The 72,089-nt window shown below is 31.0% G+C and overlaps 4 protein-coding genes and 1 non-coding gene across 8 annotated transcripts; 2 read left to right on the forward strand and 3 right to left on the reverse strand.

The window, feature by feature from the left end:
* Positions 1–5,273: 5,273 nt before the first annotated feature.
* Positions 5,274–7,482, forward strand: LOC101263742 (uncharacterized). Its single transcript, XM_004246327.5, has 4 exons — positions 5,274–5,761; positions 5,859–6,218; positions 6,306–6,636; positions 6,750–7,482. Exons 1-4 carry the CDS (start codon positions 5,474–5,476, stop codon positions 6,995–6,997), a joined length of 1,227 nt encoding a protein of 408 aa, XP_004246375.1. The 5' UTR covers positions 5,274–5,473; the 3' UTR covers positions 6,998–7,482.
* Positions 7,483–27,288: 19,806 nt separating this feature from the next.
* On the reverse strand, positions 27,289–27,690 carry LOC138338268 (copper transporter 1-like). The gene has a single exon (XM_069289057.1). The coding sequence runs from the start codon at positions 27,688–27,690 to the stop codon at positions 27,289–27,291; it is 402 nt and encodes a 133-aa protein (XP_069145158.1).
* A 1,732-nt stretch (positions 27,691–29,422) lies between these two features.
* Positions 29,423–30,962, reverse strand: LOC101263239 (uncharacterized). Its single transcript, XR_011211797.1, has 2 exons — positions 30,381–30,962; positions 29,423–29,895 (listed from the first exon to the last, which is right to left on the reverse strand). It is a non-coding gene; the product is annotated as an uncharacterized protein (transcript).
* Positions 30,963–59,225: 28,263 nt separating this feature from the next.
* LOC101262946 (uncharacterized) lies at positions 59,226–64,167 on the forward strand. 3 transcript variants are annotated; one of them, XM_004246324.5, is made up of 3 exons: positions 59,226–59,411; positions 61,244–63,497; positions 63,589–64,167. In XM_004246324.5, the coding sequence occupies exons 2-3, from the start codon at positions 61,269–61,271 to the stop codon at positions 63,868–63,870; spliced, it is 2,511 nt and encodes an 836-aa protein (XP_004246372.1). In that variant the 5' UTR covers positions 59,226–59,411; positions 61,244–61,268; the 3' UTR covers positions 63,871–64,167. The 3 variants fall into 3 exon arrangements, with proteins under 3 accessions (XP_004246372.1, XP_025888806.1, XP_069145378.1); XM_026033021.2 differs by lacking the exon at positions 59,226–59,411 and adding an exon at positions 59,643–60,250; XM_069289277.1 differs by lacking the exon at positions 59,226–59,411 and adding an exon at positions 60,215–60,612.
* A 93-nt stretch (positions 64,168–64,260) lies between these two features.
* LOC101248327 (uncharacterized) lies at positions 64,261–67,784 on the reverse strand. 2 transcript variants are annotated; one of them, XM_004246807.5, is made up of 4 exons: positions 67,637–67,784; positions 67,452–67,551; positions 66,041–66,224; positions 64,261–64,985 (listed from the first exon to the last, which is right to left on the reverse strand). In XM_004246807.5, the coding sequence occupies exons 1-4, from the start codon at positions 67,684–67,686 to the stop codon at positions 64,411–64,413; spliced, it is 909 nt and encodes a 302-aa protein (XP_004246855.1). In that variant the 5' UTR covers positions 67,687–67,784; the 3' UTR covers positions 64,261–64,410. The 2 variants fall into 2 exon arrangements, with proteins under 2 accessions (XP_004246855.1, XP_025888807.1); XM_026033022.1 differs by having other exon boundaries at positions 67,452–67,513; positions 67,637–67,781.
* Positions 67,785–72,089: the final 4,305 nt, after the last annotated feature.

A 72,089-nucleotide genomic window follows, 5' to 3' on the forward strand; every position in this document is an offset into this window, starting at 1 on the left:
ATTATATGTCAAGAAATCGCTTTCAAATTATTGGAAAAAAATACTATAATATTGATATTAAATTGGAATTATAAAGTAATAAATGACTTATCACAAAAATTATGTCGTGGCAAGCCACTGCCTTGAAAGCGATTTCAGCCCGACTCAGGTGCAAATCATACTAGCCGATCGCTCCCCAAGGTTCCACAGTTACTGTCAAACACGTGTACTAGTGGTTGAGAGTTTGGAGGTTCTTCAAAACCAATTGAAAAAATATTCTAAGGATAAGAAGAGAGGAGGAAAATATTTTTTTTTCTTTTGTTGGGTGTCTGATAATGTTCACAAAGATCATGCTTATATAGAGTTTGCCAAAGAGGAATTTCAAAATGAAGATTTAATTTGTATAACTCATATTAAATGTTAATGGCAATACATTACATCACATTCTACAGAAACTCTTCTTATGCTTTGAAACGAAAACATTAATAACGTAGTTTACTTTATATTCGTTATATTACACAAAAAATGAATAAATGTAGAATTAATATCACACTAATTTGGTAATCTATATTTTACAACCTAGTAACATCAAAAGAACATTGAAGTATCAACCCCTAAATCCCTGAACAATTAATACCTTGGAAAGTAAATTGTTCCCCACCCCATAAATCGAAATTATCAATTTTACACGGCACTGCAGATTTAATAGAGCAGGGATTTAGATTTAATAACAATTTAGACATAGCAAAATCAAAATTGGCTCGATAATATAAATTTATCAGTTTCAAACTAAAATATTTATTTCAAGTTTCACAACCCATTACATCAAAACTCTAATAACTAAAAAGAAAATTTATAACAAAACATTACCAATTACAGTTAATTTGACTCATATTTGAAAAACTCGTAAGAAAAGAAGGTGTTTAAATAGGGCTAAGAAGATAAGAAAGATAAGTTATGAGTTTAAAGTTCATGTCAATGACGATGATGAATGGAATGAAATCGTATTGAACAATAACTTTGATTTAATTTGATACTGGGTGAGGAAGAAGAGAAAAAAATGGTGTCATTCAAATGAGGGAAAAAGAGAGAAGGGAGAAGATAGAGGTAAAAATGATCGTGAAAAAGAGAGAAAAGATAGATACAAAATTGATTAGGAAACTAAGTGAAAAAATTAAAAAAATTACACGTGTATGGTCGCATAGATTTGGCAGACGCGTGCACACAACGCTAGTATATGTGATTGGTTTTGTACATTAGAAGGTGGTATTAATTATACTTCTAACAAGAATAAGTATTTAGTAGATTGTCATGACAATTTAAGTATGTAACTGATATTTCGAGATAAGTTCAAGGGTGAATTATGCTTTTTTTCAAAATTAAATTATAAATATTTACATAGCGATAAATGAACTGAATAAGAGGAAAATAAAATTAAAATTAAATTAATTATTTAATAAAATAATATCCTTATTTTGGATTGACACAAAAATAAACAATATCACATGGAACATATAAGTACTACTGTGTTAGTTACAATTTATGATTCTTTTTCAACGTTTATGTTAAATATTCCTATTAAAATCCGATTACTCTCAACTCACGCCAAAAAGTCCACTCGAAAAGAGCAGGGTAAAATACTTCACGTTAAAAGTAAATCTGATCGAAAATCTTTAATTAATTAATGATGAAAATGTACTTATTACTTTATCACAATTTTTTCAATTAATCTCAAATCAGGCCAAAAGGCCCACTTGGAAGAGCTAGGTAAAATATTCTACGTTAAAAGTGACTCTGCTATGAGACTTTGAATTGATCGAAAATCTTTAATTAATCATGAAATGTGTTATTTTAAACTTTCAATACATAATTTACAAAGATTTACAAATTTAATAAATCACAATAATAATTAGCTAGTCTTTGATAAAATGCTCATACGTGGCACGGATAACTTCTTCATATTATACACGAGTCTTTTTCTGTATCTGAAAGTTATAATTCTTTTGTAGAATATAATTTATGGATCAAGTATTATATATTTTTAAAAAATTGTAACTACAATATGGATTTCAAAACCTACTGTTTTTTTTTATATTACAAAAAAATTGAATATGAATGATCATGATATCAAAGTTGAAGTTGAAATTTGGTGTAGATTTTAAAAATAAACATATATTTGAAATTAAAACTTGGAAGTCAAACTCTCAAATATTATGTCTAAATGCCTACTTAAGTTTAAAATTTTATAACTAAATACTTTTTTTAAGCTGAAAAAAATAAAAAAATTCTTATAGTCAAACAATTCAAGTAGCAGTACTACTTGATTGATGAATTATTATACAAATAATAATTGAAAATTTAAAAAAAAACAACAAATAAAAGGATGAATTTGAAGGTACTAAGATATACTCAATAAAGTGTAAAACTTTATTTGCTAGGAAATGAATTTGAAATCTTAAACACTTTCAGTCTTTCAACATTAATCCATTTCAAAATATAAAAAAACACACGTCACATATATAATATAATAATAATTATTACAAATGCAATATTATTGCTAAGGTACGGCTACTAATTAGGTATAGCCTAAATAATTATATGATTATGTAATTTATAATAAAAGAACATAGCAATATAATGTCATACTCTCTGCACATGCTTATTTAAAAGGTAAAATAGAAGGATTTGATATTTTATTTTTTATTTAATTCTTTGGAACCCAAACTTAGGGTACGAGAGGTGCGGTGTGTTAGATTATCTAAAATTAATTTAAATTTATATTAGCATAATCGATTATGTAAGTTATTTATTTAGTATCAAGATTGGTGAAACGTTATAAGTCACTCGATCTTGAACGGTCAATCTCCTGTCATTGTTATCTCGTGCGCTAAGAGTTGCTCATGCTTCCTAAATGTCACGCAATTTTTAGGTCATTAGTCAACAACTTCAGGAAAAAAAAAAAGACTTTGTATATGATGTTTATTGACTTGTAGACAACACATTATAAACTCCTGCTGTGATTCTATAAAAATTATTGGAAGCTAGAGACATTCATATGACTTATATTAAGATAATTGAGGACATATATAACGAAGTACTCAGGACCGTAGCGATAATAACAATAGGAAACTCATAACACTTTTCAATCGTGATAGATTGAGTTGCATTATTGATCAAATCTTACTTTTAATTTGTCTTAAAGTTGGTGGATCTAAACAACATATCCGATGAGAGTCAGGTGTTTGCTATATGCAGATGGCATAATATTTATTGTTGAAACTTGTGATGAAATTAGCTAAAAGTTAGAGGTTTAAGGGCTCATAATAAATTTGGAGTATAAATTTAATGATGTAACTTAATAAAGAAAATATAAAAATCATCTCTTCAACAAAAAATTTAAAGTGCACGACTATATCAATTAACTTTTATTGCTTTATCGCATGCTTTGTTGATCACATGAATCTATATCACCTTTTGTTGAGTACAATAGGAGATTGTATAGGTTTCATTTATTACGTAATTGGTATTTAAAATATGTATTTGAGATTGATAAATTGAATCGATATATTGATCCAATGTATTTACATTATTAAAAATTATTATACTCAATACTTATAATTAATTAATAACCATAATAAGAAAACGAAAACATGAAAAAATGATCAAAAGAAAGAAACATAAACAAAGTTCTCTATGAATCTCCAAATCCATGGAACATTATCATAATATTCATTCCATTCACACAACAATTAACTTGCAAAATACGTGAGTATGTATATAATATAATGTAATATGTATAACATGTTGAATTACTATTGAGTAAGATACATTTGCCACTTTATTAAATACTTGTTAGCCATTTAAATAAGGAGAATTTGGTCATTAAGATTGTGTATTCAATATTAAGTAAAAAGAGAAAATATTTAATAAGTGAGAAAACTATTTATATGAAGAAAAAGAAAAAGAAAAGGGGAAAGGGAGACTCATTTAAAATAATTATTTACTAAAGAAGAGGAGGAAAAGGGGAAAAAATCGTTTGAAGTTACATTTTAATGTAAAATACTTTATAGCACATTATTTAATCATCCGATTAAGTTAATGCACTAATTTTCGTAGATTAATTACTTACGTTTAGCATTGATAATATATTTAACTAAAATTGTGACTTTGAAGAGAGAAACTCTTTCCCTTCATCAAAGTAAGATGTATCCAATATCAATAATAAGAAAATGCACCAGTATTCTGTTAGGCTACGATTGAAATTTAGGAGACATATTTTAATTATTTTTATGTGCTATTTCTTCATATATTTATCATTTTTTTAATTTTTATGCACCTTTTTAACTTACATGACATTTAAATATTTTTTACACTTTTCAATTGTGTGAACCAAGTGTGCAACGTAATACAAAATGTATATAAAATTACAAAAAAATAATTTTAAAGGACTAATAAGACCTTAGTTAAGATGTATCTGTGAGATTTTGATCATAGTATAAAAAATACTCGTGCATTCTCTATTCACAAATTATAAATGATATAATAACCTCTATTAACAAAGATAATATTCAACTTAAAATAAATTAGAATCCTCACAAATCATATCATACTATTCAAGCTCATTCGTACATTTCTAAAAATTAAAATTGAAGAAACTCACCAAACACATTTCAAAATCAAACACAATCTTAATTTGATTATATTAATTTTTTTTTAATTATTAAAATTTCAAAGAAAAATGGAGAAGAAAATAATAATAATAATAATTAAAAAAAACCAAAGTAAATTGGACCCAATATGTATTAGTTGCTTACATGCAAAGCATGAAGTGCCACATGGGAGTGGATGAGAGACAATTGTCATCATCCACCACCCACATTAACCAATTACAAAAGGCGCCAACACGTTCTCATTACGGTTTTTCTCTACTAATCATAATTAATTAACTCTAATTCATAATAACTACTACTCCCTCCGTTCATTTTTACATTTTCAATATATATACAATATAATTTTTCAACAATAAATATTCGAATTATAAGTGGTAAGCCATTGGGTAATTGATTTTATGTGTCTTGAACGAGTAAAAATGAACATATTTTACGAGGTGGGGCCAGCACCGGCTCACATGCATGCCGTGCAACTACTGTCAGGTATACGGACCCACTCCACTCGTCAATGGAGCCCACTTTTGGTCCACTCCTCTTACCTGGCTACAACTCTGCGCGTGAGGGACACGAAGAGAGAAGCGAGTGGATGAAAAAACTGCTCCCCAGTACCTAGGGTTCGAAATTTTGGTTATAAAAGACTCGCTGCCTCCATTTCTCTCTCTCCTACAAGCATCTCTTATCATTCTCTCTGTATCACTGTTTTCAACATTTCTTCTTCCGTTTTTCTCTTATACTTTGGAGGGGACCCTTCAAGGACCAGTAACTTTTTTTTTTCTTTTCACTTCATTGATATCGAGTTGTGTTTTGGGGTGGTGGTTTTGAAGATGGAGAAAGATTTGGATGATTGTGAGTTTTGGTTGCCTCCACAGTTTCTTACTGATGATGATCTTTTGATGGATTTTAAGACGACTTCTCCGGGGAGTGAAAGGAGTAAGTTGTTTGGATATGGGTTAAGCCAGTTTGGGTCGAACTCGGATCTCAGTTCGCCGGTTGAGTCTGTTGTTGGTTCAACAGAGAACGAGAGTGATGAGGATGATTACATCATTGGGTTAACTAGGAAAATGGTCCATTCTACACTACAGGAGGCTGGTTTAGGCTATGAAAACGGCAAGGTACTTTTTAATGCTTTTTTTCTGGTTTGTGTTTGTGTTTGGGGTTTGATTTGTTTAGATTTTGCTAAATTTTTTCTGGGTTTTTGTTCTTCTACAGGGTTTGAGTTTGTCTGGTTCGCCACAATCGACGTTGTGTGGTGTGCTCGGAGCTGGGTGTGGTTGTAAGCAGGGGTCGAGCCGTGGAAGTCCAACTTGTCCATCTCAGGCTTCTTCTCCGCCGCCGATGAAAAGGCCGGATGTGTCGTTGGATCTGCTTTATGCGGCTGCTGGAGAAGTGGCGAGGATTAGAATGATGGAGGAGTCAGCCGGTCTGTACCATAACAAAGGTGGAATATGGTCTGCTCCTCCAAGGAAGACAAGTCCAATACCTGTTGGCCCCAAAAACCCCAAACAGAGTCTTGGTCCATTTGGCACAAATCAGCCACAACTCTCTTATCAGCAGTTGCAAGTAGCTCAAGTAAGTTTTACATCCTCTGTTTTCTTAGTTTTTTCTGAATATATTTTATTTGGGCGTTTTATTGATTTTTTTTTTGTGGAAATGCAGTTTCAGCGTTTGAAGCAACAGCAAATGATTAAGCAAGTTCAGGGTCAAGGTGTGTTGGGTAATGGAAAAGGTGGATTTAGGCAGTTTCCGTTGAACCAGAGTCACCAGCAAATGACTGAAAACAGAGCTAGAAATGGGACTTTGAATTTGCCCAACTCTGCTTGGCCTACTCTGCAACAATCTCAACAGCAACAACAGCATCAGCCCAACTCTGGCTCTGCCATGCGTGCTGTTTTCCTTGGAAATCCTGGCCCTAAACGGGAATGTGCCGGAACTGGGGTCTTTTTGCCTAGAAGAGTTGGAACACAAACTGAAACCCGAAAGAAACCAGGTATCTATCTTTTTCTTGCCTTTTTTGTTAAATTTACGCTATTTATGCTTTTGGGGTTTCATTTGCTCTGTTATTCTAATACTATTTCTGATTTATTTGATGTATCTATTCAGGTTGTCCAGTTATCTTGCCAGACAGAGTGGTCCAGGCTCTGAATTTGAACTTAGAAGCCATGGATGTGGCTTCAAGACCCCAACCCCAAGTTCAAACCAGAAGTCACAATGAGAATATCGGGTTCACCCCAGCTCCTGAATATCGAAACTACATGTCGGCGGCAGCTCAACAGAGAAGAAGCCAGAGAACACAACCACCGCCGGCAATGCCTCAAGAATTTCAACTCCCTCAGGAATGGACTTACTGACTGAGATATAATAATAGTTTTTTACATTTGAAGCAGAAAAAAGGGATTTGTTTGTTTGTTTGTTTTTTGGGTAGTGATGATTTGCAGAAAAATATATAGGGGTATTAGATAGAAGAAGATGAAGTTGTTTTAGCAAGGTAAACAAATGGGGTTCTCTTTTTTTTTTTTTTGGTGTTAGTATATTAGGGAAGAAGAAGAAGAAGAATAAGATAATGGAGAAGAAGAAGATTCAAGATTCAAGAAAAAAAAGTAATGGAGATTTTTCTTAGGTTAATATCAGTATGAAGAAAATAAGATATAGTTTTTATATTTCAAGTTTTAAAAGAGTTGGAACTCATGTTTTGGTTAGAAGAGTTACAACTCCTTTTTCATCTTATATTTTAATTATATTATTATCCAGTGTAATATTGTATCTGTCCATAGCATATTATGGTCAGGTATAATTAATTAATCAATAATTCTATACCCATTATTTATTGTAAGAATTCAAATTTTGAATTTTTTCTTGTGTTTTTGGTGATGGTCAAAGTTATGTAAAGGGTGTTGTAACATGCCTTAAAAGGTATTTTGATCTAATTTCATGTTGAGGCACATGCATTGGCACTCTGTCACTTTGACTATAATGGTTCTCCACTAAGTTCCTTTTTTTCTTATTTCTTGTCGCTATCGATCCGTGGACAAGTAAATAGAAACGGAACGAATTTTTATATAGTTTTAATAAAAATATTTGTATGAGGAATGTTGTTGGTTGTAGTATTCTTGGGGTTTAGTGTGAAGCAGGAAATATGGAGAAATGTGCAATTGTTGCTTCGTTGAATGTTGTCTGATCAATTCAGACTTCTTTTTTCAGATGAGAAGTTTGTACCTTTTACTTCACCCAATGTAAATATATATATATATAAAAAATATTCAAATTCTTTTATTTTTTAAAAAATATTTTCTCTTTTTATTTCTTCATTATGTTTAACTTGACCCTACGGGCGCATCGGATCCACTCGACATTTGATGATATATTAGTCCGAAATCAACATTATTTTGTTAGATTTATTTATATGATTAAAATATATTTTTATTCAATTTAAATAAAATGGTGCATTTTTATATTGAACTAAAAGTTGATTTCCATTTTATATGAAGTTTAAGAAATATGTGATCTAAAGTAAGTTATTTGCGTGATTCTAACTCATTTGATTTAAGATTAAAATTTAATTTTATTATTTAAGATTCATAATCAATTTTAGTACATTATGCACATAACAACCCTCCTTTTGTACAATTGTAATTATTTTGGTTGGAGGGAAAGAAATTTGAGTTTTAGAAGGGTGTATGTGAGCTGTCAAAAAAGAAAGAAAAAAAAAAGCGCGTTAATTGAATTTAATTTAAGAAGATATTTTTTATTTTTATTTATTTATCATGTGGCCCCCTTGGCCCATAAACAGTTTACAAAGTGACCCCCATATTATACATTTATTATGTTGGAAGGGTACCCTCACGCGTTTTATTTGAAAAATCTTTAATGAAATCTACAAATTGAATTGCCCCCTCTTAAGTTTTTAAATGTTCATAAAGTTAAGGATCGAATTTGAGAAATTAGCGGGGTATGATGGTCCACAAAAAAAAAACATCACACATTACTTCACTTAGACACTTTCATGATAATGCCCTCACACAATTTTTATTTTTTTTCCACATTGGTCCCATTGCTTTTATGTTCTTTTTAGATAACGTTTTTAAATGATCGCTTAGTAGTAAAGGGTTCAATCGTTAAGATATAATTTGAAGATCAATTAATTTTGAAAGTATTTTTATGCTAAAAATAATTAAGATTATGTGATTTAATGATAGAGCTGAGTTTGTTGATTACAGATAAATACGATGATGCGTATGAAACTTCAATGTTTTGGCATTGGCTTTGGGTCTTTCATAATTCAAGGGAAACATGTAAGGAGTACTATTGATCTAAATATAAAATAATGTTTCATTAATGTCATAATCCAAATTATATGATGCCAAAATAAGTAGATATATTGTTTTATGTTTCGCCATTTGGATGATTAAAAATTTCTATAGGTAAGGGGCAAATTTAGATTTTTACGAGTTTTTGGATTCTAAAATAGTGACACTAAGAAAAGACTAATGGAACATAACATATTGCAGATTATAAATAGTAGCACTAATTTGTTTTTCTAAGGTGTAAGCTCGAAGTAATTTATCTATCTTTAAGATAGGAGTAAAAATTAAAGGGAAAGAGAATTATTAGATAAAAAGTTGAATTCTTATCGATAATGAAACTTTAGGTAGTTAACCAATTGAGCTACTAAGACACCTAAATCTACATATCCTCTCCAAATTATTTTATGTGATTATATCGTATTATCTGATATTATTAATCCTAATGTCGGATGAGGTGAAAGTTCATGTAACCAGCTAACTGAAATATTAAGGTTGTTCAAATCTACATATGCTCTATCTTCTTTAGATTCATTTTATGTAATTATACCGAGTATGTTGTTGTTGTAGTATTAATTTACTTCTAATATGGGACAAGGTGAATGTTTAGGTAACCAACCAACTGAATTATTAAGGTTCTTCAAATATGTGCATACTCTATCTTCTCAGAATCCCATTATAGCTAGTATGTTGTTGTATTAATTACTCTTAATGTTGGACAAGTTGCAAGTTCAGGTAACCAACCAAAAGGAACTCCTAAGCTTTCTCATCTGCATACACTCTATATTCTTTAGATCCCATTTCATATAATTATATCGAGTATGTGTACTAATTTACTTCTAATGTGGGACAAAATGAAAATTCAGTTAACCAATCAACTAAGCTGATAAAATCCCTCAAATCTGTATACACTTAATCTTCTTTAGATCCCATTTTATGTAATTATGCAGAGTATATTGTTGTTGCCTTAATTTTACTCCTATTGTAAAATAATATTTGTGAAAGTTCGGATAACCAACAAACTGAGCTAATAAAAATTTCTCAAAACTGCTAACAATCTTCCTCCGGTTCCATTTTATATAATTATGCTGAGTATATTATTATTGTTTTATTTTATTCTTAATATGAAACAAAATAAAAATTTAAATAATCAACCACTATAATTACCCAAATTTACATGCATCCTATTTTTTAAAAATCCTATTATATATAATTATATCAAATATATTATTCTTATATTAATTTACTCCTAATATGGGCAAGAATTTAGAGATGTCAATCTCAATATGAGTCAACTGCCGTCTTGTAAGTTACAATTAAAGTTGCTACCACTTTGATAATTCCCTATTTTCCAAATATGTGTTGATACTTTTGTACACTTATGTTTGCTTTTTTTTTTTCTGCCGTTTTCCCACTATGTAAGCAACAATTGGTGGAAAATAAAGATATTATGAATCATAATTAAAACACATTTCCTTCATCTTATATTAATTACTATCATATTTTCCTTTCAAAACAATATTTAAGAAATTATAAATTAAAAAAATAATTAAATTAATTTGTTTTTAATGTAATCAATACTATTTATTTTTAAGAAATAGTTCAATTTAAAAATAAAATATTTTAAAAATAATCTATTTGGCCAGAAAATTTTAAAAACTATAATGTTTTTTTTTTTTCATTTTTAGTAAAAGGTATTAAAGATAAAAGGGTAAAAATATTTTTTTAAAATAAAATTATATAATTTTTTTTTTATTCTAGCCAAATTCTGATCAAAAGCGATAAAGATAATACTTTTTATCTTAGGATGCAATTGCCAACAAGGACAGAACATTTGTTCATAAAAAGAATAATCATCTTAATATTTTAAAATTTCAATTTTAAAATATCAAGTTAATCTAATTTAATTTAGTTTTAATATAATAAAATGATTTTAGAAAAGCAAAAAATTAAAATAAAAAAAGTAATATCTATCAAATAGAATAATTTAATAAATTATACCTTACATTTATTATTTTTCCTAATAAATGTGCAATAAATTAAAACAACACTTATTAGTGTGCTTAGTTACACATGAGTAGTAGGATGTAGCACTGAATAAGCAAATGATAAAAATACCATACATCATAGTTTACTTGCTCATTAAGTATTTTTTTGTTTCTTTGTATGCATTGTGATTAGATGAATGCTAAATTCTACTTTACTTAACTATATCACTTACATAAATCAAAAGAAGATGATGGAATTGCTAATAAGGACTATCCATTTGTCATTAAAAGAGTGGTTTTGATTGTGTTTTTTAAAAGAAAATTACATCATAAGGTTTAATTTCTCAATAATAGTGGGATATGTTTTTGTTTTATGTGTTCAATTTCAATAGTTGCTCACCAACTAACTAACTTCTTCTTTAAGGTTGTTCGCCTACCATTAGTATATGAGATTTGAAATTTACTGGTTCGATTTTATTTACATTATAATGTAAAAAAAAAAAATTATGTAAGAGATTTTTTTCTATCTCAAAATTTAAAAAGCAAGAATTTACCAATTGACATATTCTGGTCATAGATAATTTTTTAAAAAATTGCATAAATAACAAATCTCGATACACAAAAGGGCTAATAGTGATGATTAATTTTTTCATAATCAATAATCATAATACCTTTATAATAGAAGAATATTTTCCTTTAACTATTTATAGTGATGATTAATTTTTTCAAACAATTGAATAGGAATTGCACAGTTTAATAACTCAAGGATCATTAGTGCTACAAACACAAAATAAAATAAAATAATAATGTACAAAATCCAATCGAAAATCAAATCAAAACGCAAATAGAGGCGGAATCAGGATTTTCAATAAGAGGGTTCAAAATTTTTAAATAGATAGCCAAAGGGGTTTCCACATCTACTATATATACATATAAACTTATTTTAACCATATATAAATAATATAATTTTCCGCCAAAGAGGGTTCGGATGAGCCCCTTGTATGAAGATAGCTCCGCCCCTGACTGCAAACCGAGTCAAATCGAAAAAAAACTTGACTAGTGGTTTGGTGTTGAAAAAAAACCCGACTATATTTAGGTTGGTTTGGTTTCAACTAAAGAAAATCAACCTGAGACCAAATCAACCCGATATTTTATACAATTTTAATTTTATTTTATACGTAAAATACTTATTTTGATATAATTTTTAAATATATCTTATACCTTTTTCATAGTTTTTATATTTTAATATATTTATTTCATGTTTGGAAGTTAGAATTCTTAATGATCTAATAAAGATTATAGTCCATACATTATAATTATATTAAAGTTTAAATAAAAATCAAATTAATACTAATGCAAAAAAGAGGATCAATTCAGCACTAAGAATGACAATAATTATTTTTTAGCTTTACATAGATTTAGATAATTAAAATACATGATTTAATTTTACTTTCTTTTGATATTTAGTCATGTAACTAATACTTACTAAACTTATGTTAGTTTGATTTATTACTTTATATTATGATCAATTTCACTATGATTTATTAATTTGTCATATTTGTTTTACACGATTAATTTTTTTGTTCGATATTTTAGTGTTATTAATCATATCATATTTTTTGTTATTTTCTTAAGAAATAACTTAGATAGCTACATTTTGGTAGCACTAAAGAAATATTTAAAGTACAAGTAAATTATACATTTATATGAATGCTTTATCAAAAAAATCCGAAAATTCGAAGAAACCCGAAGTTGAAAAATCCAAATTTTATTGATTTGGTTTGGTTTATAAATTTAAAAATCCAACACAAATAATTTTATTTGATATTTAAAAAATCCAAACTAACCCGATTACGTACACTCCTCTTGTATTCATTCGATGTCCAATCTGTTATGGTTTACTTGTAGGGATGTTGAATTCCAATTTTAAAGTAAAGTTTAAATTAGAGAAAATATTATAAAATGATACACGACTGGTTGATGAACGACTTGAACAAGTAAACACGTTATCAATTTTACTTAATATGGTCATTAAGATAAAAATACAATATTAGTTTGTTGTAAGTGAAATTTATTGGTTGGTTTATTATTAGTTGTCCAATTTATTTGTTTATGTAATTACCTTTTGAAATGTTTACTTATTATTTTGGTTTATGTTATGATTTAGACTTCGATCATATACGAATTTCTATTTGGTTTGTTAAGATTAAGATAAGATTCACAATTGTTTTTAGAATAAATTACTTATATACACATGTTTAATTTTTTTATTCTCTAATTTTTCCTATCTTTTGAAAATATTATTTAAATCCCTTCTTTCTTCTAATTTTAAAAACTATTAGATACATAAAAGTAATCAGTCAAACCACATTCACCACTCCCTTTTTCACTTTTACTTTCTCTCCCTAAATTCACTCCAAATTCTGAGTAGTTACAAAATTCATATCCACAATTGATTTTCAAAAAATTTAAACTAATCAAACATTAAAAAAATAAATAATAATAATAATTTTAGATTTTGTTCCTTTTTAATCTAACCAAAAATGAAATTTAATCTAACCAAAAATAAAATCAAATTAAAAAAGGAATATTTCCTCTTTAATATAATCCTATACAGCTAAATGGGTATGTTAAACATACTTTCTTAATTAACTTTAGGCTGATCATACCTTTTTTTAAGAATGCATGGTCGATGCAGCTAAGCCATTAGCGTAAAAAATAAGTCACTAGCTTTTGCAACTATATGTGTAATAAATTATTTTTATTACTCATAATAATGTTTGATCGTAACGTAGTAATAACTCAAATTAAAAAAATTACAAAATTTAATAAAAAATTACTGGAGACATAATTAATTTCACGACCCCCCCCCCTCCCCCTTCAAGTCATAAATTTCTCCACAATTATCTTACATTAACTAGAATTTTGATATATTCAGTTAACTTGTTTCTTAATTAATGTGTAATTTTTGTTTCAACACTACGATACATTAATATTAGTGTATCATGTTTAAATTTTAGTTTTGATACATAATCCTAATTAGTTTTGATACTTGAAACAAAATTTTTACCAAATGTATCATTTATCACGTATCTAGGTGTGGTTATGTATATTCTACTTTATTCAAATTTTTAGAAGTATATGTATTTGTACAAATAATATGCGTGATACATAAACTTTGTGTTATGTATCACACAACAAAAAAACATGCTATTTGGAATATTTATCTTTTCCTTATTTCATTCCACAAATCTCTCCTTATTTTTAGTCACAGAATCTTGATAGTTATTTTCTCACTTATGTTTGAAATTCAAAATTAGTTCTATAGGTTAAGAATAAATATAGATAAAAAAGTTTTAAAAGGATAATTATAAGTCTTTTACATATTTTAAAATACTCCAAAGTGTATAATAAAAGAAAATAAGTGGACTTCAAATTTCAACACTGAAACGTAATTAGAAAAAAAAAGTAATTGTATTAGTTTATTATCTCGTAATAATTATTATAATATTTATACATTTTTCATAATTTGAGTTGGTTAAGGACTCTAACAACTAATCATTCACTGAAACTGATAAGGATTCTTGTATTATAATTTAATCTTCCCGCTGTCTGATAATAATATTGGTTTCAATTTTACCAAAATTTCATACGTTCTAATATTTTCCTTTTTTCTGGTATTTTTCATAATCATATTTCTTTAATAGATTGTGTTTGTTCATATATCTAATTGATAACTTAATTCGTATTTATTGTAATACATTTATAGATACACTTTATTTCAACTTACATACATCCTTCTCTCACAATCTTATTATATCAAATACATTATTATCAACTACAAATGATACATTATATAAGTTATACACATCTTTTAAGGCAAACAATACAATACTTATCAACTTACATAAGATACATAACAATAAAGTATCATGCACTAATTTTTTAGATATGATATGTTAATTCTAATTTATACTGAATGTATCAATTTATAGCAACTACACGACAATGTATAGACCTCAAATCTAACATCTTATGGGCAATAATTATTTATTTATTGTATCTAGCATAAATACAATATCAATATAAATGTTATACATAAAATAGTAATGTAGCATGCACTATTTTTTAGATATAATACGTAAATTTGAATTTATACTGAATGTATTAATCACATAGCAACTACCGCACAGTAATGTATCATCTTAAATCTAACATTTTATGGGCAAGAATTATTTATTTCATATATCTAGTATCAATACAATACCTATCAATTTAAACAAGATACGTAGATAGTAAATGTAAAGTAGCAAAGATATTCATGATGTATCTTTTCAAGTTTTTTGATAATTTGAATAAAAATTGAAAGGATCTTCAATAAACTAGGAGAAGAATTTTGAATAAAAAAATTTCAACAATTTTGCATCAAAATTGAAATGATCTTCGCTAAACTAGGAGAAGAAAGAATCTTGAATCTCCAATTTTTCTATAATTTTGAATCAAAATTGAAAGAATCTTCGATGAACTTCAAGATTCAAAAGGATATCGTTTGTCCAACAACAATTCCATCACTTTTTTATCCTTCATAATTCAGCTTGCTTACCCAAAATTTTCACAAATTCTTTTTAACTAAATCTGAAAGGTTTCTTCGTTCAACGGAGGAAGCAATTTAAAATTTGAAATTTGAAATTTCTTCGTTCTATTAGAATTTTACTAAAGCAAAAGAGAAACTTGATGTTCTTACTAATTCCATCGAACAAATAAAAAATGGACTAGAGAAATATTCTTACTAATTTCATCAAACAAATCAAAGGTGGACTAAAGAAATGAAAGGGTGACTGTGAGGAAAAAAAAACTTCATTTGATGAGTTGCATGAAATGAATTGAAGAAGAAAATTTATCAATGGAAAAAAAAATCAACATGCTATTAAATCTGCTCAAAGATAACGGAGATCAAGCAAATAAAAGTGTAATTTATGTAATTTAATTAATTTTAAATTTTATTTCTTTTTTAGCGCAATAAATTTTTATTCTTGTATTAGAATTAATATATTCGGATGATGACTTGTGTATTTGGAAGTTACAAATTTTAAGGGATTATTATAATAAAAAAAAATAGGGATAGAATGTAATTTACTCTTTACACTGAGATTTATATAAGTTATACTTATTTTTATTCATAAGAAGTGTAAATGTTTTTACCTTACGTAAAACTCGATCTCGAATAGATTATCTATATATATGCCGTGAAACAGTTGTGTTGGGAGGTACATTTATGTAAAAAGGCCTATTTTTAACTTATGGGCTTGAAAAATACGTACAATGGACCGGAGTTGGAATTGGGTTAGAACTTTATCAATATGCCCAAGCTAAATTATATGTATATTATGGATAGTGTGAATTAGGTATATAGCATATTATGTAGTCATATTCTCAAGTTATGGCATAAGATTTTGATTTTCATTCTATAACATTTAATATATCAACTTATAGCATTTATTTAAATTAAAATATTGTTAATATTTATTCTGTAAAATTAGGACGAAAAATAAAATAAAAAATGATTAATTAAAATTGGATAATTTCCGTGAATGTAGTTAATGTTTTTTAACTGATAACAAAATGTGCACCTTTTAAGGGATTTTAAAATATATTAATTATATATATGCACCTTAATTTTCTCAATCCGTTTTTAATGATAATTAGTTTTGATTTTTTATCCTTAAAAAATTGTATTCTGTTATCTTCTTTCCATAAACTTGTATCATTTTTTCCCCCAGAAATTTAACTATATTCATATATTCGAATTCTGTCATATTTTATCGTTTTTTTTTTTTTGGAAAAACAATTAAAATTGAAGGTTGAAAAAGTTTAGATTTGATTTGATGGAGAAATTTGTGCCAATTTTAATTAAACATGGTGGCAAATGGAATTCATCAGGTTAGTTTTTTCTAATATTTTATTAATGTGTCGTATTTTTTTTCCCATGTTATATTGCATATGTTCAATTGATATATATTTTTTTGTGTGATACATTTATTCAATGTTTCCACTAATAAATATTTTTTAATATTAAATTTATTTTCATGTGTAATTAAAACGAAGAATGATGTTAAATGTGATTACTGGCTAAAATTAAAAAGTTTACAGTTTTTGATCAATTTGCAAATTTTTTGTTTTTGAAACAGTAGAACAATATCTGACATTTTGTATTAATAATGTATATGTTTTGTATTTTAATGTATATAAATAGTGTATGAACAATATATACGAAAGTCAATTTTTATAGTTGTACGTAGCTGTTATTGATTTGTAATATATATATGAATTCTGTATAAATTTTGAATTAACTGTATATTTTTTTTATTAAATTGGATAAATTGAGTATGAAAGTGTATTTTAGTTTGTATACAGTAGTTAATTGTGTAGTATGCAGTATGTATAAAAATTGTTTTAATTTGGTATTAATTTAAAATTTTGTTATTGCATATATATGTGACTTGTATATAAATTGTGTATGATTTGTGCATTAATTTTGTATAAAATGGTATTAAATGTGTAATAAACAATGTATTAATTGTTCATTAAATTACAATAGTGTATAAATAGTGTAGTAATTGTGTATTAAATTGTGTATGAAGTGTGTATTATTTTTGTACGAAGTGTATGAAGTGTGTGTTAAACAGTGACTTGCATATAAATTGTGTATGAAATGTGTATTAATTAATAAATAATGTATTAATTGTGTTAAATTACAATAGTGTATAAACAGTGTAGTAATTGTGTATTAAATTGTGTATGAAGTGTGTATTATTTTTGTACGAAGTGTATGAAGTGTGTGTTAAACAGTGACTTGTATATAAATTGTGTATGAAGTGTGTATTAATTTATATGAATAAATTTATAATTTTATTATGGGATGCACTGAATGTAATTTTAATTCAGAGGTGGATTCACAAGCATAATGAGGAGGCTGATAAGACTACATCTAATCTGACAAAAAAATGTGATATTTATCTACAGAAAAGTATTATGTTGTCGTGCAATATGAGGTATGTGTTTCATTGTATTGTATTTTTAATTCATACTAATCTGCAGCATGTATAAATATTTTTTTTCACAGGTGATACCTTCAACTGTTGATCTGCATGTTGTAGGTGAAGGAGCAAAGAAATACATAGTAAATTTGAACACAAGGATGTATAGTTGCGGAAGATTTCAACATTATGAGATACCGTGTGGTCATGCAATTGCTGTTCTCCGGTACAGGAAGTTACATGAAGCAGATTTCTGTTCTGCTTTTTATAGTCTCAAGAATTTCAAAGATGCTTATGCCATTCCTGTCGAGCCTATCCCGTGCGAGAGTACATGAAATATACCAAGTTATATTTCAGATCCTAAATTGATGTCGCCTGGTCCAAAAAGAGCAGCAGGAAGACCCAAACTTGAACGGTGGAAGGGGTTCGCAGATGTGAAATTCAAGAGGACAAAAAGCACATGCAGTAGATGCCATCAGGTTGGACACAATAGGAAGACTTGTTCAAATTATCCTGTACAAAAACAATGATGTCGTACTGTTAAATCTGTGTTTTTGAGGGTTTACATTGTTATAAAATGTTTTTTATTGAATAATATTACTTTTCATACAAATGTCATACATTGTATATACAACTGTTCATATATTAACAAATTTTAACAATAATAATTCATATAATCATATAACATTTATTCAGTTATTGCATTCATAATGGGGACTACATACAAAATTTATACATTTATATAAATTCAATACTTGCATATAAGAAAATAATGTATGTTTATGTTATACATATTAAATTATAATATGTTATAATTCATACTGTTTTCATACATTATTCATACCAGTAATATACATACAAACAGAAACAAATTGTATGTATATTACTGGTATGAATAATGTATGCAAGAAGGTGATACACATTTATTAATGTATAATTGTATGATATAATTCATACATTTTTCATACATTATTTATACCAGTAATATAATTAATATCTGTTTCTGTTTGTATTTGAAAGTGTATAGTATTCATGCAAAACAAATTTATGGAATAATTTAATGTTACTATGTACTATATATCAAATTTTAATATGACATTCATAATTCATATAATTTTCATACATGATTCATACAGTGTTCATATATGTTAAAGTGAGACACATTTAGTAATAATCAGTAATAATTTATATAAAACCATCAGTAGTCATAATAAAAAAATTGGGAAAATGCATAAATTGTTCATAAGTTAAAAAAAAAACAATTCATTCAAAAAAATGTACATTGTGCCATGAAGATTTCTACTTCCTGATACGGAATTCTGGAGTAGGATAATTGGTGGTGTCCATAATTTGTTCTTTATGAGTTCGAGGTCCACCCTTCTTGCTAGCAACTGTGCGTGTAACTTCACTTTCACTGATTGCGCCTTCATCATTCTTTGATTTTCCATAATTCCAAAGTAATGTAGCATATCTTTGACGATGATATTTTGAATCACAATATGTGATATATCAAAAACACCATTGCTCATGTATTCGGCGAATAGAGATGTGTATAAACCACAATCACTGTATATAAATTGAAAAAAAAAATTGTATGAAAAAACTTGATACAAAAAAATTTATACACAATTCATGCACATTTCATACACATTTTATATATACAGTGAATCATACATAAAAAATACATGTTTCAGCAATTGATATTGTAATATGAAGAAATCTGTAATTTCATACAATGAATCATACACAATTTATACATTATTTATATACACAAAAATTTTATATTAACTATTTTATACCAAAGTAACGGAAAATAAAAATAACAGAACATAAGAAAGTTTTAAAAAATTAACTTTTACTAACCTTTGAACTTTTTTTGGGGTTTAACTGTTTCTTTTTCTTCTTGTAAATTGAGGCTCTTGGTTTTTTGGATTTTGATTTTATCAACTTTTCTACGAAATCAGATTCAAAATCTGATGAGTCCTCGATTTCTTTTCCTTTCCTCTTTTTTCCTCTTTCTTTCGTCCTTTTCTCAGATTCATCTACTTTTTTTTTTCTTTCCCTTTATCCTTCTTCTCGTTTTCCTTTGGATGTTTTTTTTTCTATTTTTGATTTCCCTGATCTAGATTTAACTTTAACAGATGAAGGTTGAGATTGTGTTTGTGATAAAATTTTGAAAGATGGAGCATGAAAATCGTCTGAGCTTGCTTCATCATTCAATTTTCTACTTTTTTTCGGTGTTTCATTGCCTCTTTTCGACATTGTACGGTTTGTTTAGCGCAAGAGTTGAAGATTTGAGTGCTAAAAATGAAGATTTGAATGCAAATATTTGAGAATTCTTGAAGAAGACTGTTAAGAGAGAAGCGATTTTGAGCGAAATTTTGGTGAAAATAAAAATTTAGGCGCGCGAAATTTGGTGAATAATTTTGATAGGCGTGCAAAGGTAATGATTTTGAAAGGATTTGGGGAAGAACAAAAATTTGGGGAATATAATTTTTTTTAGATAACGTTTTACAGTTTTAAAAATAATACTGTAACTGTTTTAGATATTGATAAAATCCCTATTTTGTAATTATCTTAAAAAAGGTAACTATATAATATTTAATTTAAATTACATTAATTAAGAGTTTTGTTTAAAAAAGGTAACTTAAAATAATAAATTTAATTAACTACATTGGTTTAAATAAGGTAATTGAATAATAAATGTAATTATTAAATAAGTTAATTATTATTTTAAAAAAATTAATGAGAATAATATATTTTTTCTTGATATGCTATAACTTGATAATAATATGCTACAAGTAGTTTATTATTAAGAAGTTTGTTTATAACTTGATATTTAACATCTTAAATGTGTGTTTAGTGTTATTTTTATTTAAATTATGTATAATCTATATACATAGGAAATGAGAACGTTAATCGAATATTTTCATTAACTAATGTTGTGTGTGTGTGTGTGTGTGTGTGTGTGTATATATATATATATATATATCCATAACGTGTATTTTGTGTGAATTATATTAAAAATGTACAAAATTAAATCTTATACTGTATAATTTTACAGCGAAGAATATGCACTAGATCACCCTAGATGGCTCCGTCAATGTTGTCAAGTATTATTCTTCACATAAATTAGATAACTTATGTTGATCCATATATCAAAATTACGTACAAGTATTGTTGCAACAAGAAAACTTATTTAAAAATCAAACTTGTAATTTAAGACAAGTATTAACTACTTTTACCAGTAACACTATAAGGAAATTAAAATTATAAATATACAAAAAAAAATCGCTTTATTTTTGTAAATTACTATTTTCTTTCTAATTAAGGAGAAGCTGTGGAAAATTTTAGTTCTCCATTGAAGAAGCTTCGAGAAGAAAGAAAATGGAGGAGAAGAGCAGAGCTCTGAGATCGATCAGTAATTGAAAAATTGAATTATCTCATCTGCAAACTTACAATTTATACAAGTGTGTACTTTTCTAATCACAAGTAATTGGTGGTAATAAAGCTAACAAACACAATAATAAATAACTATCTATTAACTAATAGAAACTAATCTGCCAGCTAAGCCGACTTGCTCACTAATTTAGAAGCTAAGTAATCAGTATCTCAACAGCCCCCCTCAAGTTGGAGGTGAGTAGCTCACAGCTAACTTGTCCACCAGAATGGAATGTTTAGAGCTTGGCAACGGTTTGGTCAAAAAATCAGCCAATTGTTCATCAGTTGGGATATGATGAAGTACAATGAGTCCTTCCTGTAACTTTTCTCTGACGAAATGACAATCAACCTCTATGTGTTTCGTTCTTTCATGAAACACAGGATTTTTTGCAATATGAATAGCTGCTTGGCTATCGCAAAATATGGAAACAGGTAAGTTATATGGTGAGTGCAACTCAGTTAATAATCTTTTCAGTCAGACCAATTCTCCCACCACTTTTCTAACGGCTCTGTGTTCTGCTTCTACCGAGGACAAGGAGATCATTGCTTGTTTCTTGGATTTCCAGCAAATGGGACTGTCTCCCATCAGTACAATATAACCACTCACTGATCTTCTAGAATCAGGACAAACAACCCAATCTGAGTCGCAATAGATAGTGATAGTGCAATCAGTGCTATTGGATAAGAATATCCCCAAACAAGGCTCATTCATAAGATACCTCAAGACATGGTAAGCAGCTTTAAGATATGGTTCCCTAGGAGATTGAAGGAACTGACTAAGGTGTTGGACGCTAAAAGTTATGTCCAATCTGGTATTAGTCATGAAGTTTAACTTTCTCACCAATTTTATGTAGAATGTGGACTCTTTTAGTAGAGCTCCTTCATTTGCTTTGAGCTTCACAACGGATTCAAGAAGTGACATGGTTGGTTTGCATAATGTGCAGTCAAATTCTTTCAACAAATCTGTAGTGAACTTTCTCTGTGAAATCAGAACCCAGTGTCCTTGTAAAGTATTTCTAATCCCAAAAAATAATGAAGTTTTCCCAAGTCCTTTATTTTGAATTGATCATGAAGGAAATTCCTCAAAGAGCTGATTTCATTAACATCGGTTCCTGTCAATATTATGTCATCAACATAGACAACAACAAACACTAGAGAAACACCAGCCTTTCTATAAAACAAAGAATAATCACTGTCTGAGTGGGAATAACCTCTTGAAAAAAACATTTGAGCTAACTTGTCATACCATTGTCTACTTGCCTGTTTGAGTCCCTATAATGACTTTTTGAGTTTAAAACACAAACCTGTGTCTTCCACTAAGAGCCCTTGAGGTATGTCCATGTAAACTTCTTCACACAAATTTCAATGGAGAAATGCATTGTTAACATCCAGTTGGTACATATTCCAATTCTTTTTCACAACTATACTAATCAATGCCCTGACAGTAGTCATCTTTACTACTGGGGAAAAAGTTTCATTGTAGTCGATCCCAACCTTATGAGTGTATCCCTTCACAACAAGTCTGGCCTTGTATCTCTCCACTGTCCCATCAGCTTTGTGTTTGATCTTGTATACCCACTTACAACCTATTATTTTCTTCCCTGCAGACAACTTAACAAACTCCCAAGTATTGTCAGAATATAATGCTTTAAACTCAGATGTCATTGTTGCTTGCCAAGCAGGATCTATCACTGCCTCCTCATATGAACATGGTTCAATATCATGCAAAATGTTGTTAACAAGTTGTTGACTATCCTGGTTTAAATTGGTAAGAGATACGTGATTGGTATTACAAACATAATGAGATGAAGGGATTGAATTTTTGGATTGTAATGAGGGTAAATAATAATTATAATCTTGTAGGTAGGTGGGAATGATATGTGAACTCTTGGACCTTCTAAGGTTTTGATGTTGATGTTGGTGAGTAGTTATTTTTGGTGGGGAATGATTCACTATATCTGGTTTATTTAAGGATGATGGGTTATTTTGGTGTTGAGGGCAGATATGTGGGACTAGGCTGATCAGTGTTAGTGACAGTAAGAGTGGTGTCATCACCTATCATATTAACTTTGTTAGGATTACTGTTAGTGGAGTGCAATGTATTCTGATCTATACTCAACTTTTCTAGTATTGTAGAAAAACTAGACTTAACTTCAAAAAAAAGTAAAAGAAAAAACATTTTCATAAAATGACACATCTCTGGAAACATGTATTTTCTTAGTGCTCAAGTCTAAAACCTTGTACCCCTTTGTTTTGTAAGGATATCCTACAAATATGTGAGGTGTAGTTCTTGGTTCAAACTTGTCTTAGTGACTGTTGAGAGTAGGAAAACAAAGGCACCCAAAAGCTTTAAGGTGAGAGTAGGCGGGTTGTTTATTATATAACACTTGAAAAGGAGTTTTGTTATGGAGAACTGAGTTAGGTAGTTGTTTATCAAATAGGTTGCTGTAAGGATGCACTCTCCCCATTATCTAGCAGGTAGTTTTGATTGGTATAGTAGTGCTCTAGCAACTTCAAGAAGTTGTTTGTGTTTTCTCTCCACCACACCATTTTGTTGTGGTGTGTATGGACATGATCTTTGGTTTATTATTCCTTTTTCTTGAAGGTGAATATTTGTCTCATGGTTGATGAATTCTGACCCATTATCAGTTCTAATGGACTTAATAGTAACTATGAACTGGTTTTCTACAAGGGACACAAAAGACTTTATGGTTTGGAGGGTGTTACTTTTGCAAGTAAGAAGTTAAGTCCATGTAGACCTACTAAATTCATCAGCAATCGTCAAAAAGTATTTATAGCCATTATTAGTAGGTACATGGTAGGGTCCCCACAAATCTAGATGAAGAAGGTCAAAACATTTATGGCTGGAAGTGGTGGTTTTTATTGGAATGGTGATCTTGTTTGTCTAGCCATGGGACAAACAGTGCATACAAAAGGTTGTTTTGGTGAGAAGGATATAAGAATAGAGGATATTCCTTTCATTTTGACAAAGGGCATATGACCTAGTCTGTTATGCCATAAATGATCAATACTGTTTCCATGAGACATAAATGACATGAGAGGATTATCAAAATTTGAATTCATACAAGTAGAAGATCATTCATTACAAGGCAAAATAGCAACATCAGACAAGGAATTACATGAAAAAGAATTTGGAATTGCAGAATTAGAAAGTAAACTAGGATTACTAGAAACAGAACGTAAACTAGAATGAACAGATGAGATTTTGTTGTGTGATCCAACAGTTAGGACATTGGAGTTAGGGCAAGGAATGTGACATTTTGAACACAAGAAATATAGTCCATTATGTGCTCTACTAATCTCCAGAGGGCTCTTAATTGAAGGGCCCTGCATTAAACAAGAAAAAGAGTTGAAACTGATCACTCTTCTATCATGAGAAACTAAACAATGAACTGATATCAGAATGAACTTAAAACTAGGTACAAACAGAACTTTATGCAAAGTTAATGAAAAATTCAGACATGCATCACCAATTTCTGTCACTTTTACTCTATAGTCATTTGGTAGGGTAACTAAAAAAGGGTAGGGTAATGGTCTAATGTTGATTAATAATGTTCTGTCGAAGGTCATGTGGTTTGAGGCCCCGGAATCTATGATCCATGAATTATTTGACAACTTGGAGCACGTACATGACAAACAACCAATATCAGTAATTGAAAAAAAAAAGGTTAGAGTACCTGCAAAATTCACAGCTCCACCTGCAATATTGTTTGCAATTTCTCTAGATGAATTTACAGTGTTGTTTCCTCCCTGAGTCTGAATGTGTTCTAAGATACTAACCAGCTGATCAATTTGCTGCTTGGTTATAGTTGTATTCCTCATGTCATATACATATCTATCTTCACTACCTTCAGGGCCCTTTCCTTTGTAATTATCACGAGAACTATGAGCAACAACGGATGTCCTTGAAGCATTTTTACCTTTTGTGAACTTGAAATCCGATGGGAAGCCATGGAGTTTATAACACATATCCTTCGTGTGTCCAGCCTTTTTGCAGTACTCACAGGAGATATTTGACCTATTAGAAGGCTTATTTCCCCCATTTTTCTTAGAGGACGAAGAAGCATAGTTTGTCCTGATATTTGTGCTAGAACTGGCAGCAGCATTCAGATGAAGGGAAGTGGAATCAAAATTGAGCTTGCCATGAGGTTTGACCTCTCTGTGCCTTTCTTCCTGTATTAAAATAGAAAAAACCTGAGCCATGGTAGGCAGGGGATTCATCATCAATATGCTACCCCAAACTATCGTGTATACCTCATTTAATCCCAGAAGGAATTGAATGAGGCGTCTGTCTAACTCAGCCTTATGCATCTTCAACTTGCCACCACAAGTGCACAAACATGTGCACTGAGAATTAGTGTCCAGGGTGCTAAGTTTTTTCCACAATTTTCGCATTTTGGTGTAGTAACCAGTAACATCGAGATTATCCTGAGTGAGTTCGTTGATTTCGCATTGCAATTGATACAATCTAGCACCATTAGCTTGATCGTACCTGTTAGCTAATTCATCCCAAAGTTTCTTTGTGTTATTGACATACTACAGGATGTCAGCAAGGTCTTTTGACAGTGAATTGAGAAGCCACGAAGTGACCATATCATCACATCGTTCCCACTGGGCGAAAGCAGCTGAATCTGGAGATAGCCTTGCAATTTTCCCATTGATGAAACTTGCCTTATTCTTCACTGACAGAGCTCGAAGAATTCCCCGTCTCCATGAACGATAACCTGTTCCATAAAAAACGAGTGGAACAATAGCAGACCCGGAGCTTTCAGATGGATACATGTAGAAAGCATTGTTGGATATACTTGCAGCAAGGTTCTGAACTGGAATTTGAGGAGCAGGTTCCTGATCAATATTGTGCTCCATGATTGCTAGAAATTAAGACGAAATTGAGAGGAGAATGAGTGCGGAAAAGACGAGCGGAAGACGAATCTTACTGCTCTGACACCATGTCGAATTAAGGAGAAGCTGTAGAGAATTTCAGTTCTCCATTGAAGAAGCTTCGAGAAGAAAGAAAATGGAGGAGAAGAGCAGAGCTCTGAGATCTATCAGGAGTAATTGAGAAAATGAAAAAATTGAATTATCTCAACTGCAAACTTATAATTTATACAAGTGTGTACTTTTATAATCACAAGTAATTGGTGTAAAATAAAGCTAACTAACACAATAAGAAATAATTAACTATTAACTAATTGAAACTAATCTGCCAGCTAAGCCGACTTGCTCTGAGAAAATGGAGGAGAAGAGCAGAGCTCTGAGATCTATCAGGAGTAATTGAGAAAATGAAAAAATTGAATTATCTCAACTGCAAACTTATAATTTATACAAGTGTGTACTTTTATAATCACAAGTAATTGGTGTAAAATAAAGCTAACTAACACAATAAGAAATAATTAACTATTAACTAATTGAAACTAATCTGCCAGCTAAGCCGACTTGCTCATTAGTTTAGAAGCTAAGTAATCTGTGTCTCAACATTTTCTAATAAAGACGAACCCCTTGACTAAATTTTCCCATAAATCATTCCATTGGAATGTTATTGTACAAAGACATTATTTAGTGCATGTAAAACAAAAAAAAAATGCAGAACCAACAAATTATGAAGATTACAAATCGAAAACCAAATAAATTTGATTTTATCATATCATCCCACAAAATTACACACATGAAATAGATGAAATTAATATCAAACAAAGATTAATATTACCATCTAGCTAGGTAATATATTCAACTAAAATAAGAAGTAATGATTAAAATCACCCTTGTGGTACATCCTTTTTCAACCCCTTCTTTTGACTTGTTATTTCTAGATCACCAGTTCTAGACGTATACTATATACTATGTTCTAGAGCCTTTAAACTTCCATAGTCGTCTCAACCGCGACAAGTTCACGGAATTTAACAACGATATAGCCTAAACCATGGCCTAAAATAGCAACAATGAAAATCCCAATGTTGAAGGACATAACAGCAAGCATAACAAAATAAACAAGAACCATACGAAGAGTATAGTAAATCCCAGATTGAATAATCCCAATAGCACCTATGGGCCTTTTGTTGATCATTATTGGACCCATTGACATAATTTCAACACCAAAAGCCATAAAGAAAACAAAAAACAAAGACAATATGTACATGCCTAGGTTATAGTTTGGCCATCCTTTGAATAATATTGTCACATCTTTACCCCAATAAAAATTCATTTGCATCACCATGTTCATAATCATAGGCATATTTTGATCATGAGGCATGTCCATGTTCACTTGATGGTCGTGTGTGTGAGACATTTTGAGGAATTAGAAAAAAAATGGAGTTATAAATGATAGATGAATTGTTTGATTAGGAGTTGTAAATGTGTTTAAATAAACTCGTGCGAGTACACATTGTCAATGAGTTCCTCAGATGGTAAGCACCCTCCACACTCTAATCCTATGAGTATGAGTTCCAGTCACCTAGCTAGAGAGCGAAAAAAAGGTGGAAACTCCTAGGAAGGAGTAAAAAATGAATTTAGTACTTTTGACGTGGTAAAGTTCATTAATAATAATTGATTAAACTCATAAAGCTTAAATTCTAAATCTGTCTATCGATCATTGTTAGCTCAATTGAGTGGAGGAAAAACCAAGGATGAAAATGACTAATATTATTTTACTAATTTGTTGTTTGTTTATTTGGAATAGGCAAAGGGAGAATATAATATTTGCTGGAGCCAGCCTAAAGATAACAACGTCCGTTGTTGAAATGTTTATTGTGGAGAAGAATCTGCATAATTTGAATGAGTTAAAAAGAAAGACAACAACATCCAATTAATGTATTCTCTTGTGTCAAAATATTTGTTCTGTTTCGTTTTTCTAGAATCAAATTATATGAATTTTGAGATGTCTTTTTTTATTTACTACTTCTTATTTAGTTTTTTTACAATCTATATTCTTATTTTTTTACAAAAAATCGAACTAAACTAATTCAATAATTAAATTGACTCGGAAGAAGCAAAAAATGTAAACCATTGAACTTGTAGATTTAACTTTGATTAGGCAAATTGAAAGTAAGTAGTGTAGTAAGTTAAAAGTAATGTAAGAATTTATCTACTATATATATAGTGACATGCATAATTAGTTGGTGTTTATAATTAATTATCAAAAATACTATATATTATAAAATTCTTACATACAATTATGAAGATTAACTTCTACTTCTAAGTTCTAATACATGACTAATCATTGGTTTCTTTGGACATGATGATATATAGAGCTTCTTTCGATCTCTCATTTACGTTAAGATTTCTATAAAATCCAATTAATGTGAGACTAATTATGCCCCAAATTATCATGTCCAGAATAAATTTCACCGGCTATAGAAAGAATTGTGATATAATCACGATGGATAGCATGTTTGATCAAGTTTTTAAAATCTGTTTATTTTAAAAAATATTTTTTGGTAATTAAGTAACAGTTTGTATTTGATTAAATATTTTGAAAAACCACTTTTGTCAATATTAGAGTTGCACTGCATGCTTGATCAATGTTCCAAAAATGCAATTTTTTATCTTATGAAACATGTTCTATTATTATTCAAAGCATTTGTTTTTATTTATAAAAGCTTGATCCTAACACCTCAATTTTAAATTCATGAAAGATACAAATTAAGATAGATGATTAGTCAGGTAGTGGAGAGTTAGCTTGCTTAGTTGATCATATTAGTAATTTTAGTTTTACTCTAGGAGTTCTTGCTATTCTATCTCCATTACTGTTATAATATCTAACACTTTCAATTATCGTGTTATTTTGGGGCGCTAACTATTTTATTTTTAGTATGTGTTTTAGTGCTTTTATTATCATTTCGTCTCGACTTCTTCACTCTCGATGTTTACCTTTCAAATTATTTTTACTTGAGCGAATGATTTATCGAAATTCAAAAATAACTTTTGTAAATGTAAAATCTTCATAAACACTAATATTAGCTCAGCATGCAAAACAAAAAAAAAAATCAAAGTAAGAAATAAGAAATACCATTTTATTTATTTAGTAATTACTACTAATATTAAACAAACATATGTCAAACTCACTTATGATTCTTTTCACTCCATATCATATATAGTACTACTAAAACTTCTCTTTCTTTATTTTGACTTCAAATTCCACAATATTATACATAATATGTGGAGTAGTACCACCAAATTAACAAGACATATTTATTATACCATAAGATTCAACCCTTTAATTAATTAATTAATTAATTTGAACAGATCTAATATGGTGATGGTTCCTGCTAATTTCCTTCTTAGGAATAGTTATAGTGAGCACTCCATTTTCCATTGATGACTTAACATAATCAGCCCTACTATTTAGAGGTAGTGAAAAAGATGTGAAGAATTTTCCACTACTTCTTTCATAATGGTGCCAATTATCTTCTTTCTTCATCATTCTTGTTTCCCCAGTAATTTTAAGTATTTTTTCATCCTCCACCTGCGTAAGAACGCGTATATAACATATAATCAATGGGTTCAACTGAATAAATAATGGGATATTATAATATCCTTGTAGTCGTGTAAAAGAAATGAACAATATTCAAAGTATATATTCTTTCTCATATTGACATAAACAATTTATAATGCTACTTTTCGTATAGTTACCGAATATTTTAATATTGATTTTAAAATATTATGTTTGATCTTATCTAATTTAGCTTAATAAATTAGTCAAGTTGGCTCTCGAAAATAAAAGTATCACGTAAATTGAGACAGATGGAGTAATGTGTTTAATTTATTTCAACATCTTATAACATAACATGTTTAAGACGAACATCTTTAGTTTAAAATCATAACACTAAAAAGTCACTCTTGCTTTCTTAAATTACGTGTACAAAAAGTTATATTTCTATTGATTTTGAACTTCGTGTCCAATCAAAATATAACTATATCATGAAAAAGAGAGAATTAGGGATTCATTACCTGTACTTTGACGTCTTCTTTCTTGTAACCATGCAAGTTACACCTAAAGATATGTGACTCTGGTGTTTCCTTATACTCGATTTGCGCCATCGTTGCAGGTACATGGTGGAACGATGGTGCTGGAGCTATGAGGGATCGAGGGTTTTCGAGATAAAATTCATGGAAAGGATCCCATACATCATGATGAGCAAAAGGATCGTGCACTTGGTGCGCGTGTTGAGAATAAGGATCATACACGGGGTGTGAAGGTCGAGAATAAGGATCATGCATCTTGTGTGTCTTGTGATCGGAGTAAGGATCATGCACCTTGTGTGTCTGGTGGTCGGAGTAAGGATCATGCACCTGGTGTGCATGATTTCTCCGACCACCAAACACAGGCATGAGAGACATTTTTTTTTTGGCAAAAGAAAGTAAAGGAGAAAATGAATTTGATATGTGGAGTTGAGTTGATGTCTTGGTGGAATTATTATGAATAATAGGGTAAGGTATTTATATAGGGTAAATACATATTTAGAAATTCCAAGAAATGGAATTTGTGTGAAAGGGATGTAAAGTTGATGAGATGTGTAATATGGAAATTTTTTTACGGTTGAAATGAAAAAAGAACGAAATTCTTCAAGAATGTGGAAAACAGAATTGAAAGATTCTATATTTATCAACAATAGAACAAAATACAGTGAAAAATCCACTAACAATTGGACGGGAACTCGATTTTTCATGATAAAAGAGTTGAATTTTAGTGGATCGTTATAACAAAGTTACTCTACCATTTACAATATGCACCTTGTTATATATTTATTTTACACATCGATTAATTAAATTTTATTTCAAGATATATGATCAACCTGCTAAGTACAATTCATATTACAAGAAATCAAGAATAATCGTTGTCTTTTTATATATATTAAAAATATAATTTCAATGTGTCAATTCTAATTCGTTTTACACCTATACTTTATTCGATCAGATCATTTATTTGTGTTCACAACTTTAATTATGCGATCCCATCCATATGGAATATTATTTAATATGAATTTTAGGGAGTTTCGATATTGTTACATGTATTACAAGATCCTATGGTATTGAGTGATCATTTACATACACATTCAATGGACATACTAGTAGATGTTGCAACAACTTTTGTTGGTGTTTTTTAGTTAGAGGTGATGTATGTCTTTTGGATAAGAAACAAGATTGTGTTAAATGGTATGTAAACAATTATTTTTTATAAAAAAGAATACATGTATTCTTTGTGAAAAGGTGTCATTCAATTCTTAAATGGGGCATGTATGGACTTCTTGAAAAGATAGCCTCGTTAGGCATTAACGATCTTTTGAATTTTCCTCAAATTTTATTTATACACTCGAATTATGACATGTTTCGATTAAGCATCTGAATATTATATTGCTCCTAAAGACATTGCACGCAACGTATATAATCGTATAAATAATATAGATAATTAGATTCAACTGTTATTACAAACTAAGATCATAGTTTAGTGTCTAAACTCGTAATATAAAGCACATAAACGACGACAATTTCAACTCATCCTCAACATTAATGTATCTATCATAACCTTAGAAAATACATTTAAAAAACTCATTAACTTGGTCAGGTACTTACTTTACTACTTAAACTACAGGTTCATGTAAATACGCGCTTTAATATTTTTGAAGTGAATTAAAATCACTCTGAGATTATTATTTCACTCTCACGTGCCATAACATAGTTATGTAAAGATCACGTCATTAATTATTTTTTTTATTAATTATTTTCATAATTTCTTCTTTAAAACTTCTTAAAATTAATTTACACTAAGTAATTATTTACAAATGCATTTTCTAAAATTAAAATTTAAAATGTAGATCCATTTTTACTCCCTCATACCCCTACACACCCCTACCACCACCACCCAACCCCTTCACTTCTTTCCACTTCATTCTTCTTCACCATTTGTAACTCTTAATTATTCATTTTTTTTCCTCTTCATATTTTCCAATGAGCTCCACCACATCTCATGTTGCTCTTCTTTTCTTCTTATTTGGTGAACCAATAAGCTTTTTTAGCTCCGGTTAAAATTGATAAAATTTATAGGTGTGAAATTGACGTCAATAATAAGATGTTGGAATTGGATTTTGTGAATTACTAAAGAAATGATAAAATTGAAGTAGTTGATAGAGTTGAAAATGAAGATGAGGGAAAAAAAGGAAGACTCAATGGAAAAGAAGCTTATTGGAGAAGACAATAAAATGAAGAGAAAAAAATTAAAAGTTTTATAGGCTAATTGGAAAATTCATATAGTTCAATAAAAAATAATATATTAAAAATATAACATTTAAACAATAATTATATATTGACCAATAAAAAAATGACATGTGTACAATGTTATAGTTTTTTGAGTGAACTCACTCTCTTTGCCACCTCATCTCTTAGGATTGCATTTAATTCACTTTAAAAATATTAAGGAGAATATTTAAACATTGGTGTAACTTAAGAGCTACAGTAAATAATTGTCACGATTCAAAACGAGTCGTGAGTGGCACTCACACTTAACCTACTAAGTGGGGAACCAATCAATTTAACCTAACTTACAAAATACAAACATAACGCGGAAACTCAAATGTTACTAAATATCATTTCCCAAAACCTGAAAGTCACCACATCAAGGACATCTAATCTCCAATACTAAGTCTAAGAATATCATATACACTAAAATAAAAGAATAGAATGGTATGTGTCTGAAAGTATAGGACAACATGTCATGACCGAGAGAATCCAACACTAGCTTGAATGAATAGCTCACCTTGGGACCTGATATGTGGGAGGCTAGCTAGAGCTGAGGAAAATCTGAAGTCATCAGTACACTCGTTGCATTTATTTAAAGGAAAACAAAGAAAAACACAAGTAGGACTCAGTACGGGTCAACATGTACTGAGTAGGTATCATCGGCCAACCAAAAATAGTAACTAATATACAAAGAATAATAGTATAAAATCAACATAGTACTTAATAGGTGAGAAGCAACAAACAACATGAACAAGTGACAACTGAAGCAAATAAGTAATCAACCACAATATCAAGCACACATGAAGACTCATGCCTCCACACCACGTTCGTTGAGAAATGAGTTCTTTGAGATTGAGTACATTAAATTAATTCAATATTCTTTTCCTTTAATATTGTCGGAACGTGACACTCCGATCCACTTATACGTGTCGGAACGTGACACTCGGTCCAATTATACAATGTCGGAACGTGACACTCCAAATCCAATTATACCGTGTCGGAACGTGACACTCCGATCCAATTATACAGTATTGGAACGTGACACTCTGATCAAATTATACCGTGTCGGAACGTGACACTCCGATTCAATAATATCATTAATTTTTCATTCGTTATCACCACTTTCAATTCTTTGATAATATTTCATCAAGCCTTCTTTATTCAAGGCATCACTTCGATAAGAAGGATCAAGAATATAAATTCCACGATCTCAGGATTTCAGATCAATCACATAATACACAACCAAGTCACACAATCACACAATCAAGTACATAGTATACTTCACAATATCATTCAATGCATATCAATCACTATTAAGAGTTTACTATTAAATAGCATAAACCATAACCTACCTCCACCGAAGAATCGATGTCAAGCAAGCTACTTCTCCAATACTTTTTCCTTCCTCACTGCCTCCGAACCTTTCCAATCTATCAAGTATATATGCATAATTTATAAAATAACGAGTCTATAAACACTCATATTATCTAGACCCAACAACTCACCTGATTTTATAATTAATTCCCTAAAGTTCAAATCAAAGGATAAGTCATAATTCCTCCAATTAGCATATCTTTAATGAAATTTTAAATAATTCAATACACCTAATATTTAATTAATAATCTCAATATATCAAAATATAATTTACAATATAATAACAAAATTGCAATGTTGAATAGTTAAAACCACTGGTTAGGAACCAGTGGCAGCGAACACTTAAATGTATACCCTACCTGTTTATATTCCAATTATTAATATCCTTATTAAATTATTAACTTCCTCCCTTTCATCAAAAATTCCAGCCAATCTGTAAACCAAATTCGTCTCCAAAGTCAACATGCACCATAATAATAATAATAATAATAATAATAATCACAATACCAATCCTAATATTGAGGACATCTACTCATATATATATAAAATAATATATATAATAACCTTCATAATCACTATAAAACCATATTCTTCCTTTACTTTCTTATTCAAAAGTTTCAACCGGCAGTACATACATTAACGCCTATAACCATTCAAGCTACACAAAATTTAATACAATTAATATTATTAGAAAGTTTGGAGTACCATTTCACCTGAAGTCTTCGTCCTATCTAAATTTTTTTTTTTTTTACAAATCAATTATTAACCTTATTGTATATCTTAAAATAATAAAAGTGGTAAAAGTGACCCACTATTAATTTTAATATTATTTTCTTTAATTACTAATTAAGTAAATTATTAAAACTATCCTACTAATTATATAATTATAATTATGAATAATCCAACTGAACCATTTAGACTCTATAGGAAAGTATTTTAAGAAATAAAATTATCTTGCGCTCAAAAAAACCAAAAGAGTCATTACAATAATCCGATCAAATTTAAGAATTTTTTTTATGTGTTCCTCAAAACAAAATGACGTGAATTATCTCACGTACAAAATGGAATAACTTGTGTTCATCCAAATTGCAAAGCTTATAGTACAAAGAAATAAAGAATAATTTACATTGCTTCTTTCACATCTATCTATATTCTATACTTTATTCGATTGGATTTTTCTTGCCATTCCATCCAACTGGAATATCATGTAGTAATACGAATTTTAGAAAGTTTATGCATTGTTTCATAGCTTGACTTTACAGGATCATATATATATATATATATATATATATATATATATATATATATATATTCGCACGAATATGAGATACATATGAATTTTGCACCTCTGTCCCTAATTTGTTGTATCTAGTAGCAAAGATACATGCATCTAAGTGTAACATATGTAAGAAACTCTTAATTAGTGATTGTAAAATACGTAATATTTTGAAAATGCAAGTATTAATAGCCAGCATATATGGTAGTAAAGTATGTCTAATTATTCAGTTTTGATTTAATTACAGAATTTTCACCTTTTAGTTTACTTATTACTAATATTTCCTAAAAGTTTTACAGATCTCCAAAATCACTCATTTTTCTCTTGAGTAAAAAAATCATTAATGTATCCGATCTTTTTTTTTATTGTATCAGCGCATGTATCGGACTCTCTTTTCAATGTATCGGCGTTTTGATTTTTTGGCCATTAATGTATTTTGGCCCTCCATTAATGTATACACCCTCTTTTTAATTTATTAGTACATGTATCCGACCCTAATTTTAATATATGAGCGCTTTGGTTTTTTTGGCCATTAATATATTCGATCCTCTTTTTAATGCATCAACGCGTATATAATTGTATCCGTTTGAGAGATTTCTATAATTATAAATTTTTAAAAAATAAATTGTAGTTTACCTTAAAAGCATGTGATTTATGTAATTTGTCATTTAATTTTTCATTCATTTTTCGCCGATGCAAGGCCATCGCTAACAATAAAGTTGGGTAATGGCTTGATTAAAAAATAAAGTTACATCATTACTTTCATAAATGTCTGTCCACAGCTATCACACACATATTTCTATGGTATTCACGTATACATAGATGATACAGAAGATACAATGATATATACAAATATATATATATATCTATCGTGAAAGATACGAGGTTGGAATTATCCTCGATCTCAAATTTTAAATATAAAATCAACTCAAATCATCTAGAAACAACTACAAAATTGATATTCTAAGTCAACAATATATCTCGACAAAATTTAATATCACCTATAACCAAAATAAATCACAAACAACATGGTGTTTGGTTTGAACTCGAAAAAATAATGAAAATACCTAAAAGAAAGAGAGAGTAATAAATGTTTTAAATTTTTTTTTTATTTGATAATTTTTTTGGTACATAATAGTAATTTACTTAATTAAAATATGAATGTCGTCAATCATAAATTGATCAGATGATTTACGAGAATGATCTTAATAAGTGGTGGTCCTGAATTGTTTGTCTCAATTAAAAAAGATTTAAGAATAGAATTTCCACTTAAGAAAATTTTCTAAACAATAGATAAATGGAGTAGCTAGGGTTTGATTTAATTGTGCTCCATAGCAAACATTTGCAAAAAATTATCAGGCACCTCTCTCCCAAATATCTCGTTCGCCATTCTCCTCCAATCTCTCGCTCGCTTCCTCACTTTTTATACAAACACAATTGTATAAAAATTGTTTCTAATTGTATAAAGCAGAGAAAATTGTATAAGTACATATATTTTTGTTCCCCTCTCTCAGATCTCGCTAGTCACTCTCCCAAATCTCGCTCGCCACCCTCGCCTTTCTCTCTTATAGAAAGAGAAGCCAAATGTATAAATTGCATTTCTGTTTGTATAAAGCGTGAGAAAAATTGTATATACACATGCAAGTACATATATTTTCGTCCTATACACTTATAATTATATAATAAAAATACTCTCATGCCCAGTTTCTTTTGTCTTTATCTCTTTCTCGTTTTATACAATTTTCAAGTTGTATCTAATTTTTCTCTTTCTCGTTTTATACAATTCGATTGAATTGTATCTTCCTTGTCAAGTCTCTTTTTTCTTTCTCTCTTTCTCATTTTATACAAATTCAAATTGTATATAATCGTTCTATACATTTATAATAATAGAATTCGCTTTATACACTTCGTTTTTATACAGTTCTCTGCCCAAGTGTCTTACTTTTTCTTGTTTTATAAACTTCGTTTTATACAATTTACTTCAACTGTATATGTATAACGAATTATATAGTTTCTATATTTGCTATGGAGCGCAATTATGCAAATTTTGCTATAACATACAAATATGAATTTTTTATTTGCTATACGTGAAAGTTGTCCCAGATAATATTATATACAAAAGACTTTTAGCATCCGAGTTTTTTTTCCAAATTATACGAGCTTTAATGTACCGGACTTGTTGGCCTTTTGCCAAAAATCAAATAGTCTTTTTTGGAATGAATAGTTTCCACCTTTTTTTCCCAATGAAAATGAGTTTTATTCAAACTAAACAATGCTCACCCACTTTTGTTGCTATTGTTTTCCTATAGACAAACCGCAATATTAATGTGCATTAATTAATCCATAAATTAATGCACGTCTTTGTTAATAGTTTATTTTATAAATTGATTCTATATAATTTTCACAAATTATGAGGGTTAAAATTCACCATAAATTATCCTCAAAAGGTGGCTAGAGGATTTTCAACAAATTCTATCCAAGTAAAAAAGTTAAGTATCTAAATTTCATGATTACACATGCTTTACCTTCAAGCAAAGTATATTCAACATTTACTTGCAATAATAAAAGGAATAAACAACCAATGGTATATGAATGAATTCTCATAAAAGACTCAAAGCTACTTATTCCAATTTCATCAACCAAACCAATAAAAAGAAGTTTGGGAAAAGATGGGCGTTTATTGTCGCTTTGGAGTATGACTAAATCTGAATTCTTGTCGAGTAGTTCCTTATTGACGGGTACTTAATTAAGCATTTTTGAACAAATGTAACTGCATATTAAGTGTGTAACCTAAAACCTCTAATTAAAGATGATTTATTACACCTGATAATAAATTCACAATTATCGCTTGAAAATATCAAATCTTATCAAAAACACTTTATAGGAAGATAGAATTACATACTACTCCATCAAAATGTTTACACATTGAATATGGAACACGAATGGATTACAAGATTGGCATCATTTAAAAACAAGAAAAGGCAAAAGTAATGATGGATTATTTCACACTTAGGCGTGCCACATTCTTTTCTCATCATTTCTTTTTCTCTCTTTTTTCTATAATTTTTTTTTTAATTAGCCAACTTTGGTTTGCTTTACTTTATAATCAATTGATTTATTTATTTATTTAGTGTCCACCTTTTAGATGTGTTAGATTTGATATTTATTAAATTATTTTTTGTATATATTTTCCTACCTTTTTTATTAAATTAAATAAACATTCTTTGTCATTTTTCTTGATACCAAAAGTTTGATAAGTTTTTTCCATCAAATTCAATTTTTCTATTCGATTATAATAAAATTAACTTTATTTTTTAAAGAAAAAAGAGAAAAAAACAGCGGGAGAGAGGATTGATCAAGTTACATAGAGTTATAGACTTGAAAACTTCAGATTCGAATAAATGATGGCACCCTCTTAAAAAAAATATACTTTCTTCAAATTTTTAACTTTATCTAAATACGAATAATTCCTATATTATTATATTAGTATGAAATTTCATATTCTTTAAATTTTAACTAGTAAAAAAAATTTAAAAATTATTTGTTAGGTATTTACCAATAAAAATATATCATGTTTATGATTTTACCTTTAAATTTTTATTTATTTCACGCACTTTGAGGAGAGTGAATATACTCACTTTGTCACGTCAGCTCTTAGAGTAATATTTAATTAATTCAGAATTGTTAAAGGGGTATTTAAAATTTTTCTATCAAATATATTTTCCCTAATAATAATAAATAAAAAAACTAAAATAAATCGAGTATCTTATTTGTTCTTTTTTTTGGGTCAAATACCTAATCTCTATAGAAATATAGCCCCATATGCATCACCAAAAAGTTGTGGAAGAAAATTTATCTTTAAATAATCATGTAAAATACTAGTAATCAAATTTAGCTTTCCAAAGGATAATTTAAAAGATTAATTTAGTAAAATAAATATAGAATAAATGTATTTTTTAAGTAAACTTTAAATTAACACGAGTCAAGTAATAAAATAAAATAAGGAAGAGAGTTTAATTCAATATAACAAAGAAAAATTTCATAAATTCATTTAGACTTGTACACAAATTAATATGAATATTGTAAAAATATACACACTTTATTCATTACTATTTGTTAGGGGTGTACATGATTGGGTTGGTAATATAAAACCAAATCATTTTTGTCGAATTTTTGAATTTATAAACCAAAATAAACCAATAAAACTCGAGTTTTTCAACTTCGGATTTTCGGGTTTTTTCGATAAAGTATTCATACAAACATATAAATTATTTGTACTTTAAATATTTTTTTAGTTCTACCAAGATGCAACTATCTAAGTTATTTCTCAAGAAAATAACAAAAAATATGATATGATTAATGACACTAAAATATGCAACAAAAAAATAATAAAATCACATAAAACAAATATTGCAAATTAATAAGTCATAATTAATTGATCATAATTTAAAGTCTAAATCATGCTAAAATATGTTTAGTAAGGTAAAATTTGATCATGTATTTTAATTGTCTAAATCTATTTAAATCTAAAAAATAAATATTCAATATTTTTGTCATTCTTAGTGTTGAATTGATTTCTTTTGCATTAGTATTTGATTTTTATTTAAACTTTTAGTTACCAACATGTATGGACTATAATCTTTATTAAATCATTAAAGATTCTAACTTCCAAACATGAAATAAATATACTCAATAAATATATTAAAAGATAAAAATTAAAAGAGATATTTAAAAATTATATCAAAGTAAGTATATTTTTACATATAAAATAAAATTTTAAAATTATATATATAATGTCGGGTTGATTTTGTCTCGAGTTGATTTTTTTTAGTTGAAACCAAACTAACTCAAATATAATCGAATTTTTTTTTCCAACACCAATCTAGTCAAACCAAACCACTAGTCGATTTTGTTTTTTGGTTTAACTTGATTTGCGATATAGTTCCATTTTCGGAACCCCTACTATTTGTTTGACAAAATTCATCATGAACAAATAAAAAGTAGTAATTATTATTTCAACTCTTTTCCCGCGCAAATTTAGGATATAGAATCAAGAAAGATATAATATTAATTATTGTATTCATTTCAAATAACAGAGAAAGCGACTTTTGATCAGTGAAGAATGAAGATTAAGCTTTGGTGCATTATTCATTTTTATTGATGTTGAAATTTAAGAACACTACCTTATAATATCAATTCATAATTAAATAGAGTAGTTACTAATAATATTATCTCTTGAATATGACACCCCCAAAGAAATTAATTTATTTATTTTTCCATATACAGTAGCTCTTTTCTTGTCCAAATCTTATCTTCATTTTTGAGCAAAAAGTAGAAGGAAAATATTTTTCATGAAATTTAAGAATATATCTCCAACATTATTCTTAAAATTTATTTTATTTTTCAACATTTATTTCCAAGTACTCAAAAACTCTTCGAAACAAAAATGTAAGCAAATGGTGTTTACATTATTATTAATAACAAACTCATCTATTTTATTTTATTATTATTTTGAAAGCAGAAAGATGACATCGACTCCTCTTAACAAAATATATTGCTAAATTTTTTTCTAAATTCCTATTTTTGTTTAATTTTTTTAAAATAATTTTTTTATGTTTTTGAAATATATAAGAATCAATATATATATATATATATATATATATATATATATATATATATATATATATATATGAGGATCTTCAATCAGCCTATGTGGCATGCCTCAATGATGAGAAAAATATATATTTTTATTTTTTTAAAAAGACTTTGTAGATTATTTCTTTTTACACAATAATATTATGTGTACATATATATATATATTGCTATTAATAAATTAGTTAATGAGCATTACACCTCCTAACTCCTAACCTTTCATATTCATAACCTTCATAATATTTAATATAAAAATTATAACTCCTAAATATTACACCTATAAAAATCCACTTTGAGATATTCCATGATGGTCATTTTTTTTTATTTTCCTTATTCTTCATTTTTTATACCTTTGATTTGTTAATTTTTTTGTCTTCTTTGATCTGATTTTTGCAGGAGAGGGATACATAATGAAAAATGTTATATATTTTGCATATTTTGATTTTGTGAGGTAAAATGATTTAACATGTCTAATTATCATTAGCACTTTGTTCTATTGTTACATATATATTTGATATTTATTAGGTTGAGTTGTTGATGATACAAATCATGATTCTTTTATAGAAAAAATAATTTGTTCATTTTTTTTTGCTTCTCTTTGTAGTTTTTTGAGATTTTTTTTCTTAATCTTACAGTTTCTACCGACACTGATTGTCTTTATTCACTTAGTAAATTTGAAGAATCGTATATTTTAAATATTTTTGCTTGATTAGTTAATTAATTTTATGTATGTTTGTTGGTATTATTGTATGGATTATTTATAGTTCTCCGGTTAAACCACTGATGTCACAAGAGTTGATTGGTTCCTTATCAGATTAATTAGTTAATTGAAAAAACGCCAATATATCTTATTTCTGATTTCGTCTAACAATATCATCCTCCTCACTAGCTATAAAAATGTTATACAAATATATAATAAATATAAGTAATAAAAAAAGTAATATATCATATCTCAATATAAAGTAAATAAAATACTAAATATTAAATTCAAATATTATATATCTAAGAATCAAATAAATCAATTTCTGTTATAATTTCGTATCTCACAATCACATAACAATGATATGGTAAAAATACATAATTTTAACGTTGCATTATTTTTTATATTATTCATATATAATTATTATTTATAGGCCAAATGTTTCACAATTTTGAAAATTTAATCAGCAAAAAATAAAATATTTTTTAATTTTATTTTAAAACATTCGTACCATTACTTTTTTTTTTGATAATTTCAAAAAAAAAATCTATTCCTTTTGACTAACTTTTTAATTCTGTGTCCCTTTTTAAATTTATTTTTAATTAATTTTTCTCTTAATAGATATCTCTCCTATAATATAAAATAAGAGAAAAAGTATATATTGTTCAAAATAATAGTAATTACTAAAAATAATATTTATTATTAGAAGCATATTTGGAGACTTTTGATAATTTGAAATTTCTAAAATGAGGTAAAAAGAAAATATGTCATATAATAAAATAAATCATAGAAATGGTGGAAGATTTTACTTCAACATATTTTTATATATTTAATTTTAATTTAATTTTTATCATAAACTCACACCTCTTCATCAATCAAAATTTCTATACTTTAATTAATACTTATTAGTAATACCTATAACTTCAAACTTTGTACCTTCATAACCCCAAATTACTTAATGTTTAAATTTGTGACATCTTAAAATCACATCAAAAAATATTTCTAACCAAATATATTTATGTTTAGCTTAATTGTCCTCTACTTTAATCTTGTAATGCAAAATCTATCGACAAAGACTTCTTTGTATAATTATTTTTACTTCTAATAAGAATGATACAAAATAAGATATATAAAAGAGAATAATTGATTTATTTTTTTTTGCATGAAATTATAAGAGCACAAGATAAAAAGAATTCTTGAAAACATTAAAATGTATTTATAGATACGCTTAGCGGCGGGAGATAATCAAAATTATTATGAAGTTATTTTTAAATTTTAAATAAAATATGAATCATGAAAAATATAATAAAAATTAATCAAGAGAATTCATTTAAACATTTTGCTTAAATTAATAAAAAGCTTAAGACAAGCTAACTTGATTATGTTAAGATTTGATGCTAATTGTCACTGTTTTACAAAAATATATATAAATTAGTAAAAATACTAAAGACGAGCAAACTTCGTTCTCTTAATTACGATGCTAATTGTTTATGTTTTTTTTAATAGAATTAAATAAGCAAAGACTAAAAAATAAAAAAGAAAAAAAAAAGGGAGACTAAAAATAGCGTTGAAATAAATTCTTTTTAGAAAAAACTTGGAATTATAAAAGAAAATTTATCAAGGAAAAAATTAATACAAATAATCATTTCAAATATACTTATTACTTAACCATTCATCCTCCATTATAACGATTCTGAAAATTTACTTAACTTTTTATCCTACACTTTAATTATAAGAAAATATTATTTATCGTTAATAATTATAAATATTCATATTATTTGTAAACAGTTTTTTTATGTTTACTTTATTCAGAAAAAATTCAAGAGTCTAATATTAAGTTTTTAGTAGATATATAAGTTTTTTTTAATCTTAACATAAAACCTTTTATCATTCATCTATAATTGTTCATTTATTACTTATTTTATTATGCATTTTAACAATAATATATTATTTTTATGTTAATTCTATATCACTAAAAATTATTTTACCGAACTAAAATCATGTATCACTCATTTTCTTTCAAAGAATCAATATACAAAGAACTTTATATCTTAATATATAAATATTGAATTACTTTTTTAAGTCTTCAAATTATAGGTAGCTTATCTATTACGAATAATTTTTCATATTTCTAAGTTTGTTTTTGAATTTATTGCTATTTCAATTCTTTTGATATTTTAAAAAAAATTTAAAAGACTAAAAATCTCACTTTAAATTTTTAACAAAACATCAAAGTTAACCATATTTAATTTTGAGAACTCATTCAAATGGATAATGAAGTCATAAATTCTTAATTATATATTATAACTAACATAAAATAATAGGTACTATTCAACCAAAAAAAGTATAGATATTTGACCGTACATATATTTATTTTTTGATAAAATAAATTCATGTATTGAGTTGAAATTACAAAGCTAAATGATAAAATTTATTAACTAATGTGTTTGAATTTAAAAATTAAATAAAAATGAAAATTTTTAGACACCGCGCGTAGCGCGGCTAAGTTTACTAGTCTTACAATATAAGAAAACACAAGTACTATTTCTGTTACGAATAAGAATTATGAGTGGCGGCCTCAAGATTTTTATAAAATGAATTTAAGATATAAAATTTACACACAAATATATATGTAAAATTTTAAAATCTGATTAAATATATATGTATATACGATATTTTCTTTCAACGAAGTGGATTCATATGAACCCACTTGCAACACTATAGGTTTGCCCCTGCTTTGAAGAGCCTAGAACCTAAACAAGCCACAAAAAATAAACATCACCAACATACATCACTATTTTAGGAAGTAACTAAAATAAGTTTATTGGAAAAAAACTTCACTTTATTCAATATTTTAAATTTTTTTTATTAGTTTCATAACGTGTATATTTTAATATATAATAGAATTATATATTACACTTTATAAAGTGTAACTTTTTCTTACACTTTGTAAAGTATAACTTTTTCTTACATTTTATAATGTGAAAGAAAATCTTGCACTTTATAAAGTTGAAGAAAAATTATGTTTTACAAAGAGACAAGTCTTAGGCTTCTTTCTAACATAAATTTATTAACTTGATTTGATTTATATAATCATTTGAAACCCTCAAAAAGTCAGTTATCAATTCGTCATTCTGAATAATCTACTCTCTAAAATTTATTTGTCCTTGTGATAAAAATGAAGTAGAATATTTTTCGACTATAATTAAATTATAGTCAGTACTATTTATACACATTATTTTATAAATTGATGAAAGAAATTTATGATATCGGACATTAATTGAATATTTAACATTCTGTTTGGGAGGATAATTATAATAAATGATATTTTCTTCATGTATAATTTCGCCACCCCAATAAATCAAAAATTCTATCTTTTGGGGTAGAAGACATTTTTTTGTGATTGAAATGAAGAAAAATATAAGACTAAAGATGTTGAAGATGGTGCTATGTTTGAATGTCCTTAAATAGAGTTTGGAGGAGTTTTTAGAATAAAAAAATAAAAATACTTTAACGTAATAATTTTTTCAATTTTTATGATATGTCAAATTAATATAATTGTATAACAAACACTTCAAAAACTTCATAAAGCTTCAAAACGTGAAAATATTTCTCTTTGTAAAACATAATTTTTTCTTCCACTTTATAAAATGTAAGAAAAACATTTAACTTTGTAAAGTGTAAGAAAAAGTTTCACTTTAGAAATTGTAAGAAAAACTTATTTTATAAAGTGCAATAAATAGTTTCGTTATATACTAAAATATACACTTTATGAAATTAATGAAAAAAATTTAGAATATTAGATAAAATTAATTTTTTTTCTTTCACTCAATTTATTTTATTTACTTTTCAAAACAGTGACATATTTTAATTCTTTTTATCTTTTCGTGGTTTATTTAAATTCCAAACTCAACTATAAAATAGCTCTAAAAGTATTTTGGAACTATTTTTATTTTCTACAACATCATTACTGTTAGAAAAAAGTAAATTATAAAAATTGAACCAACTTCTATTACAACATCAATACAAATATATAATATAATATTATTATTAATTAGGTCTTTTCAACATCAAATTATTTGACGTGGCTTTTCTGGAAACATGTGCCGCAAAAAACGTCACACTTTTTTTTTTAAAAATAAAATAATTACTAGTACTACAATTATAATCCCTTTTTGACCATTTAGCCTTCCATTGGCGCCAAATTAGTACCAAATATAATATATTACTCGGTTAATTTTAATTTATTTGATATATTTTTTTAATTTTACATTAATATTTTTAATTTAATTTTTTATTACTTGTAACATATTTAAAGTCAAAATTATATAATATTTTAGTATATATACATATAATTATTTATCTTAAAAAATTTACTTTATTAAATTTCACATAAATCAAAATTAAACCAAGAAAACAAAATAAAATTCGGAATGATAAAGGAAATGGTGGAGAAGTAATAGAGTACTACTTCATTTTAATTTAAAAGTTATGCGTTTAAATCCAAAGTCACATTTATTAAAATGTTTTATTTTCAACGTGAAACTTTTTATTGTATTTAAATTTAATCAAACTTAATATATAATGAAAAAGGAATCTTTTCACAATACCTATTTGTCTATTACACTATTTCTCCTAATCACTTTCCCCTAAAATCAGCTACACATATTTTCAGCCAATTCAAGAAATTAGAGACCAAATAAGTCTGATTTTTTTTTTCAAAAAAAATACAGATTATCAACTATTTAATATATTAAAGAGAGAGAATGAAATTGAATACAAAATTATGTCTACATATGTTCTTAGTTTTTACGTATTAATATGGAACCAGTGATTTTTACACTATCTATGCATAGCATTTCAAGAAGGTATTACGATCTTTACATTGTTTAGGGCGTAAATAAATAATACGAAATAAACAAAATTTAGAAGGGTGATAGATATATCGTATAGATTAGATGGATAACAAAAAACTTCATAGTGATACGCAGGGGTGCTTGATTCTAATAAACTAACGTACAAATGGCTTATATTAATAAATGTTACACGAAAATAAAAATAAATTAATATTGGCTAGAGACTATTTTCAACCTCTAGCACCAAAAAAGTCCAAAAGAGCCAGCTTCAATTCACCATGACTTAAAATGTCGTTTCTACATACAAATAATGGAAATAGACAAATGAATAAAACAATGTAAGCCTCTTATTTCAACGATTTATCCACACTATGTCCATAAAGCTTCCTATCAAAATACTACTTCAATTGACCATTTCTGATAGGGAAGAAAAATGAATTAATAATAAGAAAGTACCCTATGTTTATGAAGTGTGAATTCTAAAAAAGTTATGGACGATGATAACGGTGTTACTTTATTTTTTAACTAAGTTCACTTTCGAGTAAGCATTTTTGACCCGTGCAACTCACGACCCCTTATGGGAACAAACAATCCCACTCCCAGCACCTACCCTCATGCAACATGTTGTTTATGAGAACCGAACTCATAACCTTGACTTTAATATCACTTGCTAAGATCAAATATTTATCGTCATATCAAAAGTTATAGCTGATAATAAAAGCACAACTTCGTTTTTTAACTAAGTCCACCAAGCAAGCATCATGTTCGATTATGACTCTAATTCGAGTCATCCAGACTCTGGTGGGCCTTGCCATCACGACATCAAAAATGATCTTTTGCAGCAATTATTTAACCACAATAACTTAATTGCTATTAAATATATATTTTTAGCGGCAATTAACACAATTTATATATGTTGCTAAAGCTTTCAGTGAAATTGTATCTAATTGTTAAAGAATGACAAAAGTTCCACATCGATGGTTATTGAGATGTGCGGACTCCTTATAAGGTTTGAACAATCCACCTTTCTTTGATGTATCTAACTTTTGGGTATGAGTTAGGCCTAAACCAAATTTCTTACTCAGACCCCAAAAACTAGCTCAAATGGATGAGGATTGTCCAAGCCTTATAAGGAGTCCAACCATCTCATTAACCACCGATGTGAGACCTTTGTCATTCTTTAATGCCCTACCTCACGTCCAGTGCTTAGCATCTGGTATGTGGACAATTTTTGATTTTGGGGGTCTCAACATCAGGTGAGACGGACCCTGATCTGATATCATGTGAAATTAGATCTTAGTCCTAACTCACACTCCAAAAGTCGGTGAGACTTTTGTCATTCTTTAACACCCCACCTCACGCCCAATGTTTAGCATCTGGTACGTGGATAAACTTTTATTTTAGGGGTCCTAACATCGTGTGAGACATGCCCTGCTTTGATACTATGTGAAATTATGTCTTACACCTAACTCACACCCCAAAAGCTAGCTTAAAGGGAGGAGAGTTACCCCTTAACTAATTGATAAAAAATTGGCTTAAGTCATATGCGGCCCCTTAAAGTTGTTCGCGTAATTCACTTAGACACCTCAACTAAGACTATTACCTATTAGACACTTTAATATTAAAGAATATATATCTATTGAACATAAAACGAAAACTTTTTTTAAAAATATTTTGCGTGTAGTTCACGTGCATTGACTTAAAAAAATGACAAATAAAATTATGTCACGACCCAAAACGAGCCGTGAGTGGCACCCACACTTATCCTCCTATGTGAGCGAACCAACCAATCTAACCCCAACATTTCAGCCATAATAAACAGAATAAAAATGCGGAAGACTTAAAACTCATTAACGAAATCAATTAAATAACTTCTAAAGTTTATCAATTACTATCCCCAAAACCTGGAAGTCATCATCACAAGAACATCTATTCTCAAATTACTAAAGCTAAGAGTATCTAAGAAGCTAAAACAAATACATGAGATAGTCCATGTCCGAACTTCATGGACATCAAGACATGAATGAGAGAGAATCCAGTCCGAGCTAGGAACAATAGCTCACCCTGAAATCTGACATGGTGAAGACTGGCTAGAGTTGCGGTTGAGTTGAAGACGGCGGTACATTTGCTGCACTCCACAAATAACAAAGAAAGAAACATACAAGTAGGGGTCAGTACAAGCACAAGTACTGAGTAGATATCATCGGCCAACTCAAAATAGAAAGCAATATGCATCAAATAATATCATAAAATCAACTACAATACTCAACAGATAACAACAGCAAGTACCATAACCATTGGCCACAACCCAAGCGCATCTATGAGGACTCACGCCTCCACACCATACTCATTTGGGAAAAGGTTCTTTAAGTTTTGAGTATATTAAGATAATTCAAGATTCATTCTCTTTATTCCTCTTGTGTCGGAACGTGACACTCCGATCCCCTAATACTACGTGTCAGTTCGTGACACCCGATCTATTAATACTATGTGTCGATTCATGACACCCGATCCGCTAATACTATATGTCGGTTCGTGGCACCCGATCCCCTAATACTATGTGTCGGTTCGTGACACCCAATCCCCTAATACTATGTGTCGGTTTGTGACACCCGATCCCCTAATACTATGTGTCGGTTCGTGACACCCGATCCATTAACCTCATTCTTTTAGTTCATCAAGCCTCTTTTTATACCAAGGCATCATCATTAACAAAGAGGTTTTAAGGTTTAAGATTCAACAGCCTCATCATGCTAATTCATCGCATTTACATAATCACATTATGCAAGCACACAATTAAGCATATAGAAGACTTTACAATACTACCCAATACATATCATTCGCTATTAAGAGTTTACTATGAAATAGCATAAACCATAACCTACCTCCACCGAAGAATTGTGATCAAGCAAGCTATTCCTCAAAGTCTTTGCTTTCCTCTTCGTTCTTCTCTTTCTCTCGCTCGTTTTCCCTTCTTCTCTCTGTTCTTTCTATTTTTCCTTATTCAAACTCTTTTTCTTTTATCCTAATTACCATATAATTAAGTATAAAAGATGACAAAAGTACCCCATTAATTAATTCAAGGTTATCTCGTTTAACCCCCAAGTAATTGAATTATTAACATTAACCCACTAACTTTATAATTATAAGCAGGAATAGTCCAAAACGCCCCTTAAAACTTTTAACAGAAATCCGACCCAGTCAGGGTTACGCAGTCTGTGATGGGCCGTTGTGCCTGCGACGGTCCGTCCTGCTGAGTCGTCACAAAGTTCAGAGACTCAATTTTATTTAAGACCCTGTGACGGTCCGTCGTGCCTACGACGGTCCGTCCTGCTCTTCCGTCGTGAAGTTCAGAGAGTTGTTCTCAGTACCCAATTTTTTAGAATTCTAAGTGTTTTAGAACGAGACACCCTCGACAGTCGGTCGTGCCCATGATGGTCTGTCGTGGGATCCGTCGACCCAGACAGTTATTACCAGAAATAAGCTCTACTGCTCAAAACGACTAACAGGTCGTTACATAGATACCAATTTACCCATTGTTCGTCCTCGAACGATCACAAGAAGAAAAACAAGGGCGAAAAGGAGTACCTGAATCTGTAAACAGGTGTGGGTGCATGTCAGCCTCCTTCTCCCAAGTGGACTCTTCAATTGGCCGATTCTTCCATTGAACTTTGACAGATGCAATCTCCCTTGAACTCAATTTGCGGACTTCCCTATCTAAGATAGCAACAGGCTCCTCCTCATAAGACAAATTCTCATCAAGAAGAACTGAATCCCAACGAATGATGTAGTTTCCATCCCCATGGTATCTTTTCAACATAGACACATGAAATACCGGATGCACTCCTGACAGTCCTGGGGGCAAGGCTAATTCATAAGCTACCTCCCCCACACGCTTCAGAACTTCAAATGGACCAATATACCTCGGACTAAGCTTACCTCGCTTACCAAACCGCATCACCCCTTTCAGGGGTGAAACCTTCAGCAAAACTTGACCGCCCTCCATAAACTCCATGTCTCTAACCTTTCGATCTGCATATTCTTTCTGCCTACTTTGAGCCGCTAAAAGCTTTTCTTGAATGCATTTCACTCTATCTAACGATTTCCTCAGAAGGTCAGTACCCCAAGGTCTAACCTCGAATGCATCAAACCACCCAATGGGAGACCTACATCTTCTCCCATACAGTGCCTCAAATGGGGCCATATCAATACTTGAGTGATAGCTATTGTTGTCTGAGAATTTTGCTAAGGGTGAGAAGTTATCCCAATGACCACCAAATTCTATCACACATGCACGAAGCATATTCTCCAAAACCTGAATTGTTTGCTCAGACTGGCCATCGGTCTGAGGGTGAAATGCAGTACTAAGATCCAACCTAGTTCCTAACTCTGCATGCAATGTTTTCCAAAATTTAGAAGTAAACTGCGTACCTATATCTGATATAATGGAAAGTGGAACTTCATGCAATCGAACAATTTCTGAGATGTAAAGTTTGGCTAACTTCTCTGCATTATAAGTCACCTTGACCGGAATGAAATGAGAAGACTTAGTTAATCTGTCAACAATTACCCATATGGAGTCATACTTACCCATTGTCTTTGGAAGACCAACCACGAAGTCCATTGCAATTCTCTCCCACTTCCATTCAGGAATGGGCATTCTCTGAAGTGTCCCTCCAGGCCTCTGGTGTTCATACTTTACTTGCTGACAATTCGGGCATTGAGCAACAAAATCAACAATGTCACCCTTCATCCTACTCCACCAAAAATGTTGCTTTAGGTCACGATACATCTTGGTTGCACCAGGATGTATAGAGTACTTTGAACTATGAGCCTCTGTAAGAATAGTGTGAATCAAGTCATCGACGCGGGGTACACATACTCTTCCTTTAATCCTCAAAACACCTTCCTCATCGATTTTTGCTTCTTTAACCTCTCCTCGCAACACCTTATCTCGGATTCGGATCAGTTTCTCATCGGTAAACTGCTTTCCTTTAATCTTATCAAGAAAGGAAGATCTTGCCTTCACACAGGCCAAAAATCCTCCCTTCTCATTTACTTCTAGCCTCATAAAGTCATTAGCCAGAGTCTGAACCTCTTTAGCCAATAAGTGGGCTAGACTTCCCATGCTCCCTGCCTTTCTACTTAAGGCATCTGCCACCACATTAGCCTTTCCCGAATGATACAAGATAGTGATATCATAGTCCTTCAGTAGTTCCATCCATCTCCTCTGTCTCAAATTCAAATCTTTCACAGTAAAGACATACTGTAAGCTACAATGATCTGTATAGACTTCACACTTCACCCCATATAGATAATGTCTCCATTGCTTCAATGCAAACACTACCGCAGCCAAATCCAAATCATGGGTAGGATAATTACGTTCATGCACCTTTAATTGCCTCGAAGCATAAGCAATTACATTCTTCTCTTGCATTAGCACTGCACCTAAACCAGAATAGGATGCATCACAGTAAACAATGAAATTCTTACCTTCCACTAGCAAGGTAAGGATTGGTGCAGTAGTCAACAAGGTCTTGAGCTTCTGAAAGCTTTCTTCACACTCATCCGACCATACAAATGGAACACTCTGCTTAGTCAAGTTTGTCAATTGGGAAGAAATGGAAGAAAATCCCTTGACAAATCGACGGTAGTAGCTAGCTAAACCAACGAAGCTCCTTACCTCTATAACATTAGTAGGCCTTACCCAATTCTTCATTGCTTCAATCTTGGAAGGATCCACCATCACTCCGTCCTTAGAAACTGCGTGCCCCAAGAAGGACACTGAATCTAGACAAAACTCACACTTAGAGAATTTGGCATAAAGCTTTTTCTCCCTCAACATTTCCAATACCATTCTCAAGTGCTCCTCATGTTCTTTCTTGCTCTTCGAGTATACCAGTATGTCATCAATGAATACAATGACGAAGAGATCCAGATATGGCTTAAAAATCCCGTTCATCAAGCTCATGAAAGCAGCAGGGGCATTCATAAGCTCAAAAGACATTACTTGGAACTCATAATGCCCATACCTGGTCCGAAAAGCAGTCTTGGGCACATCCGTTGCCCGTATTTTTAATTGATGGTAACCAGATCTCAAATCGATTTTTGAAAAGGTACAAGCACCTTGTAACTGATCGAACAAATCATCGATGCGAGGAAGAGGATACTTGTTCTTAACAGTTACCTTATTCAGTTGTCTGTAGTCAATGCACATCCGAAAACTTCCATCCTTCTTCTTCACAAACAGAACGGGAGCACCCCAAGGGGATGCACTTGGTCTAATAAAGCCTTTGCTTAACAACTCTTGAAGTTGGGCCTTTAACTCTCTTAACTCAGCGGGAGCCATCCTATAAGGGGGTATGGAAATGGGGCGAGTACCCGGCTCCAGATCAATATAAAAGTCGATATCCTTATCCGGTGGCATACCAGGAAGGTCTGCAGGAAACACATCCAGAAACTCACGCACTATTGAAACCGACTCAATTGAAGGTACTTGGGTAGTATCATCCCTGAGGTGTGCCAAGAAAGCTAAACAACCCTTTCTAACCATTCTCTAGCACGAAGGAAGGAGATGATACGAACTGGAGTGGAAGTGTAGTCACCCTCCCACACTAACGGATCTGTCCCAGGTTTGGCCAATGTCACAGTTTTGGCATTGCAATCTAAGATTGCAAAGTTTGGAGAAAGCCAAGTCATACCCAGAATTACATCGAAGTCAACCATTTCTAAGATAACCAAGTCTACATGAGTATCGCTCCCCATAAAAGTCACAAGACAAGAGCTATACACCTTTTCAACTATCACAAACTCACCCACCGGAGTAGAAACACGAATAGGCATGTCAAGCAATTCACAATGTAAATTAAGACCAGTAGCAAATGAGGAAGATACATATGAAAATGTGGATCCAAGATAAAACAATACAAAAGCCATGCAATCACAAACCAAAAGATTACCTGTGATGACAGCATCAGATGTCTCCGCTTCAGATCTCCCAGGGAAAGCATAACAATGGGCCCTATCACCGGTCTGTCTGTTGCCCCTACCATGTTGCGCTGCAGTATTTCCAGTTTGCCCGTCACCCCGGCCGTTTTGATGACCACCATTACCTCGGCCACCACATCCTCCCGAATAACGGTCTCTTCCATGACCACCTCTACCTCTGATTATTGGGGGTCTGTAACTCTGTTTTGGACAATTTCTCCTAATATGTCCAGTCTCTCCACATCCATAACAATCTCTGGATTCAAGCAGAGGTCTTTGTGAGAACGATGGAGTCTGGGGATAACCTCCAAACTCAGAGAAGTGTTGACCGGTCTGCAATGGACCCCCAGCTACAGTCTGTAAAGAAGACTGAATAGGGCGGGCTGGATAACCTCCTGAACTCTGCCCTCTAGAGTAAGAACCATTAAACTCACTTCCTTTACGAAACCTCTTAGATATCGATGCCATGGTGAAATCGTCTGGCATCACTCCCTCCACTTCTATCACGAAATCTACCATCTCCTGAAATGATTTTGCTGCAGCAGCTACCTGTAAGGCTGAAATCCGTAAATCTGACCTCAACCCTTTCACGAAACGGCGAATCCGCTCTTGTGGACTGAAGCAAAGCTAGCCTCATACGCAGTAACCGATATCCTGCCTTGCTCTAGGCTCAGGAACTCATCTCTCCTCCTATCCCTCAAAGTCCGGGGTATATACTTCTCCATAAACAAGCTAGAGAATGATGCCCAAGTCATAGGTGGTGCTTGTGCTGGTTGACACTCAACATACGATCGCCACCACATTTTGGCATTCCCATGAAATTGGTAGGTCACAAACTCGACGCCAAATCGTTCTACTATGCCCATTTTGTGTAGCAGCTCATGACAATCAACCAGAAAATCATAGGCATCCTCAGATTCAGCACCCTTGAAGACTGGAGGTTTCAATTTCAAGAACTTACTGAAAAGTTCATGCTGATCACTTGTCATTATAGGCCCTTTAGTCAACCGAGGAAACGTGCCTATTTCCAATGAGGCATTCATGCGGGGAGCCACAGCAGCTGCATGTTGTACTCTCGGAACTTGAGGCGCTGGTGCAGAAAACACTGGAGGTGTCTGGCCCTGATCAGATAACCTGCTAAGATAAGCAAGAACCTGATTAATCAACTTTGGGGTAGGTTGGGGTTGTAATTCCTCATTCTGCATTTGTTCATTCTCCCCTTCCTCACCCTCTCTTACTACTTCCTCAGTCAGTGGAGGAGTCACCGCCCTAGTACTAGATGGGCCAGGTGCTTGTCCTCTTCCTCTAGAGGACGTCCTCCCGCGACCTCTACCACGGCCTCTTGCCACTGCCCCTCTTCGGGCTACAGCCTCAGTGGCTGGTTCAGACGCATCTTGTCTTGCCGGTGTTGGTGTTGGCGCAGTTGTTGCTCTAGTTCTAACCATCTGCGAAATAAAGTGAAGATGGTCAGATACCAATTTGTATCACCTAGATACCAATTGGACCCAAGTAATAGCACAAAAGAAAGAAAGAATGGAATTTTCCTAAAGTCTTATAGCCTCTCAAAGAAAAGTAAAGGCGTCCCCCTACCGTTCCTCAAGACTCTACTAGACTCGTTCTTGTGTGATGAGACCAACGAACCTAATGCTCTGATACCAAGTTTGTCACGACCCAAAACGAGCTGTGAGTGGCACCCACACTTATCCTCCTATGTGAGCGAACCAACCAATCTAACCCCAACATTTCAGCCATAATAAACAGAATAAAAATGCAGAAGACTTAAAACTCATTAACGAAATCAATTAAATAACTTCTAAAGTTTATCAATTACTATCCCCAAAACCTGGAAGTCATTATCACAAGAACATCTATTCTCAAATTACTAAAGCTAAGAGTATCTAAGAAGCTAAAACAAATACATGAGATAGTCCATGTCCGAACTTCAAGGACATCAAGACATGAATGAAAGAGAATCCAGTCCGAGCTAGGAACAATAGCTCACCCTGAAATCTGACGTGGTGAAAACTGGCTAGAGTTGTGATTGAGTTGAAGACGATGGTACGTTTGCTGCACTCCACAAATAACAAAGAAAGAAACATACAGGTAAGGGTCAGTACAAGCACAAGTACTGAGTAAATATCATCGGCCAACTCAAAATAGAAAGCAATATGCATCAAATAATATCATAAAATCAACTACAATACTCAACAGATAATAACAGCAAGTACCATAACCATTGGCCACAACCCAAGCACATATATGAGGACTCACGCCTCCACACCATATTCATTTGGGAAAATGTTCTTTAAGTTTTGAGTATATTAAGATAATTCAAGATTCATTCTTTTTATTCCTCTTGTGTCGGAACGTGACACTCCGATCCCCTAATACTACGTGTCGGTTTGTGACACCCGATCCACTAATACTATGTGTCGGTTCGTGACACCCGATCCCCTAATACTATGTGTCGGTTCGTGACACCCGATCCACTAATACTATGTGTCGGTTCGTGACACCCGATCCCCTAATACTATGTGTCGGTTCGTGACACCCGATCCATTAACCTCATTCTTTTAGTTCATCAAGCCTCCTTTTATACCCAGGCATCATCATTAACAAAGAGGTTTTAAGGTTTAAGATTCAACAGCCTCATCATGCTAATTCATCGCATTTACATAATCACATCATGCAAGCACACAATTAAGCATATGACTTTACAATACTACCCAATACATATCATTCGCTATTAAGAGTTTACTATGAAATAACATAAACCATAACCTACCTCCACCGAAGAATTGTGATCAAGCAAGCTATTCCTCAAAGTCTTTGCTTTCCTCTTCGTTCTTCTCTTTCTCTCGCTCGTTTTCCCTTCTTCTCTCTGTTCTTTCTATTTTTCCTTATTCAAACTCTTTTTCTTTTACCCTAATTACCATATAATTAAGTATAAAAGATGACAAAAGTACCCCATTAATTAATTCAAGATTATCTCCTTTAACCCCCAAATAATTGAATTATTAACATTAACCCACCAACTTTATAATTATAAGCAGAAATAGTCCAAAACGCCCCTTAAACCTTTTTAACAGAAATCCGACCCAATCAGGGTTACGCAGTCTGTGACCGGCCGTCGTGCCTGCGACGGTCCGTCCTGCTGAGTCGTCACAGAGTTCAGAGACTCAATTTTTATTTAAGACCCTGTGACGGTCCGTCGTGCCTACGACGGTCCGTCCTGCTCTTCCGTCGCGAAGTTCAGAGAGTTGTTCTCAGTACCCAATTTTTCAGAATTCTAAGTGTTTTGGAACGAGACACCCTCGACGGTCCGTCGTTCCCACGACGGTTCGTCGTGGGATCCGTCGACCCAGACAGTTATTACCAGAAATAAGCTCTACTTCTCAAAACGACTAACAGGTCGTTACACATTATGACACTTGGCACATGGACCCAATCTAGCATTAAAATATAATTTTTTAATTTAAAAAAATGAAAAATAGTTTCCCTTTATTTATTAATCACAAAAATATTAACAAAAGAAAATCTCCTCCACCCCCACCTAACCCTTTGACCTTTCTTCTTCCTTTATCCATTCCTCTACCCAGTAACCCCGGCAGCCACCATAACAAAAATAAAAACCTCCCTTTCAAATTTAATCTCCTATCATCTGTTATTCTCCATTTGTTTTGAGATTTTTGTGAAAATAAATAAACGTCAATAAATTGTTTTTAAGATTCATGACCAAGAAAAATTGAAAGTATGTTGAATTTTTTAATATCATCTTTAATAAATTAATGAGTAGCGATGTTTGTTCAATCGGAGTGATCGAAATAGAGATAGACGAATATCGATCAATTTTTAACTCCAATGTTTGAATTTTTCTTCTTCACATATTAAATTAGTAGAATTTTTTTACAAAAAATGAAAAAAAAAAAAGAATGAAACAAAATGCTAAGAATTTTGAAACCATTAGAATGGTGGGGGAAGAAGATAACCACTGATGCTAAGAATTTTGAAATCATTAGAATGGTGGGGAAGAAGATAACCATTGGAGCATGGGTATGGGGGTTGGGTTGGGTTGGGGTTGGGGTTGATAGAAATAGGGAAGAAGAAGAATAGATCTTCTTTTTTGTTAATTATTTTTTAAAAAAAATTAACTTAGGGGTATAAATTTTTAAAAAAAGAAAAAATATTATTTTTAATAAATTAACGCGCCATGTCAGCAATTTGTGTCTAACAGGAATGACTTTTGAACAAATAAAGTGTTCAATTGGCACAAGGATTAGTTGAGGTGTCTAAATGAATTATGCGGACAACTTTGAGTGGCTGGAGATGACTTAGGCCTAAAAAATTTAACACTTTTTATTAATATATACATTTATTGCTCTTAAAATTTATTTTTATTGTAATTCATATACATGCAAGATGTTGACATTACACGATAATCGATAACGTACTAGAAATTGTTAAATTGACTAGATATAGTGCAAAAATAGTTAATATTGTCCATGCATATCATCCATGATTTGCATGATCTCATAGGTTAAATTATTTTTCTTTCATCTACACTACATATGTCCAAATTTTTTTCTGTCAAACTAGTTCAAAGTTTTAATGTATGGACAAACAAGGTACCCTTTCCTCCAGGGAAGAGAATAAAAATAATATGAGTGTGTAAGAAAATAAAAAATTGCAGGATTTCACTTGTTTTTTGTTTTGTTAAAAAAAATATATCTTATGGACTATGATTGCTTAAATTATTCTTATTTTTTCACCAAGTCATGAATTATGAAGTTGTTTTGTGTATGTTAAGGAAGATATAACTTGTAACTTAGTTTATTCTCTTCCCAACTTTAATTTTATATTGTAAACCACCAACTTGTTTAGTATACCTTCATATCATTATGCATTGTAGTTTGATGCTATTCAAATCAAATGTGTAGTAACAAATTGATAAATTTTTAACCACTTTCAATAGTTCAAAACGAAAGAAAATACATTATATATTGTCAATTTTCCAACATAAAATCAAATAATAAGAAACTCATTACTAATCGAAGAATAAGAAACTACTAAAATCTACGAAAATAGCTTACATAAATACACAATTTAAAATACAATAATTTTTAAAATTTTCATTCATTAAAAAAAATCCTCTCGAATACATCTCTATTTTCTTTTAGACACATCCCACTTCATTTAGATACATGAATCGAATAATTAATGAATGTATTCAAAAATAATACTCCCTCCGTTTAAAAAAGGCTGACGTAGTCTGATTTGAACGAAGTTTAAGAAAGAAAATAAGACTTTTTAATCTTATGATTCTAAATTAAAGTTATATCAAATATATCAAATGCCCTTTAATTTCATGGTATTAAAAATGTCACGAGAAAAACTAAAGTTGAAGTATTACCAAAAAATAAAGAGATTATTCTTTTTTAAACAGATTTAAAAAATAAGGTTATTTTTTTTGAAACAGAGAAAATAATATGATCTAATTTTTTTATAATTAAAAAAACTGTCCAAATATGATGTAATTATTGTTCCTACTATAAGAAGGGCCCACTGATATGAGAAATCTGGGCCTAGGGATTCGTGACGTTGAAATCATGTCAAATAAATGGGGCCCAATAACAGATGGGCCCACAGGTACACCTACCCTGGCCCACTCCACTTTGCACCGTCCGATTGAAAACGAAACGCCTCTCTCTCTCTCTGGATTTTCGCGGGGTTTCTCTCTCTATACGTATATATGTATGTATATATCAGCTTTGGTGTATATTCTCAGTCTCTCTCTCCTTTTCAAGAAAACGTTTTCATGCCATTCCAAAGAAGATTTTCTATAGCTTTGGAAGTTGGAACTCTCTCTGCTCTGTTCTGCTATTCCTTTCTTTGCCTTTACTGTAAGTACAATGATTTCTGCAAATCTCCCTTTTTATCTTGTAATGAGGTTTACATGAATATTGCTGTTATGGGTCTGCATTTTTGTCTTTGCTTTTTAGCTACTCAAAATCTTGAAATGGGTTTTTTTTTAAGTGAATGTTGTGGTGTTATGGGTCAGCATTTTCTTGAATATTTTTTGTCTTTTCCCTTTTTATCATACTAAATCTTGAAATGGGGTTTCCATGAATAATGGGTCTTCATTTTTCGTGAGGGGTCTTTGCTTTATACCCACCCAAAATCTTGAATGTTGTGGTTTTATGGGTCTGCATTTTCTTGATATTATCTTCTTCTTTTTTTGTCTTTTCTTTGTTACCACTCAAAATGTTGCATTATGGGTCTACATTTCTTGATTTTTCTTTTGTGGTATGTGATATGGCATCCCTTTTTATGTGAGTGTGAAGGCCTTAGATATTGTTTCTGAGCTCCATTTTTCTGGATCTGTGAGGTGGTTTGAATTTGATTAAACTGTATTAACACTTGTGATTATTGACTCTCAGATCTTGTTTCAGAAATTAGTTTTTTATTTTTTTCATTGACAACTTTTCATGTAAAAATGCAATTTCAGTTAACTGTTGTTTTTTAGTGGGTGGATTGAAATGTGGAATAATGAGTTAGATTCATGACACTTTGGGTCCAGCTGGGTGAGAAATGTTAAATCTGTAACTTAAAGCTGTGGGGATTGTGTTGCTTTATGTTACAGATACACAGAATCTTATGGTTGAAGACTCAGAAAAAGATGGTGTTTTGATACTTTTGGTCCAGTACTCCAGTTAGGATTTAATTTTCTCACTTTTGTCAGGTCATGCTTTTTCTTTGTGAAGAAAATATGTCTTATTGGGTTGCCTAGCAAATGCTTTTGGCTGGTTTTAGTAGTTACATATTTCTATGTCTATATTCTTGTTCTTCTTATATTTGTCTATATACAGATCTCTTTGCAAGTATAGTATGTAAGAATTGAAAGGTGATTCTACAGCTTCATTTAGTTATAGTTCTTGTGTCAACTTCAATCGAAGGCTGATTGTAGCATTTACTAGAAATGATGAGATTCAGCATTTGCACTTGCTCGAATTCTCTTAGTACTTCTGCAAATCCATCAGTTGTCCTGTTTGCTTAAGGTTCTATTCATTGCTTGTGAACATGGAATTGGCATAACTGGTTAAGGTAGGGCGGTGTATAATAGACCCTTGCAGTTTGGCCCTTTTCTGGTCCTCGTGCATAGTAGAAGCATAGTGCATTGAGCTTCCCTTGTACTTCCACTTCTAGTATTTGCCAACCTGCTTACGGATGAGTTGACGGAATACTCTTACGGTTGTCAAACTGTCTATTTTAAAGAAGCTGAATTATTGATTGCTTACTGCTAGAAAAGATATTGACCACTGATTTGAAGTGTTTTAGTTTATTTGTCTGCTAATATATTCATTTTATCAGGGGTCTATATTCAGTTCAGGTCATTACTCAGCATACTTGGCACAATTCATTTGCTCTTGATATAGCTACCGGTTTCTGTCAAACATCCGACTCACTAGGAGTCTGTTGTTCTTTTAGGCCTGAATGATTTCATATTGGTTCAAGAAGTACGATGAATATTTTGTCTAGGCGTTCTTGTGTTACTAGTCTGCTTAGTCCTTCCAACTCTTTTGTGCACTTGTCTTCTATTGAAGTCTTTGTGGTAGGGCATATCGTTCAAATTCCTTCCTAGTGAACATTGAGTAATGGATATTGTAGCATGTCTCTGTAGTGATTTTTATTTTATGTCTCTCTTATATACTAAGACCTTTATTTCCTTTTGCAGTAAAGAATGTAATTGAAGTTTGAAAATGGGGCACCGACTAGAAACTAGACGTCATCACGAAAGCTCCAGTGCTGCAAAAGAGATCAAATCATCCCTAGCAAATCAAAGTTCAAAGCTCAGAGACAAGAATAAAGTTGAAAGCACAGAAGATAAGACATATATTAGCAGGCATCATGGCTTAAGCAAGACGGTCAATCAGAATGTTTCACAATTGACCTCTTCCGGAGATCACCAAAACCAGTGGTTAGGGAGTAAGGAAAATAAAGATGACGAGCTTGTCAAGTACATGTCCAATTTGCCAGGTTATCTGCAGCACACAGAAAAGGGAAAGAATGTTCAAGGAAAGGCTTTGAATTTCGGAGTCCTTGATTGGGAGCGTCTGGAGAAATGGAAGTATAATGAACGTATGCCTGCAAGTTGTCATCGTAAAACGTTATCAGGTAGTTCTTCATTTGTTGCTGTTAAGCCTCCCAAAGCTTACGGCTTGTCTTCTCAGAGAAAGCAAATGCCATTACCGAGCATTCCGTCTTGTAAACAGAAGCTTGCAGAACCCGTGCAGCAATCCCAATCAGAGTTTATTCAGACCCATGATATGCAAACTACACGGTGCCCCACAAAGCATGGTAAGCAGAAACAGCATCTTAGGAAGGAGGTACCACCTCGCAACCGTAATTCCGAACTAAAACCAGATGAAGAAGATTTGTCCTGGATACCGATCAAGAATGTTAGTGTTCCTAGTAGTCATACAAAGAGTGTTCAAGTTTGTAAAAACGAGATCAAATTCGACAATGAAGGCAAGTTTAGTTCCCAAAATTATGCTGCTGAACCCAAGAATATTGTGCTCTTGGTTCCAAAACATCGTTCAAAAAAAAGTATAGAGGCCTCTCAACTCTCTGAATTAAGAACATCTTTTGATGAGCAACCAGCTGATGCAATGAGGGCGGGATTTTCTGATTGTTCTTCTCTGGATTCCCTCTCTAGTGAACTGCTTGCTGTTCCACATTCATGTCCTCTGCCTGCAAGCTCTGCTACGAATACAGAGTCTCATGTGAAGCAACGCCAGTTGTCCAGTGCTCGGGACATAACAGATTTATGCTCATCCCCGTGTCCAACTGGGAGGATAACTAATCGCACTTCATTTGATGCCAAATGTCTGAATCACAATAAAGTTGATGTAGAATTGAGACTCCCAGCTGAGACTTCACAGAGAGAAGATTTGGACACTGCAGAGGAGGCAGTGGTGAAGGGAAGACATCCATCCCCTAATAAGAGGTTTAGCTTTAGTCTTAGTCGAATGAGCAGAAGTTTCAGTTTTAAGGAGACCTCTGCTGCTCCACCACTGAATAGTACAAATAGCATCCCCAAGTCTGGCCCAGCAGGAGCTTCTTCCAGTGCGGATCTCAGTAATCGGGAGAAGCCAAATGCTAATATCAGAGGAAAATCTAGTCCTTTGAGAAGACTCTTAGATCCATTGCTGAAGCCTAAGGGCGTTCATTCAGCTGAGACATTTCCACTTTCTAATGAAAACTCAAATGGCAATACTTTGCCCACTAACCACAGCAAGCATGTTCATGCGAAAAAGCATCTTCCCCCAACTCTTCAGGCTCTTCTACAGCTTTCACTTAAGGACGGAGTTCCATTTTTTAAACTTGTCGTCGACGATGATGGTGGCATTCTTGCTGCAGCTGTCAAGAAGTTACCAACTTCCGGGAAGGGTGGAAGTAGTTTGGTTTATGCTTTCTATGCAGTCCATGAAATTAAAAGGAGGAGTGGGGGTTGGATGAGCCATGGACCAAAAGAGAAAAGTGCTGGCTTTGGTTATAAAGTTATTGGCCAGATGGAGATTTCTTGTTCTGAAGTTCAAAACTCAAGTGTACATGAGCAGAAAAGCATATCTGTGCAAAGGGAATCTGTCTTGTATAGCATTGATTGTGGACAGGTGGAAAAGCAAGTCCCTGATTCTTGTCAAAAGAGAGAGCTTGCCGCCATTGTCGTTATGAACTCAAGTCAATATAAAGAAGAAGGTATGCAGCAATTACCTGGAGAGACCTGTGAAACATACAGTGATGTTGTAGTCATTCTTCCTGGTGGTACACATAACTTGCCAAATGATGGAACTCCTTCCTCATTACTCGAACGATGGAGATCTGGTGGATTATGTGATTGTGGAGGGTGGGATGTTGGTTGCAAGCTAAAAATACTTGAACAGGATAAGAATTGCAAGAGCCAAGATTTTCTAAACCTTTTGATTCAGGTACTTGTTTGCGTCAAAACTTAATTTCACTTTGTTTGCTTCTTCTCTTGATAAGTCTTGATAATATTTGGTTACCAATGCTTCTTCACAGGGAGGAAATAGGAGGAGCAAGCCTATCTTCAGCATGGCACCACTCAAGAATGGACTTTACTCTGTCGAATTTGATTCATCAGTTCCTTTGTTAGAGGCATTCTCCATATGTGTGTCTGCCCTGACTAGTCATAAACTAGCTGACATCTTTGAAATTGGTTCTCTAGGACGGAAGGCTTCTTCAGATGCCACGATGGGGACAAAGGCTTCAACCGCAGTCCAAGGACAAGTCCCTCAAAGATATGTGTCATCTCCACCCCCCTCACCTGTTGGAAGGATCTAGGGAACTGATGAAGCAAGAATTCTGAGAGGCTGTTTTAGCATCACATTGCATCTCGCAAGCTGAAAACCTGTGGTTCAAATAAGTCTCTAATCTTCGACCTCTCATTTTGTACGTCTTTGATCAGCTGTAAATTCTCTTATAGTAAGGAAATAATGTCACGCCGCAAGGTATAGAAATGAAGTCAGTAGAAAAGGTTTTAGAGAAAGTAGGTACTTACTCTTTGAATATACAGTGGCTGGATTTCGTTTCCTTTGTTTTTATCTAAGGTAATATTGATGGTTCTACTGTTATTCAATACATATTTGACACTCCCAAGCAGTTTGGCTAAGCTTCCATAATTTGACATGTAAAAGCACTTATTGATCAAAACACAAACTACTACTCAAATGATTACTCTACAAAAGCACTCTTGTTATTCAAATGTTTGATCAAACAAATTATGCTTTATCGTTTGACTTAATAATAATAGGTTACAAAATCTATGATAATATAAGATAAGACTCTTCTCACTCACTCTAAAACAGCTCTCTCGTTCCCAATTTACAGGTCAATATAAGAGGCATGGTGAATACATATGAACCATTGTCCATCAACCTTCTCAAACACATTAGTAGCAAACTGTTTTCCCCAGCTGCTGCCCTTTGTCTTGACCATTTCAACGCACGTAACGTACCCCAGATCACCTCTAACATGAACTTGGACATCTCTGATCTCTATTTCTAGTGGGAAATCATATTCTGCCCACACAAACTCCCAGCTTCCCATTACAAGATCATAGCCTGATATGCCACTCACCCCCGGGTGCACGATGCATGTATTCTCACCCCTCGACCAGAGGGCTTGCATAGCAGCTAAATCTCCAGTCTTGAAAGCATTGTAAAATCGAGCATTTGCTGCTAGTACAGATGCATTACTATTCTCCTGGAGAAGCCGGAGGCGATCCCTGATTTTTGCTGCTTGAGCATAGTTCTCCTCTTTAATAGCAGTCCTTAAATCTCGAGCCAAGGTTTCTTCATTTTGCAAGATGCTTTCGCCACTCAAGGTTCCTTCTGAATCTTCACTCCTGACTTGGCATCGTCCAAGCAACAGAGAATGGGATGCTTGTCCAAAAGGTTCTGTTCTGGATAAACACACAATTAGACCATTTTATAGCTTAGGAGAAGAAATCTAATGTAACCCAAATAGAAAAATAGAGATTAAAGGGGAAAGACAGAAACTGTTAACCCTGACATGCTACATACAATACATATTTTATGACTTCTCCACAGCACTGACCGGCAAAAGCTAAATATGGAGGACAAAAGCAGGCACTTAGAAGTGGAAATGACAAGAACTTAGGGATCTGTGACTAGGAGTCTGTAAAATGCTTTCACAAAGCATAGGTTACTTACTGATATAAGGAAGATTTTATAACTATAAGATGCTATGAAGGTCAAAGGAACAGAAGTAATTGGAGAGCTAGACGTTTTTTCTTTCCCATAATGCTATCCTCGATCTCAAATGATGTCCAAGTAAAAGAAAATGCCAACACATCAGCTAGTAGTACCATTCTAGTAGTCCCAAGAATATTAAATACATCAGCTATGTTGCAACTTGCAACCCCAAACTAGTTGGAGTCATCAGTCACATAAATCTCAATATATATTCTACTCTTCCAAGTTAACAGGATAACAAATGATGGTATAAATAAGACAAGGCACATCTGATTAACTCAACAATCTTACGTTTTAACTATTTTTCTACATCCTAAAAAGAGATAAACAATACTCCTGCGTCCCAATTTTTTTTTGATAAAGGTAAAATTGTATACATCAGCATTAAGCACATGTTGGAGACCTACAAAAAAATGAGCTACAACATTTCAATGTACGACAAAACATCTACTAGATTACACATATTTCGGATATCGATATTCAAGCAAGTCTATCTTTGACGATAAAATTTTTCATATATCATTTAAATTTTAGGGATTGTCAATTATTGTAACTTATAGTACTTTTTATGTACTTTACAAATATATAAATTTCATTTCAAAAAAAGAGAAGATTTCATGCGCAAATTTTCGGTCAAACTTAATATGTTAAGACTCTCGAAAAATGAAATGTGTCACATATATTGGGACAGAGGGAGTAGTTCTAAGATATCTTCAAACCAAGCAAGAAGAACTTACTGAAAGTTCTAGCTTTTGAATCAAAAGAACGATTTCCACGAAAATTGTCAGAAACTATCTTAGTTGTGTCAGCTAAAACTGCACAACATTGCATATGGAGATGTGAAGTAAAGCAGTGGTTGATCTCGACTCGGTTGATACTGGACCAAGCTAAAAACATGTGTTGTCTGAACTTAGTGCATCCCTGCATTTGAAGTCGGAGAATAAAAGTGAAATGCAGCTAGAAAGTGTACACATGATGCAAATTGTAATGTACGTAACACATTTTCTTCAAAGGATAAATTAAATAGAAGCTGAACAACAGTAATAAATAGATCGAGATCTCTTAGGTTACAGAATTCGACACAACTGTAAACACTTCCAGTTTTCTTTCCTTTTACTTTCTTTCTTTCATTTAATCAGAAAATTTAAATGCATGTCCTACTAGACTTCGTGAAAAGGGATTTGCTTTGTCCTTTCAAACCACTAAACTACATATTGACTCGGAATAACTTTATTATGTGTGACACACAACTGACATTAGTGAAAAATCGGCATTTTTGCCAACTTCTTTCAATCGAATAATGTCAAAGTCGGCATTACTATTAGTCAATTAAGAACTTTACTGACATTTGCAGCATGAACAAGGAACTATGAGTGTTAACCATGTTTTTCAGAAATCTTTTGTCAGGCAACATTTTTCAAATGAAATACAGTAGTCCATCAAATTTTAATCATCATATAATGGTGAAATATATACACATCTATAGCGTGCTTTGATACAATGAAGAAATTAATTACTTGGAGATTTATGCAAAATTAGGCATACCTTCTATTAGGGTCGATGTATGTTACCGCCACCAATTATCTAAGTGATTTCCTACAAGATCGATCACTTGTGGAGTCTTGTTGTTTCTCCACAACAGCTAGTCTTTTAATCTAAAAATTTAACTCTCAAATCACAGTGTATGTTTAGAATGACTCAAATCACTCGAATTTATAGGTTAATAACTCCATTTCACTCATAACTCTACTTCCCTTAACTCCTACTTCAATTCAAGTGTTCCAACTCTTCTTCTTTTACTATAGGGAGTTATGTGATGGAGTTACAACTTAGCTTCAACTAGACTTAATTTTTTTTTTAACAAAAAGGAATACATAGCCCTATCATCCATAAACACAGTCATTTTTGGCGAGTTTCATACCTCAACTATGAATTGTTCACTTTTTTCCTATCTGAACTATCATCACCATCTACATATTAAAACACACATTAACTATCAATTGATCCATTTTCCTCCCTTGTTCAGTTACAAATTACAATGAATCAGGTCTACATGGAGACTTGGATTGAAGTTAAAAGATAAGATATTACACCAACTATTTCCCTTTATCCCCAAATTCACTTGCACAGAAAAACAAAAAAACTCACGTCATTGCAGAAGTGAGGTTGAATGATGCGAGGTCTCAATGACATAGCCTGCAAATTTGGGGCTGACCACATTGTAAATAGAGTTAGTTCCAAGTGATTTCTGTACAGAAAGGAAAAAGAAGTGATCAATTGTAAAGAAAACGAAATCTCATAGGAGTAAACAGAGCAAAAGCTGGAAAGCTTACGAATATTGAAGGCGAAGAGGAAATGGGTCAATGGAAATGGAAGAAGCCATAGATAGACATGAAACTCATTACTCATGTGCTTGGTTGGTGGAAATGGAAATTGGGCTTCCAATAACTGGGCTTTCTTCATATTTGGGCTCTGATCAAAGGCATTTGGATATGGGTAAACAGAACTTGTTCGTTTGGATTATTGACTTATCACTTCTAAGTCTTTTGGTTTATTTTGGTTTTAAAATAAGTAATTATAAGCACTTTTTAATTTTATTCAAACACATCAAAACTGCTTAAAATTTATTTTCACTTAAAAACACCTAAAATAAATCAATTCAAACGGACACTTACTTTCGTACCCTATTTTCTTAACTACTAATTCGTGTTTACCGCCTACTACCGTCATAGTATATAAAGAGAAAGAAATGCTAGGGTAAAAACTCTATCCAATTACTCCTTGATATATATATACATACATAATAAGATGACATCAAGGAGGATTTTGTCTAATTTTGGTAAATATTTTTTTCAATTGTGTAGTTTTCTCTTTAGATAAATTGTTTGAAATTTGAAAATAAAATCTCATGAGTGAAAACATATAAAAGAAAAAGAAATTCTAAAACTTATTTTTCAAATTTAAAGTTTAAAATTGAAATAGCTGGTCAATGTAATGAACTAATATTTATTTAAAATAATCTTCAAATATTATTTTAAATTTGAGTCAAAATTTATTATTAGGATTGTTTAAAATCAAACCATAATCGATAAGTCAATTCTGAAATTGACTTATTTACTGATATTAGATTATCATCTTAACGATTGGTTATCAGATTATAATTCCAAAGTTAACAGTTTATCAATGCGGGGACAGATTACTCAATTACCTTACTGGGTTAATCGTTAATTGGTTAAAAATTATCATAGTTATAGTTTTACCATAAGTATATACATTTAGTAAATACTAATTAATGTGCTTATACTCTCAAAATTTAGACTTTCATATGTGTCTTGGTGAAAGCCTATAAAAAATATTTTGTTTGATGGAAGATAAATCTAATTGTGAGTGAAAGTGAAAGAGTGCACCATGAAATGTTGGAGTCAATACATCACTTGATAATCGTCATTTAATTCCTAATCTGATACCGAACCAATTGATATCTTAATGGTGTAAGGATCGAAAATAAGCAGATGTAATGCAGAAGCTAGCAAAGCAAATCTCGAAAGACCATGAGTAAGAAGACAAACGAGAAATATACCAAAAGATACAGATTTAACGTGATTTGGTCAATCGACTTACATCCATGAAGGATGAGCAATTCATTATGATTATGAGAGTACAAAATAATGAGAGAAAATAACTTCAACCACTTTACTTGAAATACAAGGAGGTTTACAAATTCTCCCACATAACCAAAACTCTCGAAACCTTAAAACTACATTGTGAATGCCGATTAAGTTAGAAAGAACAAGCCTATAAATATAGAGTACCAAATCTTTTCCTACTAGAAAAGAACTGGTCAAACCTTAAAATCTTTTAAGGGAAAACCAATTTATGGTAAGAAATCATGGCAATTAATGCCCAACAAATCTCCCATTGTCCTGAATTTCTGACAAAATAAATTTGTCCACCTTCTTCACATAATCTTCAATAATCTTTTCCATAATCTCCTCCATCTAACATATGTCTCGACACAGAAAACCTATTTGAAATAATTTCTCCAACAAAAATCTAATTCATTATTGTCAAAAAGGATATTGCGGCTAGAATTTCACCCGCCAAGATGAACACGCATCTCTTACCTGGCTCCATCATTGAACCATGGTTATGATACCACTTGTTAGGACCCAAATAATTAGGTGTGATGTGGAAGCTACTGAAGCAATCCTCAAAAAATAATGAGTAAGAAGACAAACGAGAAATATACAAACGACATACAAATTAACGTGAGTTGATCAATAGACCTACATCCACAAATAAGATGAGCAGTCCGCTGTAAATATGAGGAGCACGAAATATAGAGAGAAATAGCCCCAATTCAAATCACTCAAAATACAATTAAGAGGTTTACAAATTCTCCCACATAACCAAAACTCTCAAAACCCGATAACTACATTGCAAATGTTGATTAAGTTAGTAGGAACAAACATATACTTATAGTGTACTAAACCTTTTCATACAAGAAAATGACTAATCAAATCTTAAAAATTTTTCCTAAAATAAAAATCTATTTGTGGTAAGAAATCAGAATAATCAATACCCAACAATTGATTAACTAGTAGATTAGTATATGTAAAATTTGAATTCCGATAATTTATATTATTAAGTATAATTATCCATCCGATTCATTTAATAAGCCGTCCTGAGACGTATAGCATATTGTTGAAATTGAGAAAAATAAATGTATTTGAAAGATAAAATAACAATCATCACAGATTACTTAGTGATAAATATCTATTGATTCATAACTAAAGATTTTGAATTTAAATGATAAGTCATTTTCGGTAAAGTATGTAATAAAAGAGAATTTCAAAGTTCTCTAAATTTGACATCGTATAACTTGCCATGTGGTTCCTCTAGGCTCTATAATGTTTACCTCCACGAGTTTGATTTCTTTATAGCTAAGTATTTTTTAAAATCATTTGTCACTAACGAAACTTAATTATAATTCAACCATTTTGCTTTATACTTTTGTGAAAAATTATTTTTATTAATACCTTTAAAGAATTCTCCGAATCAATAAGAGCCAATAAAATTTAATTTAAAAATAATTTTACATGTTTGTAAGAATAGACTCTCGTCAAGACTCAAGAACCATATATCTTGTAAGACATTTTCTATGAAGAACTTCATGTTCCATTGGTTAAATTATTCAAAAATATTTTTTTAAAAGAATTTAAGTTTCATAAGTGATGGGCTTTTATAGCCCACAAGTCTCGCCACCCCACCATATTTCTTTTTCGTCTCCAATAGTATTTATCTAAATTATATATCAATGATTTTATTGTAATACTTTTTTGTACATATTACACACAAAAAGTATGTACACATAAATATTACCTTTAACTTGGCGTTAATTGACAACTATGATCTTTAACTTTTGGTATATACAAGTAGACACTTAAACTTGTCTAAAATTGAGTAAATGAACACATTTATCCTAAATGGCACCCTAAATGACAATTTTGTATCCTACGTGACATCCTACATGTATTATGTCAGGTAGAACACTTGTGTCTATTTGTTCAATTTTATAGTAATAGTTTTACTTGTGCACATTTCAAAGTTGGAGCGTATAGTTGTTTCTTAACTCTAAGTTAACAGTCATATTTATGTATTATGCTTTTTACAATGGTACTTCCTCCGTCCGGTATTGTTTGTAATAGTTTCTATTTTTAGAGTCAAACTATAAAAACTTTGACTAACATTTTAAGATGTATTTTATCATCATATTAATATGCAAAAAAAATTGTAATTTATAGTACTTTTCATATAGTTTTAGAATATGTATTTTTTTTGTTTAAAATATCGAATTAATGTGATCTAATTTACCTTTAAAAATTAATCAAATTGACTTTCGATAAGCGTAACATGACAAACAATTCAGGACGGAGAGAGTAATATTTAATCAAAAACTCAAAGATATTTTTATTATAACAATTGCATGTTCTTTTTGGTGATAAAAAATATTTTTCTAAAAAAACATTACTACTACGAACAAGGGTATGGACTGAACAAATAACTTTAACGATATCAATACAATATGTATATCTAATACTGATCTAGTATCAAAAAAAGTTATCAATGTTAATGACCGGGGCATGGACTGTAATTTTTTTAAGAGAATAGATATTTCTTGAATTACTTTCAATTGAAATATAAACATATAATTATTTTAAATATTTGGTCTATTTATATATTCTTTTCCTTATTTTAGTGTCTTATGTTCACTTATATAACACAAGGATGTACTTTAAGTTTAGGTCATACTTTAGAAATAATTTTAGCCAAAAACTCTATATTAAGTATAGTGGAGAGAAGACCCAAAATAGTCCCTCATCTTTGGGTTAAAGACTCAAAGTCATTCTTGAATCTTCACATGAAATACTAGTAGTCCCTCATGTTTGTAATATCGGTGCAATTTTGGTCCTCCCTTAAAATTTTTACTATCTTTTAAAATTAATTTTGTTTGTAATTTTATGTTTTGAATGTGTCATTGTCTTTATATATATATATATATATATATTTAGTAGAAATAATAACTTTATGAATACATAAAATATATATTTATTTCTACTAAATATATAAAATAACGATTACAATTTCTCACATAAATTATGAATACAATCAATGTTAAAAAATAGGTAAAATTTTGAAGGAGGACCAAAAGTTCACTAATATTGCAAACATTCCACTAGTTAAATAGGCGTAAGAAAAAGCTACCTGGAAAAAAAAAAGAGCATG

This window comes from Solanum lycopersicum, chromosome 9 (genome assembly GCF_036512215.1).
Source record: "Solanum lycopersicum chromosome 9, SLM_r2.1".
Classification (NCBI taxonomy): domain Eukaryota; kingdom Viridiplantae; phylum Streptophyta; class Magnoliopsida; order Solanales; family Solanaceae; genus Solanum; species Solanum lycopersicum.

What these genes read in the sequence shown, in the direction of transcription:
- LOC138338268 (XM_069289057.1), bottom strand. Translation starts at nt 27,690, where the DNA reads ATGGACATGCCTCATGATCAAAATATGCCTATGATTATGAACATGGTG.
- LOC101248327 (XM_026033022.1), bottom strand. Translation starts at nt 67,766, where the DNA reads ATGAAGAAAGCCCAGTTATTGGAAGCCCAATTTCCATTTCCACCAACC. An exon ending in AACCTCACTTCTGCAATGAC is followed by an intron (nt 66,225 to 67,451) that starts GTGAGTTTTTTT and finishes CTTCAAATGCAG; the next exon opens with GGATGCACTAAGTTCAGACA. An exon ending in TTCAAAAGCTAGAACTTTCA is followed by an intron (nt 64,986 to 66,040) that starts GTAAGTTCTTCT and finishes TATCCAGAACAG; the next exon opens with AACCTTTTGGACAAGCATCC.
- LOC101262946 (XM_004246324.5), top strand. Translation starts at nt 61,269, where the DNA reads ATGGGGCACCGACTAGAAACTAGACGTCATCACGAAAGCTCCAGTGCT. An exon ending in TTCTAAACCTTTTGATTCAG is followed by an intron (nt 63,498 to 63,588) that starts GTACTTGTTTGC and finishes GCTTCTTCACAG; the next exon opens with GGAGGAAATAGGAGGAGCAA.
- LOC101263742 (XM_004246327.5), top strand. Translation starts at nt 5,474, where the DNA reads ATGGAGAAAGATTTGGATGATTGTGAGTTTTGGTTGCCTCCACAGTTT. An exon ending in TAGGCTATGAAAACGGCAAG is followed by an intron (nt 5,762 to 5,858) that starts GTACTTTTTAAT and finishes GTTCTTCTACAG; the next exon opens with GGTTTGAGTTTGTCTGGTTC. An exon ending in TGAAACCCGAAAGAAACCAG is followed by an intron (nt 6,637 to 6,749) that starts GTATCTATCTTT and finishes GTATCTATTCAG; the next exon opens with GTTGTCCAGTTATCTTGCCA.